A 72,089-nucleotide genomic window follows, 5' to 3' on the forward strand; every position below is an offset into this window, starting at 1 on the left:
ATGTCCCCCTCTCTCACTCTCTCTTTATATATATGTGTATATATATATATATATATATATATATATATATATATATATATATATATATATATATATACATATATGTATATATATATATATATATATATATATATATATATATATATATATATATATATATATATATATATATATATATATATATATATATATATATATATATATATATATATATATATATATATATATATATATATATATATATATATATATATATATATATATATATATATATATATACGCACCATCTATATATATATATATATATATATATATATATATATATATATATATATATATATACATATCTATAGACATTCATATCTATCTGTATATATGTATGTATCTACATATCTATCTATATATGTATGTATCTATTATATTATATGTATATACATATTCTATCTATCTATCTATCTATCTATCTATCTATCTATCTATCTATCTCTATCTATCTATACATACCTCTCTATCTATGTACATATATATATATTTATATATATATATATATATATATATATGTATATATATATATATATATATATATAGGTTCATAGGTTCATAGGTTCATACTAGGCTATCTGCCCGAGGGCATTTACAAGCCTAGCCCATCGTTTTGTGGCTTACGCCACCCCTTTAGTATGGGGAACTATACCCATTATTTTGCTGTGCCTCTGTCGAGCAGTGACACTGAGGTAATCCCTGGGGTATATCTATCTCCCATCCATTGGTCAAGATTTCTCTTGAACAAGGCCAGCGAGGTGCTCTGCCTCACATGTAACGGGATTTTGTTCCACAGCATAGGTCTTTGGGTGATGAATGTATCCCACCAGCACGTCCTATTAATAGCCGTGTCAAGGTTTAAGTCTCCGCCCTTGTGGCTCTGATGGATCTAGATTTTTGAGGTGAAGCATATTCATCAAATCTGGGTTTGACATGGCCTTGTATGTTAGGCAAAGGTCACCTCTGAGCAAGCGGTGTTTGGCGACTGAATAGAGCTGGAGTTCTTTCAGTCGGGCAGCATAGGACAGATTTTGAGACCCTTTATCCTTTTGGTGAGGAACTTTGTGGCCTCTCCAGCTGCTGCAAGTGTCGGGTCAGATACATTCAATGGGGCATTGTACTCAATCATTGCTCTGATGAGTGATGAGTAAAGGGAGACTATGACCTCCCTTGATCTAGATGAGAATCCCTTCATGATAAGGTGGGCAATGTAGAAGGTCTTCCTAACTACTTTAGCTACATGGGTGTCGAATGACAGACTACTATCAACCTGGGTCCCTAGGTCCCTGATAACTTCTTCTGTGCTCAGTGGATTGCCACCTATTTGGTAGCTAGGGGTAACCTTGTTTTTCCAAGGGTATGACTATGCATTTTTGGCATTTAACTTTAGGCCGTGGCTCTGGCACCAGTTATCCGCTTCTGTGAGACCCTTCTGAAGGATATCTGTGTCAGATGTGTTTCTACTATGGCGGCCAGTTTGCAGTCATCTGCAAACTTTGTCAGCCATAACCCTCCTGTGTTTGCTTGTACTTCGGGAAAAGTAGATGCCAAACAAGAGTGGGCCCAGGACTGAGCCCTGTGGGACACCACTTGTGACAGGCTTTGAGTCTGACATGGCGCCAGCAGCTCTGACCCTGTGGGTTCTGTCACTCAGCCAGTTTGCAACCCATCTTGTGATGTATGGGTTGACATTTAAGCTGATGAGTTTTTCAATGATACCCGAATGGGGTATTGTATCGAAGGCCTTAGCCAGATCGAGGTAGGCTGTATGGACTGCCTTTCCTCATCAATGGCTTTGGTGACTGTTTCAAAAGTCAACCAAGTTTAAAAGGCATGATCTGCCTTTGACAAAGCCAAACTGGGTTGGATCCAAAGTCTGCAAATTCCCTATGTCTTTATTTATGAGGTCCATTATGATCCTCTCCATGGCTTTGCAGATAAGGCTTGTCAAGCTAATGGGCGGTAATTTCCAGGGTCGGTGGAGGCACCGCCTTTGTGAAGTGGTACCACAGTTGCAGTGCGCCACTCCTGGGTAATGCATCCAGAGGTAAGACTTTGATTAAACAGCTGTCCTAGCTGTGGGTTTAATTCCTCATTGAGTTCATGGAGCACACAGCCGGGACACCATCAGGTCCCATGGATGCTGTGTTTTTGCTTTGGAGAGAGCAGTTCTCACTTGGGCTGGAGATGTTTGGGGGCTGCAATCGTTTGGTATAGATATCTCTCCTTTTGGGGAGAAGTTTGCACTGAACCTGTCAGCCAGTATGTTGGCAATGTCTGTAGGATCAGTAATCTTCACATCATTTTGAACTAGCTCTGAGCATATCTGGGAGTTTCCTCCCAGGTTTCTAACATAGCTAAAGAAGGCCTTATGATTGTCTTTTGAGTCTTTAGCTATTTTTCTCTCGAAATTTGCTTTGGATGATTTTATGAGAGCTCTTAGTTTTTACTTATAGTGATCAAGGGTGTCTTACCTTTTAAGGATTTTGCTCTATCTTGTAGTAGCTTCCTCCTTTTGTTGTAGAGTTTGTTTATGGCTGGGGTCCACCAGACTGGACGCTTGCCTTTGGTACAAAGAGTCTTTGTTTTGCTTGGGATTGCCTTATCCATGCAGTCCTGCAGGTGCTGGTAGAAGGCATTTGTAAGTGATTCAGCGGCTTGAGTACTGTTTTCCGCCAGCTCGGGGCCTTAAAGGAGACCACACTAGTCTTTAGAAGTGTGAAGTCGGCTTTTGAGAAGTTCTTTACTGTGGTCTTTTTATTTCAGGTGGGGTGGGATGAGGACCTCCAGCGAGATTAGTTTGTGGTCTGATCTCACCAGTGAGGGTACACCTCCGGTGTTGAACATTGTGCTCCCATGTTCGTGATGATGAGATCAAGTATGTTATCTCCTCTTGTGGGGATGGTGACTAGTTGTTCCATGGCATTTGAGTTTATGAATTCCAGGAACTTTTGGGCTAGGGTGTTTGGGCTTGAGTAGTGTTCCCAGTCTATATTAGGGTAATTGAAGTCACCTAGTATGATGGTGTTTGGTGATACATTTATCCCCTCTAGTGTTTTCAGGAAGGCCATGTGAGGTTCCTGAGTTTGTGAGGGTGGCCTGTAACATGCTACAATTTGCAGAGCAGTCTTGCCTATGGTTAATTGCACCTGGATGGTCTCCGATACATCGTGCATTGCCACCAGTCTTGAGGTGTGGGTGTCCTTGATGAATACGGATACCCCCCCCTCCTTTCTTGGTATTGTCCAGATTTTGGGGCCGGAATGCATGATATGAGGTAAAACCTGATAGCGCTGGGGTGCTCTCAGGAGCCTTGAACCAGGTTTCTGTCACAGCACAGACATCGATGTTCTCCATACTGAGAAGGGCCTCGAGTGCGTGCATTTTGAGATTTAGACTTCTGGCATTGAGCAGCATTACCCTTAGTTTTTTTCCTTTTTTGTGTTCTAGGGTGGTAGGTTTAGAATTTGAGCCTTGCCTAAAAAGGCACTATGGGGTGGCAAGAGCCTTTGCCAATATCCGAATCCCAGGGTGACAGGTGCAAGCCGTCCCTTAAGCAGCGTGGCTTGTCCAGCATGTCATCCCAGGCAGACAGACACTGGATCCCCTTTGAATGACACCAGTGTTTAAGCCAATTGTTAAAGCTGATCATCTTATCTCTGTATTGTGGCATCATTCTTGGTGAAGGTAGGATACTGCTCAAGGTCAGGGTCATACCTGTCTGGGCTGCATAATCAGAGAGCTCCTCAATGTCTCTTTTCATGTAGTCCAAGGAGGTACGTCTCAGGTCGTTTACACCAGCGTGGACAATGACTGAGTCATATTTGTACCTGCTGTTGAGAGACCTGAGTGCTTGCGTTATGTGGCGGATTCTAGCGCCCGACAGGCGGCTCTGAGGTGATGGTTGTTTGGGTGTCTGCTTTGGTGGCCTCTGCTGTTTTGGTAGATTTTTGATCAGAGCCTCCGAGTATGTCTTTGTGTGTTTATGTGTATGATTTGAGGTTGTAATGGTAATATGTGAGACTGGGTCTATAGTGTGTGTGGTAACCTTCTCCTCCTGACTGGTCTTGCCAGTCCTATGTTGAGAGAGCTCAGCCTCCAGTTTGGCCGTATAGTTGAATCTCTCGCATGTATTTGTGTTTTGTGGGAGGAGGAGAGGGTTGTCTGTGTACATGAGGCAATTGTAACATTGCCTCAATATTCCCAGGTTCACCAGCTGAGCAGGAGAGGACACTAGCAACTGATCCCTCGACATGCTAGAAGGAATAGACAAAAAAAACTTTTAAAAAGATTCCGGGGGACGTGGGTGACCGAGAAATGGGGGTTGCCTTTTTGGGGTACTATCTATGACAAGAGTGCCGTATCAAGGTAATAAGTACTGTAGGAGCAAGTGCTACGTTTAACAGATAGAGAATAGTCTACTTGGAGTCAAGTAGAGATGATCTTTTTAATTATAGGATACGCTGATTAGATCAGTAGTATAGTTCGAGGAAGGTAGTTTTAAGGGAAAATTTGAAGAGTGGACTTTAGGTAGCCCGAATAGTTTAAACCTGCTTAACCGCTGCCCTAGTGTGCAACAGTAGCAACTCTGCCAAATCGGCTAAATCGGCTAAATCAGCTAAAAGTGCTTTATAGCAGGGGCTGGAAAAGACAGGAAATGACCCAAAATGGCCAACAAACCACAAGTCACTGCCCTAAACCACTCCTCTGAGGACAAATGAAGGAGTTATGGAAATGACCCTAGTGGCCAATAAAACTACAGTTTCAAGTCAGTAACCACCTCTCCGCGGGGCAGGGAAGCTGCTCAATGTTAGTCACTGCCACTGATGAACACAGAGACCCCCCTTCAGCCCAAGCAAAAATGGCCTCACAGAAACTTTCAAACAGTTCAGGAACAGCAAGCCTGTAACTGAACTTTTTTAACTCTCAGAAAAGTGGGAAAAAGGCAAGATTTTTTTTTTGTTTTTGTTTTTTACAGAGATAGCAGAGGTTAGATTATTTTATATATATATATATATATATATATATATATATATATATATATATATATATATATATATATATATATATATACATATATATATATATATATATATATATATATATATATATATATATATACACACACACTTCTAAACATCCATTGCTGTACATATACATGCACATGTAGGCACATAGACTGCCCACCTTTCATGGTGGGAATAACACTTCTGAAACAGTTGTGAGACATACCATTCTGTAATGATATTGCACAGTGTTGTGCAGAATGCATTATGCTGTCCTCAGGTCGTATAGCTGTAGCAGGCCTCACTGGCTCAGTCCCACAGAAGTTCACCACCACATGACATATACCTGCACTGCATGCTGTTTTCAATGCCACACACTACAACCTATATTGATATGTGCACATAGCAACCTTCAACTACATATGTATGTCCAGCCTTCACTAACAGTTGCAGTATGTCCTTTGCCCTATGCACATCTGCATATACATATAGATACAGACTGCTAACACATATGGAGGGTTCACAGTATGTAGATTATTAGATTATGTAGTTTACATTACCTTTGTCTCTGACAGCTTTTTTCTTTTGGCTTGCTGGCTGGCTTGCTTGCTGGCTTGCTGGCTTGCTGGCTTGCTTGCTGGCCTGCTTGCTGGCTTGCTTGCTGGCTTGCTTGCTGGCCTGCTTGCTGGCCTGCTTGCTGGCTTTTTTTGTCTCTGTCTCTATCTATATCTGTATCTATATCTATATCTATATCTATATCTATATCTATATCTATATCTATATCTCTATCTCTTTCTCTTTCTCTCTCTCTCTCTCTCTCTCTCTCTCCCTCCAATTGTTGCAATGATGTTATTGCATGTGTGGACTGGCAGTACAGGCTGCTTTTGTAGGTATCTGCACATGTGCATGTGATGGCCTCTGCATCAATTGGTGGCAAGCATTTAGTAATTGCATGCAGCCTGCTGTGTGGTAATTGCAGTTCTCACTGTGATTTCAGGACACTGCTATAAAATGATAGGTTAGATAGGCATAGGCCTTTCAGTTTTGCAAGGTGGGGATCATGCTGGTTTGCTGTGGACACTGTTGTGTCAGTCAGAAGGTTGGTATATCTCTCATATCTGAGGCTGTGTTGTAGCCACTGAAATGCATGTTGTACTGAAACCTGACTGTTGCTTCTTCCAGTGCACTCTTCTCAGTGTGTATGTTAACTCACACCTGCTAATGCTAATACTGTTTACATGGGAGTATGTACTTTCCTGTGGGATTTGTGGATTAACTGGCATACAACAGTAGTTCTTGCAATGTGTTGCTATGGCTTTTCTATTTTCCCTTTACATTCACTCCTTGAATGCCTGATATTTGTCTTTACTGGAATGTGTTGCTATGGCTTTCCTATTTTCCATTTACCTTCACTCCTTGTAATGCATGATATATTTCTTTCAGCACTAAGTTTTTATGTGTTTGCTGTGGCTTGGTGGTACTTCATGCAGTCTGGTGAGCCCAAGGTCTGGTGTTTGACACTTACAAAGCTATTTTATTTTGCTGCTGAGCAGTACTGGGGCCTTGTCATACAGAGTGAATAAGGCACTTTTAAACAGTTGTAAGCGGGAAGCAGGACGTCAGTGGGGACACCAGCTAGGGATGTGCAGGCTGGGTGTAGGGAAGGTCCATAGCTACACATTTCTTTAACTGCAATAGCTGTACATATGTTTGACATTTGCTTTGACATTTGAAACCTTCCACCCCTGAGAGAGGGGTTAGGACAACTAAGTATATTGTACTAACAAGTATGAATATCAGGCACATGCAGTGCTTGTGAACTGCTATACTGTCATTAGTATGTTAGATGGCTACATCCTTTGAAATTTCTGTGTTGTACACCTACATAACGGCATGCTTGTGGAAGTAATTCTACAGCTATTCGCAGAGTGTTTAACAGCAGACAGGCTAATATGCCTGTGTGTTTCTGACACTTCCAGGCCTCAGATACTCTCAGGTATATATTTGACCAGCCTCAGGGAAAGGTACATATCAGTGGGATACACCCGTGATATATTTCAGATATTCTGCAGTTGTGACTGTGGGGTATTTTGAGCATATGTATTACTACACCATTTCTGACATGCAAGTAGTGTCTACTGTAACTTATTGACAGTTACCATTACGTGGGATTCCCACCTTTCTGCCTACTGTGAGTACATTTCACAGGTAGTCAGTGGGGCACAGTTAACATTTGTTTGCAAATCAGGGACATCCCTGTAAATCAGTCACAGTTGGGAGGTCTGGCCTCTTACCTATTCAAATATGGCGGTGTTTATCCTGCTCTGATACTGTGTGGGGTTTGTAAGGTGCTACTGTAACATTATTACCTACTAGCATGGCTGTTTCTCTTATCACACTAATGTAATGCAATTCCATAAGAAATGCCAGTAAAGATACACAGAACAAGCTTTGTGTAATGGCCTTCCTATTTTCCCTTTACATTCACTCCTTGTATTTCATGATATATTTCTTTCAGCAGCAAGTTCTTGTATATCTGCTGTGGCTCAGTGGTAATTCATGCAGTCAAGTGTTTCCAAGGTCCTGGGTTTGAGACTGACAGGGGTATTTTATTTTGCTAATGAGCAGACTACAGGCCTTGTCATACAGAGTGACTAAGGCACTTTTAAGCAGTTGTAAGCGAGTTTGTGTGACGCTTAGCTATGCTTATCTACGCTTAGCTAAGCGCACACTCGCTGACTACTGCTTAAAAGTGCATACTCCCACTAACACCTGCGCTATTTTCTTTTAAAGAAAAGAAAATGGGGAAATAGGAAAGTGGTGAAAAGGGGGCACAAAGAGGGTCGGACAATAGGAAAACAAGCTCGGGATGTGCAGGAAGGATGTAGGGAAGGCCCATAGCTGCCCAATTCTTTACCAGCAACAGCTGTGCATATGTTAGAAATTTAGAGTGACATTTGACACCTTCCACCCCTGAGAGAGGGGTGAGGACAACTAAATATGTTGTACAGCCAATTGTAATTATCAGTTTACATGTCCAGCTGACATGTATGCGAAATGGGCAGCTATGTATGGGGCGCAATTTTTTTGTGGGAACAGAGTGCCCTTTTTTTATTTTTTTTTCAGGTGAGAGTGGAATGTGAGGTACAGGAAGTAGGTATATTTGGGGAGGTAGGTTGGGGAGGTTAACAGACAAGACAAACAAGACGCATACAGGGGCGGAGTATGACACATGTGGGGGGTAAACACAATTGACGGGGATGGATGTTTGGATATCGCAAGCCCATGAGCCCACAGATGGCAACAGTGGAACTGAGATCCCCACCCATGGGCAGTTACCACTGCGCCTTCACAGCTCAGGCTGGGGCTGTGCTGGGGGTTGGATAGGACGGGCAGGCACACCCGTGAGTTGTGCCACTCTTGCCTCAAGCTGGCATAGGGGATCAGTCACAGAACGCCTGATCTCACTACTCACCACAGACCCGACCGTATGGAGGGTGAGTGGAGGCTCTCCTCTGGCCACGCTTGCAGAGGGGGGACGAGCCCTATCCCCTGCAGCGCTTCCACCTGAAGGTGGCACAGGGCCACCGGAGGAGGAGGTCCCGGCCTGGGCACTGGTGCCAGGTGCACTCGCCAGCTGAGGTGGGAGAGGTGGGTCCGCTGGAACCCGTCTTCCCTGTTGTCCTATGTTTAGCAGTATTTTATGGTATTTTGGGTTAGCAACAAACAACACCATTCAAAATTAGTTGTAACAGCATGCATCAGTATTCCCATTAACCAAACACACATGAATTCCAAACATTGACCAGCAAGCATAACAAATGCATATTTAGAACAACCGTGGACATTCCAACAGCATGCAGGGTTGATTGGTGGCAACAGGCCATCAGGTTTGGATATGTGAACAGGGCACATGCATCAACGTATATGCAGATATGTATAAACCAACAGGACAAATGTCCATGGGAATTAATTGTGAATACACATACACAGTTTGGTGTGGAATGGCATAATTTGTGAAAATAGGGTAGGGTGGAGAACTATTACATTAACAACTTAAATTACCTATACATATACTGTACATTCCTAGTAGATGCAGATATATATCCCCTACATGTATTAGTACAGTTTCCTGTATGTAACCATAGGAATGTTGGTGATGGGGATGTTACTGCTACATTAATATACATTCCATTTTTATTCATATATGTTCATATCTGGTTGTGTTCAGGTAAAGCATCCTGCTACATTTGATTTATTTGGGTCTAGACAACTGTGGATGTTCAGCATTTCATACAACTATACTATCTCCATAATGCAAGGGTACAGCAACATATACAAATTGTGGGACAGACACAGTCCAGGTTCTGTACTTTATTAAATACATTTCACTCTTTGGTTGTGGCTGTCTCATTCATTTCATTATGTAGTGAATGCAGTATACCTTTATTCCAGATTTATTACAGCTTTCTTGGTAGCTTCATACTCTCGTTCTCACACTCTCTCACTCATTTTATATTTACATTTCAGGATGGTACTTAATTCTAGGCTTTATTAACATTTATTACTGGGTTACAACAATCCTTTCCAGTTGACTCACTTATTTCATATGGCAAAATTTACAAGGATGTATTCAACAGTTGTCTATCCTTTGTTGGTTGATTACAACACTCATTTTCAGGCTGAAGCAGTTATCTGATATTACAATACATGTGGGAACTGTATTTGAGACTTGTTTAATCTTTATTACTGGATTGCAATACTCTTTTCCAGGTTGCATCACTTATCTAATCTTACAATACAGCAGAATCTTTCTTCTAGGCTTATTTGACCTTTATTACTGGGTTACAACACTGAACTCTTTTACAAGCTGTCCCACTTATATTCTATAACAATACCAGCAGAATAATTACTAACCTGCCTGGTGGCGCAACCTCGACAGCCTATCAGCATAGGCTTGCCAATTCGTGGAACGAACACCTGCAGCTGTAATATAAATGAAGGAATATTGTAACATACCTATCCATACTATAGGCTAGGATAGCATTTCGTACATACTTAATTACATGAATATTTACTCAGTAGTGGGGCATTGGGCATTTGGCGGGCCTCCTGGATCCATCAGTTCAGTTGGTCCTCCTTTCGTTGCCTCAGGTCCGCATGGTGGTGAAGGACCTGTTCACCAGTCCTCAGAATGCCTGTGGCACTGGTGAGATCATGTGCCAAGCGGTTCCACGCCTCTGCCTTATATGCTCCCCATTGAACCTGACCCTGCATGAGTTGCGCTTCATGATCATGGACTAGGAGCCAAACCATATATTTTGACTCCTCAACACCCCACCTTTGTGCTCTAAAGTGATTTCCCTCTCCTGCACCTGCCATCCTGACTGCAAATGGGTACCACAATCAGTTATGGTGTGTATTCCCGCCAATGGGGCTTATATATGCCAGTTTTCCCGCACTTATCTGTGATTGGCCATTTTGGATATTTCTCTGCTTACAGCAAACCTGCTTTGTCATGGTTATATTTTCATTCTTTCCTATATGTATGGTAATACTGCATGTCTCAGTACAACTGTCATGGCTTAGTGGCTCAGTACTTTGACTATGGTGCACGCTATCCCTGGTTCAATCCTTGCCATTGCTTTTTTATTTTACTACTGTCTAGACAGGCTAGTAGGTGTGTCTGTGTGTAAAGGCGATTTTGCTACAGCTTGCCCAACGTTGCCTGATGGTAAGCTGGTTAGCACGCTGCGCAGCTCCGCGCTAACGGCTTACGTGGGGTAACGCAGTATTTACCCATAAGCACTCATATTGAGCTGGGTAACACACTTCCCAGCTACAGGCACTCATATTAAGCTTGTTAAAGCGCTGCTCAGCTACAGGCACTCATATTAAGCTTGTTAAAGCGCTGCTCAGCTACGGACACTCATATTAAGCTTGTTAAAGCGCTGCTCAGCTACGGGCACTCATATTAAGCTTGTTAAAGCACTGCTCAGCTACGGGCACTCATATTATGCTTGTTAAAGCACTGCTCAGCTATGGGCACTCATATTAAGCTTGTTAAAGCACTGCTAAGCTACGGGCAATTATGATCCTTTTTATATATACATAATATAGGTTTTGTTCAGAAATACATGGGCCATTTCATTACATTTTACTTAAATTAAATTTATATATATCAGGGAATTGTTTCATACTTATTTAAAGAAAAATGGAGGGGGATGTTGTGGGGCTCGAACCGTGACTACCTATTCTTTGGGTGACGTCTCTACCGCTACGATATTGCTACTTTGCTTAATTTGCATATGTAGATCTTATATGCTTTTCAATGTCATATCTGCTAACTGTGTTTGAGCGAAGGGCATACCCACGCAAATGAGCGCAAATGCGGGCAAACATTTTGGAAATTAAAAAAAAAGGAAACTGCTATTTTTACATGTTACATATTTTCAGTAGGGTTTAGTCTGTGGGAATGTGTGGTGCTGTGTTCCTTGACATTTCAGCGGACTCGCTCATGGGTGTTTACTTTCAAGACTCTGACTCTTCTGGGGGCGTGTCCCTTTGCTGTACTCAGCAATCGGACATGCCCCCTACTTTCCTACACGGACCATGTTAGACTTGGGTATGATTCAGCATGCCCTCATGAATATGCATGGCATGCTGACATCATACCGTTCAACTGCAGCCTCCGAGTAAGACATATTAAGTCTTACACGGAGGTTTCGTGAATCCGGCCCTATGTTTTTGTTTGCCTGCTTGCTTCCTTATTTATTTGTTTTTACTGGGGAACTGCTTTTCAATTGCAATGTATTAAGTATATCTTGATTTATGGGTTGCACTGTCTGCATCCAAAACATGAGTATGTGCCCAGTGACCTATCCTGTTTCATTTTCTTTGTTGTGCCTGTACCTTGTTCCTTCTCCATAATTAATTTGATATTCTCTGGTCTTTTGTCCATAACTTTGGGCTTATCAGTTAACACCTCTGATAGTGTCTCTTACCTTTTCAATAGCCTCAAATGTCTTTAATGATCTTGGCTGTCACTAGTGTATAAAACTGGGACCCTCAATTTATTTTCTTTTTCTGTAACCACTCTGCCTTCAATCTTATGAACATGAGATTTTCAGTTTTTGCATTTAAATGACAATTTAAATGTGAAAAGCAAGTCTGAAGAAGTTCTTAATGAGAATGAAAGCACTTACATTGGTTTGAACTGTAGTGCTATTCTTTTATTAAACTGGAAAGGGTCAAGTACAGGTTTGGCTTAAACATGTGCTGGGTACAGGTAAGCTTAGGAGAATAATAAAATTTGCTGAAGTTTTCCAGATCTAGTCACAGTCAGTAACCAAATTCTCAAGACATTAAATTGATCACTGTGATATCTTGAGAAGAGAAGTGGGCATCATCTGAGACATCAGTATTAAGTCCTGATATTGAATGAGGTTTGAAATTCAATACAAAACGTATCAGAAGACATTCAGTTTGTCATTGTCCTACAACAGTACTGGAAAGGTTTTCGCCACTGCAAGGTGCATTTATTTAATTTGGAGGATGATTTATTGAGGAACCTAAAGTATTAAAGAATGTATTGAGTAGTTCCCTAAAGAGAAACCATCAGCCAGACCAGTCATCATGGAATTATTACATCCCAATACCAAAACTGAATGCAGTATATTTGAACTCAGGGTGAAATAAGGGATATCAGTGATGGGCTGGAGTCTAAGTTGTTCTCTTTGAAAAACATTCCTGTATCAGTTTCCTGGCATTACTAACAAGATTTACAAGTACATCAGGAATCTGAGAAGTACTTATACTATGTGTAGTGCTGTAAGGTGGGTCTTCAAATTAGCACTGGATGCACTTGAGACGTACCTCACTGAACTATATGAAGAGAGAAACATGACTGAGCTCTCTGATTATGTGTCTCAGGTACGTACCTTTGTCAAGAATGCTACCTCAATACAAACAAAAGATGATTGACTTCAACATTTGGCTTAGTTTCTGGTATCATTCTAAGGGGATCCAGTATCTGTCAGCCTGGGATGACATGGTTGACAGACCTCAATACTTTGCCATGGATGGCCTTCATCTGTCACCCCTGGGATTTCGGTTACTGGCTAAGGCTCGTCACCCCATAGTGCCTTTTTTAAGTATTGTCACAAGAAGAAAATTACAGATGTAAAAATACCCTCTAAAAACCTCAAGGTTATGCTACTAAACACTAGGAGTCTAAACCAGAAACTACAGTCACTGGAAGCAATCCTCACCTTGGAAGATGCTGACATTTCTGCAGTCACTGAGACTTGGTTTAAGGCTACAGAGAACAACCAAGCTATACCAGGTTACATTTCCTTCCACACATTCAGACCGCAAACTGAAGGCGTGATAACTAAATAAGGTGGTGTATCAATATTCATTAAAGATAAATATACCTCTAGATTGGTTAAATATCATAATTCCCTTGAATTACCTCAGGTGCAATTGACTGTAGGTAAGACCCCTCTTCAGGTCATTGCCAGCTATAGGATCCCCTCCATGAATCACGACATCAGCTCAGCCTACTTAGGTCTACTTGAGTCAATCATGATACAGCCAAACACCCTGGTTTTGGGTGACTTTAATTACCCATCCACTGACTGGGTAAATAATATGTGTTCTAACTCACTTACCCAAAGGTTTCTGGACTTTATTAACTCCAACGCCCTGGACCAGCTGGGTGACACACCCACAAGCAGCTCAAAGATCCTGGATCTGGTGCTCACCAACATGGGGGACAGTTGTGCCACCCTCAGTGTGTGGTAATCCCTGGTGAGTTCTAGCCACAAATCAGTCTTGCCAGTAGTAACTATAACACAAGACCCTAGACTACAAAACTTCTACAACCTCTTACATGACAACATAAATAGCTTCATAACCCCCCCCCCCACCACCACCTATGGAACAGACATCTATGCCGAGTTATACACCAATGCTTTATATGAGCACCTGTACAATTGTATTGATTCTACTGCACCTGATAGAACCAAAGCAAGATCTTCAAGGAAAACAAACCTGCCTGGTGGACAACTGCCATTAATAGGTTATAAAATAGGAGAAAGAAATTGCTGCCTAAGAGTAGTAAGGAACAGTCTCAAAACTGGAAACACTCCCTCCTCAACTTAAACAAGCAAATAAGACTCCTAGTGAATTTCTCCAGAGCTAACTACAAATTCAGATTGGCTTCCCAAACTAAGGATAACCACAAGGCGTTCTTTAATTACATCCATAACCTCAAAGCTAAGGCCCAGATTTGCACTGAACTCATAGTTAATGGTATTACATGTACAGAACCTGTGGATATAGCAAACCTGCTAGGTGACAGTTTCAGTGAAAATTTCACTCCTCTGTCCCTGCCACATATACCCAAAGCACCCTAACACTTGTCCCCCACCTAGTATCTAAGAGTAGCAGGTCTTAAATGCCCTGTCCAAGGCCAAAAATACAGCCTATATGGGACCAGACAACATCCTGGGCTGTGTTCTACATGGGTTAAAACAGGAATTAACACCACCATTGGGCATGCTTTTCAATCACAGCCTAAGCACTGGCTTCATCCCAGTGGAATGGAAAACAGCTACCATCATCCCTTTGCACAAAGTGGGTGCATCCATGGACCCCGGGAACTATAGACCCATTAGCCTGACCAGCCTTATCTGCAAGGTCATGGAATGAATCTTCATGACCTTATTAATAAAGATAAAGGAAATCTCCAAACGCTCAACCCCACCCAGTCTGGCTTTGTCAAGGGGAGATCATGCCTGTTAAACTTGTTGACATCTTTGAGATAGTCACCAAAGCCCTAGATGAGGATAAATCTGTACATATGGCCAACCTAGACTTAGCCAAGGCCTTTGATACAATCCCCCACTCGGGTATCATTGATGAACTCACCCATCTGGGTATCAACCCATATACTGTCAGGTGGGTTGTAAACTGGCTCACTGATCATATGGTCAAAATAGAGGACACCACCTCCTCCAGCAGACACATAACTAGTGGTGTTCCATATGGATCAGTTCTGGGATACCTATTGTTTGGAATCTACTTCTCTAAAGTACAGGCTAAAACTAAAGAACTGTGGCTGACAAAGTTTGCTGATGACCGCAAACTGGGAGTGATCATTGAAACCCCTAGCAATGTCAACATCCTGCAGGAAGGCCTTATGCAGACTAATGACTGGTACCAAAGTCATGGTCTTAAACTTAATGCAACAAAATACATTATCATCCCCTTTGGCAAGGGTGATGTTCCTGTAAAGTACCACATGAATAGCAATACCCTAAGCACACAGTCAGTGGTGAGAGATCTGGGCACACAAGTCGATGGCAACCTTAACTTTGATCACCATATCTCCACCGTGGTAAGAAAGGCATTTTATATTGCTCATCTCATAAGTGAGGGCATTGCCTTTCCCTCAACAGGCCAGTAGAGTACAATGCTGCCTTTGGTATGTTCCTTCCCAAACACCTGCAGCAATTTCAGAGACCACAAAGGTTCCTTACAAAGAAAATTCAGGGTATTCAAGATCTATCATGTGGACAGACTGAAATCATTGCCACTTTACTCTGTGTCATAAAGACTGCTCAAAGGTGACCTGTGCCTTACATATACAGCAATCTCTGACCCAGCTTTAATGGAAATACTGCACATTCACAAGTCAAATGACACACGGGTCACTCGCTCAAATGACCTTAACCTGGTATGTGACATACACAGAACTTGTTAGAGATACAGATTTGTATCACAGTGGTTGCCCCACCTTTGGAACAAGCTTCCTATTCATGTTAAACAAAACCCATCATTGCTCCTATTTAAGCATAGTTTGGAACAATTGGATGGGTAACTGGAAATTCACCGCAGGGGTTCCACCTGTGTCCCTGTTAGACAAGGGCAATAGGTGCTGATTTTAGTACCTGCTTGAACCAGACACCTTTGGGAACACAGGTTGAACTTGGCTAGGCTTGTAAGACCCCTGCAGTCGTTAGCCTAGTAACCTCCTATGATCCTCTGATTCTATCAAGGCAGAATTTTTACCCACACACAGGAACCTAAAGTGATTCCAGTGTGGAATGGATAGCAGTTGTGAGAAACTGCACAAACTGACTCAACTGGTAATGTCTCACAGTGTTAAGGAGTTTTAATTTCATCATCAGTACAGTTTTACTGAGGTTACCAAAGATAATTCATTATATGAACTGCCTTATAGCAAGATTGCAAAATATATTGTTGGGTGCATAGAACTGCCTGCAGATGGCATATACATTTTAATTGTTTATATTCCAGCATGAATATTTAGGTCAAGTTTGCATAGAGAAACTGTGGTTTCAAGAACTTTTAGGGGTCTCTCTTTCTCTCTGTCTCTCTGTCTTTCTGTCTTTCCCTCTCTCTTGCTTTCTCTCATAAATCACAGCTGACTCTTAGAGTGACTCTGCAGACAACCATGGAGTTTACAAGGCAAAAGGGGAAATTAAAGTAGGTTGCTAGGTCTTTCTTTCATACACACACACACACACACACACACGCACACACACACGCACACACACACACACACACACACACACACACACACACACACACACACACACACACACACACACATGCATATAGACATTAATTCCTAAATATTTAATGGCTAAATGCTAACAGGAATTACACATCTACTAAAAGTATTAATATTCAAAGAATTGCAGACATGAAAAATGGTAGATTTGCCAAGTATATGTTTGTTTCCTTTAATATAGTACAAGGATAGATGATAGCAGATGAAATATGACATTATAATGTAGAATATCATCAGCAAATGTGATTTTAATGTTGAGTTGTTATAGATGATAAAGCCTCTAATAATTTTATTGTTATTATAATTTTATTGTACTGACTTTTAAGAAAATGTTCTAGCTAAGCATTAAATAGTTACAGTGACAGAGGGTTCCATATATTATGAAAGTAAATGCACTAATTTTGCTGGATGACATACTATTTAATAAATGTCTATGTGAGAAATAAGAGTATGATATCATAATCATATTAAAAAAAATCTGGGATGTTACAGTTCTAAGGGTCTTTAATAAATAATTGAAATATACACTTTTTAGATGCCTGGAATCATCCAGGGAAATTGATAATATTGTTAGAGAAAAAAATGTCTTCCATCTTCACTCCACCAACACTATTCTCTGTCCCCACCATTCTCCCTCACCCCAACCCCCCAGGATCAATTTGAACCAAGTCCATTTGACACTTTCCAGAATTAAAAATACTATGTCCATGGGTCTGACAATATCCCTAGATGCCTACTGAAAAGTGTAAAGTTCTACCTAGCAAAATCCCTCCATAAACTGCTCAACATGAGTCTCTCCACTTGTTATGTCCAAGAGGTGTGGAGAGTGTCAGCTATGGTGCCCTTGCATAAAGGTGGCCCTCTCTACTGACCCTGATAATTACAGGCCCATCAGTCACTAATGTTATTTATAAAGCAATTAAACATATTAAAGCCGAGCTAATGACCCATGATCTAGATGACTGTATATCCTTAGATATATATACCAGTTCAGCTTTGTAAAAGGCAGATCATGTCTGCTCAGCTGCTGGAGTCCTTTGAAAGGGTTACTGAGACCATGGATAAGGAATATGCAGTCCATACTGCTTTTCTAGACCATGCCGAGATCATTGACACTATCCCTCATGATAGGATTATTAACAAACTCTCCCAACTCAGTACTAACCCAGTCATAGTTCATTGGATGGGTAATTGGCTGTCTATCAGAGTGTATAACATTAAGGTCAGGGGTATTTGCTCTAAACAGAAAAATATCACCAGTGGTGTCCTACAGGGCTCTGTCATGGCCTCCCTCCTCTTTGGGATATAGTTCTCTGAAATAAAAGTTGATATCAAGGGGTTAAGACTAACCAAGTTTGCTGATGATTACAAACTGGGGACAGACATCACATCCTTTTGACACTTTCCAAAGTGGTTAGCATAATGATTAAGGTCTTTACCTCAAAGATACAAGGTATGGGTTTTTATTCTGACCTCTGGTTATTTGCTATGATTGTAATAATCTGCAAACTGATAGTCTGGTATTTACTTATGAACATGTGAACCATTCTGATATTCAAATTGTCCAGCAAGGGTTGGACCAAACAAATGCTTGGTATATAAATCATAGGGGCTTACTATTAACAATATAAAATGCAGCATCGTTTCCTTGAATACATGTAGCATCACTACTGCTTTCTGTATAGCTAACATCACATACATTTGACATAATCATCAGGGACTTGAGTGTGTAATGCTGGTAACAGACTGTCATTTTACCTCGTTGCTGTTAATGTTAGAAATCCTTCTGCCTTGTATAACTTATCTGTCATCTCCTCAAGGTCCTAAGATATGGTCTTGCTTTATCAGCCTGTCATTGAATACACTGATCCTTTCATCATGTACCTCATTAAGCATCTAAACCAGTTTGAAAGAACTCAACTTTTCCTCACAAAAAAAGATCTCAGGTCTCAGTATCCTTAGCTACTCTAATAGACTAAAACCTCTGACCCTCTACTTTGTGTTGTATAGATTACTGAGGGGTGCAGTGTGCTCAGTCTTTCATGCTATAAACACCCCAGCACTCTTTGAAATCATTTGCCTAAATAGAACCAGTGGAAAAAAACACCTGCTATAGGGACGTAGACATGGCTGATACCTCACCCAACATAGCCTCCATTTCTGGAACAAGCTGCCTTTACCTATTCAGTAGCATACTTCCTTGACAAACTTTAAATCAGTCTGAATAACTGGATAGGCGACCATAAATTTTTGACAGAGATATGTCAACAAAGTCTACTTAATGGGGAACATTGTTAGTCTTCTACCAGTACTGGGACATGTGGCTGAGCTTCTCAATGGTCTCCTTGGTTGTCTGGTTAGCAAAATCCTGTCAACCTAAAAATCTGTGCAAATCTTGTATACTCAGTGTTAAGCTTATACTGACAGTAATGTTTCCTGTATAATGGTGTCATCAGATGTTTGGCTTCTGAGAAAAAACTGGAATGATGTTGGGAAAATTTTATATGGGTTATTGTCTTAAATCTCTCCCTCAAATGTTTGCAAGGTTTTTAGCATCAATATTTATTTAAGAAATTGGTCTATAGTTCCACATCAGTTGTGAGTCAGATCTTAGTCTACATATCAGAACAGCCTTTGATTAATTAAGATATATGTCTGATAACTCATCTCATAGGAAAATAAATCATTTTAGAAGAATAGTGCTTAAGTGAGCTAAAAAGGTATGTTGAAATCCATAAAAGAAGTGAGCTTTGGAAGGCTTTGGTTTTGAACTAACATTATGTACTTAGTTAAGGGAAGCAGGATCTCCTATTCCATGATGGGGCTTGCTTACAAAAAGGTAGCCATGTAATTTATTTAAATATCAGTATAGAGAACTGTGCTGTCAATTATATCATACTGCACATTGTTTCATACACTTTCACTAGTATATTGATAATTTCTTTCTAGACGAGATGGTTTATCCATTGAAGATGAAATAATAGAAAGTATTTTAAAGTCTTGAAACTTTTAAGATGCATCACTAGCATCCAGAACATGTTATTTTGAGATGATTACTCAAGTAACATGAAGGAGTCGATAGAGAATTGTGTAAGATTGTTATCACATTCTGAATCAAGGGTAATATGTCCTCTGAACATAAACTCACCCATGTCTGAATAGGTAAAAAGAAAATCAGAAATGCTTGATAATACAAGTACCCAAACAAAACAAATCATACAAGAGAACACAACCTGGGGCTTCCCTTCAACACCCCTTTATTTAAATATACTACTTCCACAGTTCAAGAAATGTTACTTCAGAGAAATGAAATCAGAGAGACAGCACTAGAAGAGAGTGAAATCAAATAATATTAGAAAACTGTAATGTACTAACACAGGTCAAACGTTAAGTCTGTATGGGGCCAAAACCTGAGCCTCAAAGAAAACAAGACCTATATTTTTATCCCTAAATTGATTAGCTACAGCAAAACTGTGCATACTTTTCCAGACAATTAGTAAACTTTTGTTGGGTGTTGAGTAGAGGAAGTATTTATTTTGTCAAGGTATTGGAACAGGAATATATTCTAATCATCATATCACCAGCAAAAATTATACAGTGATTGCTTTGTCAAAGCCATCATGATTTTAGGGGAAAAATACTTATATACCACATAACGCATAAAAGGAAATCATAAAAAAAGATGAAGGGCTTACTCAGGAACCAGAATTTCTGCCAAAATGAAGTGAACTTCATTGTCCGATTTCTGTTTAACCACAACAGCTTTTATAAAGGCTTTAATAATTATGGTAACACTTTTAGAGTTGGAATAAGTGCCTAACTGCAACAAATAGCTATTTCTTACCATCAAATGATAAACTACTCATGTATTTCCTGTACATGTGCTGTGATTTATGGAGAAGGTGGCAGAAAACTTCCTTTTGGGAAACTTTTGGATATGATTCAGATTTCATGACAGTAATAATTAAGAATAACTATGGTCTTCATTTTGGCTGTTGAAGCCAAACAGTCTATACCGTAGGAAGCACAAAAAAAAGCACTGAAATTCATCCCTCAGCCCTTGTTTGCCTACTGTGTGAGCTTGAAGAAATTATTTAACTAGACATTGTTCCTGAGTCAACTAAAAAGGGACTGTGTATCCAGTTAGCCTACCTGTTTAACAAGTGGATATTTTATATTTACATATATACATACATTTATATATATATATATATGTGTATATGTATATATATATATATATATATATATATATATATATATATATATATATATATAAAGAGAGATAGAGAGAGAATGCCTACTTGGTGAGATCAAGACCAGGCTTACTAAAGCCTATCATAACAACCACACCATAATGCTTCCTCATCTGACTTTGTGTAGAAATATAAATAACCCACTGTTTTAAAGCATTTTTGTAGGGTTGCCGAGCCCCCTGCATCCCCTGATGTATGCTACTATCAATAATCACATGAATTTAGAACAAAGGGATAAACAATTTTTTCCATTTCTATGAGTCCATGTGACTTCAGAGATAGTGAATAGAGATCCGCCTAAAACTCAGATTTTCCAGTTTCTGTGATTTAAAAAGCTTGTTTCAGCTACATATTGTACAAAGTCATTTTTGTGTTTAAATTACCTGTTTAACTGTTGTAGGCTACACACTCTAGTGTGATAGCCATTGCTGTGCATTTAAAGTGTTTATCTGCATTATTTTCTGAAAAAAACAAAAAAAATATACTTGTGTTCCCGCCTTTCTAAGCTAATATAGTCCAGTTTTCAGGTTAGTGCTGAATTCAGGGTTGTGTTACAAGTTTATGTGCTTGCCCATACCTTACTTGGATAAAAGGAAGTTTCTCAGTTCACTGTGAGAGTGGGAGCTTTGAGCAGTCTATCTGTCCCTGGAGGAGTGGTTTCAGCCCAGAAATTAGTAGTTTATTGGTCATTTTGGGCTAATTTCTATCTTTCATTTCCCTGCTATAAAACCCACATTTGCGAGGTTTTGGGGCTTATATACAGCTCAGCAAGCTCCTGCCTGGTGCCCTGCAGAGTTCTACAGCAGCAGAGAGACAAAAGAGAGACTTTGGAGTGATTAAGTATCATTTTCTGCATTTTCTTGCTGCCTTTCTGTCATTTAAAAACCTTGTTTCAGCTGCATATTGTACTTATTTTACTGCCGGCACTTTAACAAAGTCGTTTTTATGTTTAAATTACCTGTTTAACTGTTGTAGGCTACTCACTCAAGTGTGATAGCCTTTGCTGTGCATTTAAAGTGTTTTTTTTTATTGTATCTGCTTTTCTGAAAAAAATATGTATATAAACTTGTTTTCCCTCCTTTCCAAGCTAGTATAGTCTAGTTTCAGGTTAGTGCTGAATTCAGGGCTGTGTTACAAGTTTTTGTGTTTGCCCATACCTTACTTGGATAGAAGGAAGTTTCTCTGTCCTCTGTGAGAGAGGGAGCTTTAAGCAGCCTGTCTGTCCCTGGAGGAGTGGTTTCAGCCCAGAAGTTAGTAGTTTATTGGCCATTTTGGGCTAATTTCTATCTCTTTCATTTCCCCTGCTATGAAACCTGCATTTGCGAGGTTTTGGGGCTAGTATACAGCTCAGCAAGCTCCTGCCTGATGCCCTGCAGAGTTCTACAGCAGCAAAGAGACAAAAGAGACACTCTGGAGTGATTAAGTATCATTTTTCTGCATTTTCTTTCTGCCTTTAGCTAATTCCGCCTTAAATGCTGATTTTCTAGAGTTTCTGTAATTTAAAAAGCTTGTTTCAGCTACATATTATACTTATTTTACTGCCTACACTTTAATAAAGTCGTTTTTATGTTTAAATTACCTGTTTAACTGTTGTAGGGTACACACTCAAGTGTGATAGCCTTTTCTGTGCATTTAAAGTGTTTTTTTGATTGTATCTGCTTTATTTTCTGGAAAAAAATATATATATATATATATATATATATATATATATATATATATATATACTTGTTTTCCCAACTTTCTAAGCTAGTATAGTCCAGTTTCAGGTTAGTGCTGAATTCAGGGCGTGTTACAAGTTTCTGTGTTTGCCCATATCTTACTTGGATAGAAGGGAGTTTCTCTGTTCACTGTGAGAGAGGGGAGCTTTGAGCAGCCTGTCTGTCCCTGGAGGAGTGGTTTCAGCCTAGTAATTATTAGTTTATTGGCCATTTTGGGCTAATTTCTATCACTTTCATTTCCCTGCTACAAAACCCGCATTTGCGAGGTTTTGGGGCTAGTATACAGCTCAGCAAGCTCCTGCCTGGTACCCTGCAGAGTTCTACAGCAGCAGGAGACAAAAGAGAGACTTTGGAGTGATTAAGTATCATTTTTCTACATTTTCTTACTGTCATTAGCTAATTCTGCCTAAAATACTGCATTTCTAGAGATTCTGTGATTTAAAAAGCTTGTTTCAGCTACATATTGTACGTATTTTACTGCCTGCACTTTAACAAAGTCGTTTTTGTGTTTAACTTACCTGTTTCACTGTTGTAGGCTACACACTCAAGTGTGTTAGCCATTTATGTGCATTTAAAGTGTTTTTTTGATTGTATCTGCTTTATTTTCTGAAAAAAACAAATATATATATATATATATTTGTGTTCCTGCCTTTCTAAGCTAGTATAGTTCAGTTTTCAGGTTAGTGCTGAATTCAAGGCTGTGTTACAAGTTTCTGTGTTTGCCCATACCTTACTTGGACAGAAGGAAATTTCTCTGTTCACTGTGAGAGAGGGAGCTTTGAGCAGCAAAGTAACAAAAATCTAAGCAATACTGACTTTGAAATTCTCAATGCTGCTCTCTCTACTCTGGAATCTGACCTACTGAAATTGAAATGTTTATGAATGCAGTGCTTCCATTTTGAAGCATGAATTAAAAAGAAAGTCATACCTAGAGGGCTGAGAATTTTAAAAATGCCGACAACAGGGAATATGTACCCGGAATTACTGTATCGTTGGCAACAGTTAAATATCGAGGTGAGCATCAGTTACATGACTTTGTTAAATTAATTTTTCATGCCTGAAGAATATGCTCTGCAAGAACGTATACAGAAACAGCAGAATGACTTGTTTAAAGACAGTGTTATTGAACCGTTGTTGGATCGTTTAATTGATAGCGTTTCTCTGTTCGAGAAAAGACTATTGGAACAGAAGAAGCACAAGCTATCAAGGGATATTTATGACTTTTCACATGGCAAGTCTTTACTTGGCCTAAGCACAATAATAATAATAATTTAAATAGAGAAAATAATATGTACAACACTCAAAATGACCAACACGTGGTGAATATTAATAATAATAGAGATGTTAGGAATAGTAGAAATGTTTCTTTTAGTGCCACAGCTTCTAATGTCAATGCTTCCGTTAATGATGGTAACAATGTTGAACATGATAATGTTGAAGTAAATAATGTAGGCAATATCAATATGATTGATGATGTTTCCCTAGAGCCTAATGTTAGTATAAGGCTCGGGGACCCTGCTCTTAATAGTGAAACTGGTACTATTGAGTCTGCATTACATGACAGAGACATTTTGAACTCAACAAGTACTGATATTTTATCAGGAAAAGATTTAGTGGTATGAAGGAAAACACCTATAATGTCCAACAATAGTAACCCTATAGAAGTTACGAGCCCTCTCCCCATATCCAACACATACAACAGGGGGAGAAGTCACTCTATGAGCAGGGGGAGGCAGAAAAGGAAAGCAATGGCAGGGGAGATGAAGGAGCCTACGCTGAAGAAAATGTGGGAAAGAATGACTTAGTATGGAATCTTTCACATAGACATCTAGACAAATATGAACAAGAGGTTCTGAATAAAGGACTATCGTTTATACCATCTATGAGAAGTAATATGGTGGATACTATTCTAGATGTTAAATTGTTTGTACGAAATTTACATTTAAAATATTGTTCAATAATTCTGTTACTGAAACACAGGGGCTACAGTTCTGAAAAACCAAGTACTTTTGTTCCAAATTTACATCCCTTATTAGATGCGTTCTGCAAAATTGTAGAGAAAGATATTTATACTCCAGTAGATGAAAATAAATTCAAATATATGAAAGGGAATCTGACTGTTAAACAAAAAAGTGCTTTGAATAACTTGAGAAATGATAAGAACATTGTAATTAGACCAGCAGATAAAGGTGGCCCAGTGGTAGTATTGGACAAAGTAAAATATAATCAATGTATGAAGGAAATGTTAGGAGATACTGAGTTTTATCGCTCTATCACCATCTCAGATGTTCAAACTTACATCATTAAAATTTATAACATGTTAGATGAATTGCTTAAAACTGGGGCGGCCACAGTGGTGCAGTGGTTAGCATTGCTGCCTCACAGCAAGAGGTTCTCCGGTTCGATCCTTGGCTGGGGTGCCTTCTGTGTGGAGTCTGCATGTCCTCCCTGTGGTTGCGTGGGTTTCCTCCAGGTGCTCCGGTTTCCTCCCACATCCCAAAGACATGCTGCAGGTGGATTGGACACTCTAAATTGGCCCTAGGTGTGCATGTGAGTGTGCCTTCTGTGGAAGGTTGGGCGCCGGGCTGGCAACTCGACACCGTAAAACTCCACTGCCATTCAATGTGCGGACAAGATGATCCACTGTGGCGACCCCTAACCGGGAAAAAGCCGAAAGAAGAAGATGAATTGCTTAAAACTGGTATAGTTAATACTGAAATGTACGAATTTTTATGGGTGGAGAATCCAATTATCCCGGTTATTCAGGGCTTACCTAAAGTCCATAAGGACCCACAAAATCCTCCGATGAGACCAATAGTAGCAGGTCGAGGCTGGGTCACAGAACCATTATCTATACTGATTGAAAAAATTCTAAGACCGGTGGTAGATTCAAACTTATATGTTTTAAGAGATTCCAAACTATTTTTGTTGGACTTATATGAAGGAACCAGTACTCTACCTGACAATTCTTCATTTTTATTAGTAACCATGGATGTAAAGTCCCTTTTTACTAATATCCCTAATGACCTGGGCTTGGAAAGCATACAACAATATTTGACTAAACATACAGACATGTTGCCTAATAGAATAGAATTTGTTTGTCTGCTATTAGAAGTGGTATTAGAGAATAATATTTTCTCTTTTAACCAGGATTTATTCTTACAGAGGGATGGTGTAGCTATGGGCACATCTTGTGCCAATAGCTACGCCAACCTGGTGATGGCATTCTGGGAGGAACAAAAACTTTTTCAGCTTGATCTATACAAAAAATATGTTGGTTTTTACAGACATTTTGTTGATGATTTGTTTTTTGTTTGGACAGGAACTAGAATAAGATTAAGTGATTTTTTACAACAGGTCAACTCTTTATCACATTTCTTAAAATTTACAATGGCAGCATCAACAGAACATATTTCTTTTTTAGACGTATCTATTGAACATTTAAGGAATGGCAAACTTAATACAGGTGTCCATAGAAAATCATGCCATAGAAATACTTTATTACATAGACATAGTATGCACCCAAATCATATATTTGGTAACATCATAAAGGGACAAGCCATTCATGCTTCAAGGTTAAACCCTGCCCACACTAACTTCGAGGGAGAATTAAGTAATTGACATGAGAGACTGGTACATAGGAAGTATGGAAATAGAGAAATTGAGGTTGGCTTTAAATATACAGAGAACATTAGACAGGGTAAAGCATGCCCAATTATTTCAGAGCAGGGCAATGAAATATATAGAGCTACCGGAACAGACTTATATGTAAATAAGGTAAAACAACAGAAATATCACTGTTTTATCCACAAGACATCCAGCAAATTAAGGAGACTTTTTATAAACATTGGAGCATCTTAACAGTAGATCCAGTTATTAAGGGGATAGTAGGTGAGCAACCACAATTCCTATTTAGGAATAAAAAGAATTTACACAGACTTTTATGTTTCCCTAACCAGGAACACCCAATATGGTAGCACGATTTATACTGGCCCTTGTCCATGCAATAAATGTAGTTTCTGTTCTTGTATTTCCACCGTTAATATGTTTATACATCCAACTACATCTAAAGTATTTACATTTAATGTTAATGCAAGTTGTGATACAGAACATGCAGTTTATATTGCTAATTGTACATCCTGTCCTGCTTTTTACGTCGGTAAGACCGACAGAAATTAAAGGATAGAATAAGGGAGCACTTTTACCAAATTTGTATAAAATCCAATATTAATGCACTTTCAAAGCATGTATTAGAAAATGATATCACACGTACCTTCAAATTTTTAGTTATGTATGTAAATGTACCTAGTTTCAGAGGTGGTGATATCAGAAACCACACTGAAAAAATGGAGACTAACTGGATTATTAGGTTACAAGCACACACATATCCTGGTCTTAATGATAAAATTCCATTAAAACCAATACTTAAAAATAGAAGAATTAATTATAAATGATAATTTATTAAAGAAACTTTTTTACATTGAGTGTTTAAAAACTTTACAGTTTGTATATATTTTTCATATATATTTTATATATACTTTTTATATAGATTCTTATTGTTGATAGAGTTTTTATTCAATGTGTCTATTTAATAGAGTATACCTTTATGTAGTTGATTGATGATTGAACAATATCAATTAACTAATTATGCTTGAACAATACAAAAGAAGCTTTCAGCTAATGTTGTTTTTCTAATGGTTTGAAAAATCCGCTTGGCGAAAGCGCTTACCGAACATATGTTAATAAAGGATTAGTTGGTTTTAACACTTTGGATGGTTTTTGGTTCCTCGTATGGTTGTATTCTGCATGGTCTGAAGAGACACCTAACAACTTGGAAACAGTCCAAAGAGAATTTATTGGTTTCCCTGTTTGGAATAATCGTTTCTTGTTTGAAGAACTTTATGTGCTGCACTGCCATTCTACGTCGTGAGCACTACCTTGTATAAGCTGGTCTGAATAGATTTAGACTTTCTCTATTATTTGATCCAGAACAGTATTATACATTCAAACGAAGTGCCTGGTTTGGACTCTGAGCAAGTATTTTATTTTTATGTTCAGTTTCAGGTTAGTGCTGAATTCAGGGCTGTGTTACAAGTTTCTGTCTTTGCCCATACCTTACTTGGATAGAAGAAAGTTTCTCTGTTCACTGTGAGAGGGCAGCTTTGAGCAGCCTATCTGTCCCTGGAGGAGTGGTTTTAGCCCAGAAATTAGTAGTTTATTGGCCATTTTGGGCTAATTTCTATCTCTTTCATTTCCCTGCTATAGAACCCGCATTTGCAAGGTTTATGTGCTAGTATACAGCTCAGCAAGCTCCTGTTTGGTGCCCTGCAGAGTTCTACAGCAGCAGAGAGACAAAATAGAGACTTTGGAGTGATTAAGTATCATTTTTCTGCATTTTCTTGCTGTCTTTAGCTAATTCTGCCTAAAATGCTGATTTTCTAGAGTTTCTGTCATTTACAAAGCTTGTTTCAGCTACCTATTGTACTTATTTTACTGCCTGCACTTTAACAAAGTCATTTTTATGTTTAAATTACCTGTTTAACTGTTGTAGGCTACACACTCAAGTGTGATAGCCATCTCTGTGCATTTAAAATTTTTTTTGATTGTATCTGCATTATTTTCTGGAAAAAAAACAACAAAAAAATATACTTGTGTTCCCAGCTTTCTAAGCTGGTATAGTCCAATTTTCAGGTTAGTGCTGAATTCAGGGCTGTGTTACAAGTTTCTGTGTTTGCCCATACCTTACTTGGATAGAAGGAAGTTTCTCTGTTTACTGTGAGAGAGGGGAGGTTTGAGCAGCCTATCTGTCCCTGGAGGAGTGGTTTCAGCCCAGGAATTATAAGTTTATTGGCCATTTTGGGCTAATTTCTATCTCTTTCATTTTCCTGCTATAAAACCCGCATTTGTGAGGTTTTGGGGCTAGTATACAGCTCAGCAAGTTCCTGCCTATTGCCCTGCAGAGTTCTACAGCAACAGAGAGACAAAAGAGAGACTTTGGAGTGATTAATTATCATTTTGCTGCATTTTCTTGCTGCCTTTAGCTAATTCTGCCTAAAATGCAAATTTTTTTTCTAGAGTTTCTGTGATTTAAAATCCTTGTTTCAGCTACATATTGTACTTATTTTACTGCCTGCACTTTAACAAAGTCGTTTTTGTGTTTAAATTACCTGTTTAACTGTTGTAGGCTATACACTCATGTGTGATAGCCATTTCTGTGCATTTAAAGTGTTTTTTTGATTATATCTGCATTATCTTCTGAAAAAAAACAAAAAAAAAATACTTGAAGTGTAGTTTTCAGGTTAGTGCTTAATTCAGGGCTGTATTACAAATTTCTGTGTTTGCCCATACCTTACTTGGATAGAAGGAAGTTTCTCTGTTCACCTTTGAGAGAGGGGAGCTTTGAGCAGCCTATCTGTCCCTGGAGGAGTGGTTTCAGCCCAGAAATTAGTAGTTTATTGGCCATTTTGGGCTAATTTCTATCTCTTTCATTTCCCTGCTATAAAACCCACATTTGCAGGGTTTCTGGGCTAGTATACAGCTCAGCAAGCTCCTGTTTGGTGCCCTGCAGAGTTCTACAGCAGCAGAGAGACAAAAAAGAGGCTGTGTAGTGATTAAGTATCATTTTTCTGCATTTTCTTACTGCCTTTAACTAATTCCGCCTAAAATGCCGATTTTCTAGAGTTTCTGTGATTTGAAAAAGCTTGTTTCCACTACATATTGAACTTATTTTATTGCCTGCACTTTAACAAAGTCATTTTTGTGTATAAATTACCTGTTTAACTGTTGTAGGCTACACACTCAAGTGTTATAGCCATTTATGTGCATTTAAAGTGTTTTTTTTTTATTGTATCTGGATTATTTTCTGAAAAAAAAAAAAAAACATGCTTGTTTTCTCACCTTTCTAAGCTAGTATAGTCCAATTTTCAGGTTAGTGCTGAATTCAGGGCTGTGTTACAAGTTTCTGTGTTTACCCTTACCTTACCTGGATAGAAGAAAGTTTCTCTGTTCACTGTGAGAGAGAGAGCTTTGAACAGCCTATCTGACCCTGGAGAAGTGGTTTCAGCCCAGAAATTAGTAGTCTATTGGCCATTTTGGGCTAATTTCTATCTTTTTCATTTCCCTGCTATAAAACCCACATTTGCACGGTTTTGCGTGCTGGGCAGCACAGGTTAACTAGGGTATAACTATTCTCTGCTCCACGAAGTCTACTCTTCAAATTTTCCCTTGGAACTAGACAAACTTTCAACTTAAGCACCCAAACCATTCACTTCTCACTGCGGCACTTGCTCAAAATTCATAAACTTAAGCACTAGCCCCCCTATACTGTAGAGAAGGACAAGGTTCTCTATTCGACCTTACCAGCCAATCAGTAAAACAGTTCACTGTACCTATCCAGGCATGTCCAAAGGGCAGTTTCAGGTGTACTCTCTGGTCCAACTGGTGAATCTGGGCATTTTGAGGCAATGTTACAATTGCATCATGTACACAGACAACCCTCTCCTCCTTCTACCAAACACTAATACATGCAAGAGATGCAATTATACAGCCAAACTGGAGGCTAAGCTCTCTCAACCCAAGGCTGGCCCAGGCAGTCAAGAGGAGAAGGGAATTACTTGCATCACACCACGAGTCTCACATAGACCTATGAAACCAGCACTGGCAAAAAAACATACATAAATACACGAAAACATATAAATAAAAATCTGCAAAAGCAACAGAGATCTCCAAAGCAGACATCCAAGCAACCTCCACCCCCCAACACAAACCATGAAACACATACATCACAAAACCAATGTGCCATGCAATCACAGCCCTGAAGGCAAAATAGCATACCCAACACACTAGTAATAGGTGACTCTATAGTCAGGCACACTGACGTCCCACTCACAAGGCTGAACAAGGAGAAGGTTACTGTTAGCTGCCTGTCAGGTGCCAGGATCCGCCACTTAACACAAGCACTCAGGTCACTCCAGAACAAGTACAAATATGACTCTGTCATTGTCCATGTTGGTGTGAATGACCTGAGCCGTACCTCCCTAGGCTACTTGAAAAGAGACATGGAGGAGCTCTGTGATCACGTAGCCCAGGCTGGTATGACTCTGACCCTGAGTAGCATCCTACCCTCACCAAGAATGATACCACGGTATAGAGAAAAAAATTATCAATTTCAACAATTGGCTAAGCTTCTGGTGTCATTCAAAGGGGGTCCAGTGTCTGTAAGCCTAGGATGACATGCTCGACAAGCCACACTGCTTCGCTAGAGATGGCTTGCACCTGTCACCCTTAGGCTTTCGAATACTGGCCAAGGCTCTTGCCACCCCATAGTGCCTTTTTTAGGCAAGGCTCAAAAGACAAACACACTGCCGTAAATAGCACAAGTAACAAAAAACTGAGGGTAATGCTACTCAATGCCAGAAGTCTAAACCTCAAAATGCATGCACTCGAGGCACTCCTCAGTATGGAGAAAATCAATATATGTGCAGTAACAGAAACCTGGTTTAAGGCTCCAGAGAACACCCCAGCACTACCAGACAACAACTCATACCATACATTTCGGACACAAAACCCGGACCGAAATACAAAAGGTAGGGGAGTATCCATATTCATCAAGGATACCCACACCTCCAGGTTAGTGGCACAGCACAATGCTTCAGAGATCATCTACGTGCAACTAACAATGGGCAAAACTGCTATTCAAATTATAGCTTGCTACAGATCACCCACCATGTCCCAGGACCCCCACTCCGCATTCCTGGAAACACTGGGAAACATAAAGGTCCTACCAACACCCTGATATTGGGTGATTTCAATTATCCAAACCTTAACTGGGAGAACTACTCAAGTACAAGCTCCCTTGCCCAACATTTCCTAGAATTTATAAACTCAATAACCCTGGATCAACTGGTCAATACCACCACCAGAGGTGACAACATATTGGACCTGGTCACCATCAACATGGGCGACCGGTGTTCCACACCGGATGTGAACCCCTCATTGGTTAGATCTGACCATAAACTAATCACTCTGGATATCCACATTCCGCCACCACCCCTGGTCAAAGAAACTACTGTGAAAACCTATAGTATCGGGAGATAGGTGGATTACAGCACATGCTTCACAATTAATTGAGAACATATTAAGACCTGTAGTGAACCAGTCACCCACCATACTCAAAGATACATATGATTTTTTGAATGATATTAAAGAATTGCACTTGAATAAAAATCAGTCACATCTTTTAATTACTTTAGATGTCAAGGACTTATTCACCTCGATACCCAATGACATCGGAATGCAATATATAAATGAATTATTAGTTAAAGAAACTGACTTTTCGAAAGATAGAATTATATTGATAGGCCAACTGCTAGAATTAGTGCTATTCAATAATGCCTTTGTGTTTGGTGGCAGTACTTATCTACAGAAGTGGGGGGTGGCCATGGGTACCCCCTGTGCTAACACCTATGCCAACCTTGTAGTCCTATGGTGGGAGAAGCTCTATCTTTTTACACATGAGAATTTCAAGTTTGTTAAGCTCTACAGACGCTTTGTTGACGACGTTATAATTATCTGGGAAGGCAGTATGGAGTCATTTGAATGCTTTTTTCAATACTTGAATACCACCAGCACGTTTTTACGTTTCACAAGGGAGGTTTCTAATCAAGAAATCCATTTCTTGGATGTCACAGTAAGGTTGACACATGAGGGCATACTAGACTCCACCCTATATAGGAAACCAACTTGGAAGAATTCTATGCTAAGTTTTGATAGCATGCACCCCCGCCACACATTTCAAGCTATAGTCAAGAGCCAGTATACTAGAATCAAGAGACTATGCAGTAATATAGATGACTTGAATAAAGAAGCACAGCTCTTAGAAAAATTATTTATAGATAGAGGGTATAGTCCCACCATGGTCACTAACATAAAGTTTGACATCCTAGGAGATATTTTATCCATCCAAAGAGACAATAAAGTTAGGGAATATAAGAGAAATAGTATAAGATTCAATAAGGACAAAGAAGCCAGAAGTAACCTAATAGGTTATACTGTTGTATATACCAGTGATATCAATAAGATTCAGCAGGTCATACATACTAACTGGCACATTCTCACATTAGATTCCCTTACTAAGAGATTTGTAGGGAAGAGCCCTTCTTTTATTTTTAAAAACTGCAGGAATTTAAAAAGAATTTTATGTGGCGATGTGAACATCACAAAAGATCAACAAAGTATTCCGATACATAACATCACAACCAAGGCTTTTGGTACTTACCCATGCCACAGTTGTAACAGATGTGGGTATATTACCAAGACACAGTATTTTATACATCCTAGTATTCACTTTGTTTTTAAACCACATTTTCGAGCAAGTTGCAATACCAGGAATTTGATATATTTGGCCACCTGCAACAAATGTGAAGCCTTCTATGTAGGACTAACAAAAAGAAGGTTGCAGGAACGCATATATAATCATCTCTATGATATACGTAAAGCCATAGATAATAATGCGTTGGCCAAACATGTTATAGAATTTCCTACACACTCTTTCTCTTTCAGAGTTTTACAAATAGTGGTCCCAAATGAAAGAGGTGGGGACAAGGAGAATCAGTTGGCATTAATGGAGCTCGAATGGATTCTCCGTTTGGGCGCACATATTGAACCAGGACTTAATAGTCAGGTGTCCATTAAACCCCTGTTAATATCTAGGAAGTAATAAGTTAGTTCTTATATTTTTGATAGACATATACATTTATATATCTTATTTTTTAAATGTTTCTTATTTGTTGTACTACATATATATAAATGTAGATATTGCATTTATAATGAATTAAGTCAATGTAGCATCATTACTTAAAGTAAATATTTTATACTTCTTTTTTAAATGAGCTATATGTAATGTTCATTGACATCTTATAAATGTTTATGAATGTAAAATACTGTCATTAGCTATTAGTGACAAGTTCTATGTTTTGTAGGACTTAGTGATTTTATATTTTTTATATTGAATATAATTAAAATTGAATAAAGTTACATTAACTTATGCTTACTAACATATAGTTCGTATATATAAATTTGATATGCTTTTGAATAGTAGTCCTATATGAGTTTCTAACTAAGTATATGATGATAAGTTTATAGTTTAAGTTGATGTATTTATATGTACATATTTTTGTCTTATTGTTTTCGTTTTATTGTTGTTTTAATGCGTGTTAAAGATTCATACAAAAACACGCAAAGTGCACCTTGCATATTTAAAAGAATGTAATAGTAGTTTCAGCTCGTGTTTTGAGCCAGCAAGCGCACTCTAATGGTCAAAACGTTTATTATTTGAAGTGTCTGAATGTTTTTTAGGTTTCTAGTTTGATTGAATGTTAATTAATTAATTGGGTAATGAGCAGCCTTTCCCGCCTTGGAGCGGTTCTATAAAACCTTTATACAAATTCAAATGATTCATCTGAAGAAGCGTGGATGGTACCACGCGAAAGCGCTCATCACTTCTACTTCCAATAAACCGTTTGTTCCATTTTAAAGATTGTTTGTGGATTTTTGTTCCTGGTACAGCAGCCTTTTGCATACATTGGATGTTCCGAATGTGCGTTGGTACTAAACTTTTTTCTACACTGATTTCCTAGAATTTATAAACTCAATAACCCTGGATCAACTGGTCAATACCACCACCAGAGGTGACAACATATTGGACCTGGTCACCACCAACATGGGCGACCGGTGTTCCACACCGGATGTGAACCCCTCATTGGTTAGATCTGACCATAAACTAATCACTCTGGATATCCACATTCCGCCACCACCCCTGGTCAAAGAAACTACTGTGAAAACCTTTTCAAAAGCAAACTTCACATTACTTAAGACCGAGGTGGGAAGTTTCAAAGCTCCCATGTTAAAGGATAATGCTGTCCAAGCTGCAAAATCCTTTACTAATGCACTCTACGGGCACCTACAAGAATGCATGGATCATGCTATCCCAAACAAAACCAAGACTCACTCCTCCAAGAAAAGGAAACCAGTCTGGTGGACCCCTGCCATAAACAAGTTATACAATAGAAGGAGGAAACTAGTACAGAAAAGAGTAAAATCCCAAGAAGGGAAGACATCCCTGATCAGTATCAGGAAGAAACTATGTTCCCTCATAAAATCATCTAAGGCTAGCTTCGAAAGAAAAAATTGCCATGGACTCCAAAGATAACCACAAGACATTCTTTAGCTATGTCAAGAATCTAAGTGGCAATTCTCAGATCTGCTCGGAGTTAGTGCAGAATGGCACAAAATACACTGAACTGACCGATATAGCCAACATCCTGGCAGATAGGTTCAGTGCAAACTTCACCCCCTCTCACCCTCAAAAGGGCTCATAACTATACCAGAAGAATATAGTGCCCCTGAAATCACAGACACTCAGGTTAAAACAGCCCTCTCCAAAGCCAAAAACACAGCATCAATGTCCCGGTGTCCCAGGCTGCATCCTACATGAGCTCAAAGATGAACTAACCCCCTCACCTAAACACACTGTATAAACTCAGCCTCTCCACAGGCTATGTACCCACAAAGTGGCGCACAGTAATGGTTATTCTGCTCCACAAAGGTGGAGCCACAACGGACCCTGGGAACAATCGCCCTACAAGCCTGACCAGCTTGGTCAGCAAATCTATGGAGCACATCATCATGGATCTCATTAAAAGAGACATGTACCTTACAAGACACCTGCAACAACTGGAAAGTCCACAGAAGTACCTCACCAAGAGGATCACTGGCCTCAAGCAGATCCCCTATGCAGCTCGACTAAAGAAACTCCAGCTGTACTCGGTTGCATACCGCCTACTCAGAGGTGATCTCTGCCTGACATACAAGGCCATCTCCAACCCAGAATTGATGGACATGCTCCACCTAAAGAAAACCATAACCCCTCCAGCCACATGCTCCAGGGATCTAAACCTCACCACAACAATAAATAGGACATGCTGGAGGGATAGATTCCTGTCCCAGAGACTTCCCATGCTCTGGAACAAGATTCCAATCTACATTAGGCAGAGCTCCTCGCTAACCCTCTTCAAGAGAAACCTTGACGAGTGAATGGGAAACAGAAAGTTTACCCCAGGGATCACTTCAATGGTTCTTCTGGAGAGAGGCACTGGGAACTAATCTAAGGGGGCGGAGAAAGCCAACAAATTCTGTCTCGGCTTATAAATGCCTTCAGGCAGATAGCCTAGTACCTACCTATGAACCTATGGACCTATACATGGGAGTAGAATCCCCACATTCCGGGATGTAGAGGACATTTAAGTTAAGAAATGAATATTGCAATGAATCATGGTGATCTACCAGTCAGTGGTAAGGTCATCCTCAGCTGATCATGGGTATTGCATTAGTTGTCAAAACGTCAAGGCAGAAATAATATGCATACATGGAAATACACACACATACAAAAACACACATGAAAACAAACACAAGCATGGACACACACACACACACACACACACACACACACACACTCACACATAGTGACATACACAGATACATACTGCACAAACAGACTCACTTGTATATATATATAAAAGATATTTATTGAGAGAGAGAAGAGAGCAGAGGAGAGTGTGAACACCATTTATAATTGATTCATTGGATAAAATGCATTTGGTTCACAATTGATTTGTTGGATAAACTGCATCTGGTTCACAATAAGCATTGTCAATATTATCAGAAATTAGTGTTTAGTTTTCTGAAAAAAAGCTACCTTTTTACTTTTTGTGCACTATTAGCCTACCAAAAATGCTATAGCATAGTACTATGCTGCAAAGAGATAATAGCAAACTGTGACCAACTTATCATATCTGGACAGACATTACACAGCCAATGGCAAGTGGCTATGGTGTCTGCATTTATTCGCTCACCTTGGTGTCTGCATTTATTCACTCACCTTGGTCTCTATATAACCTAGCAGTATAATCAGCCATCTAAGGATGTAAAGTCTGGCTTGATAATAGAATATGTCATTTGGAAGTTTTTTGGTAAAATCAGCCTGTTATTAAAAACACCCCTGGGGAAAACACCCCTGAGGAGCTCTTAGGTTAAGAGTTGAATTGCTGCAATGCATCATTCACATCAATGCCTTTGCCATGACAGATTTTGCTGTCTGTCAGGACTGCCATTAGAATATCACTTGGTCAACAGTGCCTGTCAGGTTTTTTTTTATTTTTTTATTTTTTTTTTACAAAATAAAAAGAATGTGGATTGGGGATCCCATATTGCCTGGGAAGATCATTATGACTAACACAAGGAAGCATATATACCTGGCTCAGAAATAAAGTTGTCTGTCTCAAAGAGAAACAATGCTTTAAAGCATTACATTGCATTGTATGATGAAGAATTAAGTGAAAAGGAGCTACACAAGAGCTTATTCAATAGTCATGTGGTTTAATCAGTGAAAGCATGCACTAATTAACATCTGGAAGTAATCACATGACCTTGTCTTACTCTTTACAGTCATGGACTTCTTCAAACAACTGCTGTTTTGTTTACTATAGTTAGAATGGAAAGTGTGTGCCGAGTAACATCTGTAGATGAAAATGTAAGTGAAGACCTACAAAAGAACTGATTGAATAGTGGTGGGGGTTAATCAGTGCCAGTGTACCAGTTAACAGCTGGAAATAATCACAAGACCTTGCCTTATTTATTGTATACATTGTAGGATTTCTTCAAGCAGCTGCTGTTTTATTTACTATAGTTATTTGTTATGTAGTAGCTTCCACTGTGGTTAGCTGTATAGACTTATTTTACAAGCTGATTTTACACTTAACAGTAAACAGTAATTCTGTTTTGGTGTGTGTGTGTGTGTGTGTGTGTGTGTGTGTGTGTGTGTGTGTGCACACACACACACACACACACACACACACACACACACACACACACGCACACACAGTAACATAGGGTAGGTGGTTAACTTTTAGAATGTGTCCAAACTGATGTAGTATAAATAATATTGTAATCCTTGCTATACAGAAAATGTTGCATTATTCTTAAAGAAGTTGCAGGTGTGTCTAAAAAGTGGTGATAAGCTATTACCTGCTTAGCTTAATTTATAGAAAAGAAGGGCTGTGACACTGAAGATCACAGAAGTTGGCCTGTCATTGCAAGGGGAGTTTTCTGACTGGAGCAACAGTTCTGGGGTGTATTCTGTCGAAGTGAAGAGACAGCTTGAAAGAATCTGAGACATTCTGGTGAAGAAGCCATTGAGGCAGAAAATGTTTGAATTGTTTTGGGACTAAAACTGGTATAAGATGCTTTATAGTTTATGAATTATTTTTTATGTCCTGAAGGAGAGTTTGCACCACTGCTCTGTATTTATCATGTAACGCTTATGTCTTGTTTTGATACCATAGTGGTGGCTGCAGAGAACAAAGTTCACACTCAACTGTCTGTACAAGCAAAGATCCTGAGTTTACCTTTCACTGCCTGAAATTTAGTTTAATGCTTTTTCCCTAACTGAAGAGGCAGCTGTATCATGGTGTGGGCTAGAAGTTTTGTTTTGAGGGAGGAGCTCTTCCTTGTTATGTCAAGACAGCAATAGTAGAGTCACTGCTGCAAACTATTGCTGCTGCTGCCTCCCAGGCAAGGGTGGCAGTGGCCAGTTCCATGACTAAACTTAAGATAGTCCACCTCTTCAACAGATAACCATGGAGGAAGACCTTGAGGAATATCATGTGGCCTTTCAATGGTATTTCCACCAGAAGGAATGAGTGAGCTCATATCTTCTCAGCCCAGCTAACTAACTGATAGACTTTTGAAGTCCTTCATGAACATCAGTAGGACTGAATATCAGGACTAGGAAAAGGTTAAAAAAATTACTTTTAACTTGAGGCGATGTTACTTCAGAGATCCAAGTGCAAAGGTTTCTAACTAAGATCTCAGTTATTCAGTTATGTCATTTAAGCATGTACTTAAACTATGGTTAAATTGTCATGTCAACATACTAAAAGTAAAATGATAGACATGTTTGCCATTGATAGATTTAACTGTACTTTGCCTGCTACTTTAAGAAAGTGAATACTCCAAAATGACCATAAGAATGCCAGTTTTTTGTTGAACTGATAAGAAAATTATTATGCACAGAAACAATGTTTAAAAGTAAACAATCTAATTCTGTGGTAAAGCCTGTGCAAAATTCTGGTAACAAACAGGAAAAAAATACTTATAAACAGACTATGTTTTAGATGTGAAAAAAATGCTCATATAGATTTTGTGAAAAGCATCCTACTAATGATATTGAGCTTATAGGACGTGCTAATCTATCTGCCAGAATATCTGACTCAGCCTTCATTGCAGTGGGAGTTTTGTGGCTGGAGCAACAAGTTCTGAACCATATGTAGTGAAAGGGAAGAGACAGCCTAGGGGAAAGTGAGACAATCTGCTGAAGATGGGAGGGACCTGCAAGGACTAGTAGACTTAGGCAGTATGTTATTCTTATAAAGGAGCAGTATGTATGTAGAATGAAGACTTTTACTAAGAAGTAGTTTAAGAGTTCATGGATATAGAAAATAATACCCCATTACTTATAAAGACTTGCGGAGGCAGTTGGAAGAAGGTAATCATGTTGAAAGACCACTTTATCAGTGTAGGCTTTGGAACCAGAAAGTGAATATGTCTGGATTTTTACTTCTATATAACCTGAAAGGGGGCAGGCAGAGGCAGCCACCAACCATGTTCATAAGAGTGTATGAATCCAACAAAGATCAATGTATGGTGTTAGAAAGCCCTAAAGGTATGGAAATGTGGTTAAGAGTAGAGAGAGAGAGAGAGAGAGAGAACTCATACCATTTACAAGAAATATGTCAGCATACACATAATGCAGAGCAGCCTGCAAGAGCAGAACCATTAAAGGGAAGGGAAATATATAATAAACTAGTGCAACCTAAAAGTGTTATAAAGTATAGAGTAGAAGTGTCATTGCAGCCTGAAAGTGTTGTAGAGCAAGGAGAATAAATAATCAGCAGAAATGAAGAAAATAAATCATTGCCTGAGAATGTGTATTCCAGGAGAATTAAGTTAGAGTGTAAAGAGAATATACAGCCTGAACAGAATACTAAATATTCTGTCAAGTTAAAACAGAAATCCACAGAAACAGAGAATTCTAATGAGCAGGTGAGTATAAAGAGGACAAATGTAACAATAAGAAAGGCCCTTAGCTATTTATTCTGGCCTCCTGTTCAGGAGATTCTTGAGCAAATGCAGACACTAACTACATCCAACAAAAAGTGGACTGTCAGGAGACAAAGGACTTTCTTCATATATATTTATTGGGTGCTACTCTTTCACTCTCCCCTCATATATGGATCCCCTTCTGAAGCTCAGTATCCCATATAATCAAAACTCCTTTTCGTGAGATGAAAATCGTAAAACCTTGAATACCCAAATAGTGAATTTTTCCCAGGGTAAGTAAACACTTGCCTAACATGCTGTTTTCTCCACTGTAGTAAGATCCCGGACTTGATATATATAGTTAGGGGGTCATATTGGGGGTGTGAGGGGCATAGCCCATAACTAGGTGGGTTTTATTTACTACAGTGTGTGTTTGGCTTACGTTTCGGAAAGTGTTTACTTACCCTGGGAAAAATTTGCCATTAGGGTATTCAAGGTTTCGCAATTTTTGTATTGCAAAAATGAGTTTCTATTATATGAGATTTTTGAGGTTTAGAGGTAGATCCATTTATATATATATGTATGTGCATGCATACACGCACACACATACACACGCACTCAGACACATATATATATATATATATATATATATATATATATATATATAAATATATATATATATTATATATGGATCTAGTGGCATTCATCAAATCAGTGTTACATAGATGGGGCTAACACTGACACACTAATACTGAAATGCACACACTTCTGTTCATGAGCTGTAGTTACACCTCGAAACATGTAGAGTTTAAAAAAAATGCACCCCCACACACCCTTCTAGTTATATATTCTATCACTGAGATTCCACACTCTCAGGAAAGAGCATATTCCCTAACTCTTGGGATTGTCCATAATCATACAACTTGTGGCTATCTGTATTGTCATCCCAAGTGGATTGACAACACAGAGGTTGATTTTACCTAAACTCAACTAATAGTAGGTAAACTATATACATATATATATATATATATATATATATATATATATATATACACACAAATATATATATATATATATATATATATATATATATATATACACAAATATATATATATATATATATATATATATATATATATATATATATATATATATACACATTATGACATGTCATAGTAAATATAATTGTGGGCTCATGTTATTGTGAACTCATGGAGGAAAACTGTACATCCATTCACTCCTATAAAAGAGATCATGTCCCATAGCACAAATACAAACTTAAACATGATAATAAGAAAGTCACCGTGTTCAACCAGCATTCTACCTCCTGTCCTTAATTAAGATGGACACCTATACTAAGTAACCAACTAGGAAACCCCAGGTTTCACAAGCCATCACTACCTGAAGGACTGCCTTACCACAAACCATGGCAAGCAATGTATGTGTTTGAATTAATGGAGGCAACTTCCTACTCAACCTTATAGCTAAATGCAGTTTCTCTAGTTTGTATTAAGTTGTAAGCCAAAGGTCAACAAAAGAACAGCTGAGGAGTGCTAAAAAAATCCCAGTTTTTTATTGTAAGTGTTTTCGTTCAAGTGTCTTTTGTAAGCCAAAGGTCACTTCCCTGTAAAGGGCAGCATATGACAGTTCCCCTAGGCATAGCCCCAAGAGCTGCTTAGACCCCTTTGTTTTACTTTAGACAACCTCCTCTCCCTAAAAAGTTGCTCAAACATTTATTCAGACAATAGACTTCTCTACAGACAGGCTCCATTCATCACCTTAAGCTAAATCGTACTAGAATTACTTGCATAAGATTTCATCAGATAGACGTGCCTTATGGATAGTTTTCTTTTGCATAGTTTTCTCTTACCAGGTCCTTCCCGCTCCATTCCCCCTCACTTCATTTGGGCTCACTCCACTGCCTTACCCTACCCGCTTTGAACACACCCCATCCCCACTATACCTATACTTATTTCAATCCAGCCACACCCAGCTCTCTCATTATCCAATCATCCTTACTAACTTAATTTATCCTACATAATCACTAACCTCACCCCCGGAAAAGACACATCTGACACACTCTCTCTCTCACACTAGATAACTACTACATAAATCCACAGTCTCCTAACAGGAACACATTAGGACAATTAGAAAAATATTATAACTACCTCCTGCCTACACTATAACAATATGCTCCAGCTATACATTGCTGCTCTAGCAATACTATCATCTATTGCCCACCTTACCGCATGTCATGTTGAGCTAAAATAATTTACTCTCTACCATGCTACCTCTCTCTATCCTCATAATATCAAGTCTAACAATTTTTTTAATCTCCTCATCAATCTTCGACTCTTCGACCATTCACTACACTATCATTATATTACTACCTCACTGCCACTCATCCAAAATTTCCCAGAAATATCACAAAAATCATAAAAACTATAATCTTCATAGCTTCAAAACTATCTCTCAGTGGAGACATTCATCCAAATTCTGGACCACAGCTACTCTAAATTTCTCACCTTCCCAATTTTCCAACCACTCCAACAGCATACTTCATCTCCCTAGGAAAGCACCCAATCTACTGTTACCACATATGAATATTAGAAGCATCTCTAATAAAATTCATGATCTAAATGCCAGTCTTTCACTATACTCTCCAGATATTGTGCTTTTAACTGAGACATGGCTTAAACCAGACAATAAGGATAATGAAATCCTTGCTCCAGGATATAATATCCTAAGGAAAGATAGAATAGGCAAAAATGGAGGTGGCATAGCTATTTTATTTAAAAATCACCTTACAGTTGAGATATTGAACCTAACTAACCACAACTCTGACAATGCTGAATTCATTTTTATCAGATTAAAATTAACTCCAAAATTAATAAACATAATTGGATGCTACATCCCAAATGGAAACAATATTTCTACTGTTGAGAGCCTACTCCATTGGTCTTGCAAGGCATTTCAACAGGAAACCATCATCGTGGGAGATTTTAACATTGATTGGCTTACCCGCAACCCTCATAACCCCACTAATCATATAAACCTCTATCAATTTACACAAATCATCCAAACTCCTACTAGAATTGATAAATCATCCCAGAGGCAATCAATCCTCAACTGGATATTAATAAACAAACCAGTCCACTCCTTTCATTCTGGTTGCCTCCCAGATGGCCTGAGTGACCATCTACCAACCTTTCTGCTAAGGCAGTGTATCTATCATGCCAAACGTGCAGTCTACCAACTAATAAGAAAGAAAAAAAACTTTAACCCCATCAATTTCACTGTGTGTGTCTTTCGGCTTTTCCCGGTTATGGGTCACCACAGCGGAACTCCTGTCCACTAATGATTGGCAGTTGATTTTTTTTACTTGCCGAGTTGCCGGCCCTGACGCACAACCTTCAATGAAGGTACACCCATTCACGCATGTCTCCACACAGAAGACACTCTAGCTAAGAATCGAACAGGACGTCTTGCTGTGAGGTGACAATGCTACCGCAGCACCACCACCACGGGTTTCATTGATAACCCAATCAATTTCATTACTGCCCTTAAAAGTTGTAATTGGCCACCACTGAAACTTCTTGACTTAGATGAAGTGGTTAAATACTTCGACTCCATCTTTCTAGATATCTTGAACCTATATACCCCTCCCAGAACTATCAGAATCAAATCCAATATTGCTCTTTGGCTAAGCAAAGAAACCAGGTCCCTCCTTAAAGCTAGAGACAAAGCCTGGGACCAATGGCACAAAATCAGGTCTCAAGCATCAAAACAAGCTTACCCTGAGCTCAGAAATAAAGCAAAGAAACTAGTTAAACTTGACAAGATTAATTACTATCATAACATACAAATTAAGCATTAAAACAACTGTCAAACGTTCTGGGCAGCCATTAATAACATTTACTTTCCAGGTAAATCTATTATTCACTCCCCTACTACTGCAAACACTTCACAGAATATATCTACTCAATTCAATAAATACTTCACTGAGACCATTCTAGCCCTATCTAACCAACAAAACCATGCCCCACCACAGAACCTTACAAGTCATATATTAACAGCAACACCTTTAACTTTCAACCTGTCTCTATTGATATGATAAGCAAATGGCTTAAAAAGCTAAAGCCCACAGCACTGGCAGCAAACAAGCTAGCAGCTGAATTTCTGCAAATTGCTGCCGATGCAATCACCTACCCAGTAGCCATTCTTAGTAACAGATCAATGTCTGAAAATCTAGTCCCTGAAGTTGGAAAATTTCCCATATTATCCCACTTCATAAAGGAGATAATTCTACAGAACTGACCAACTAATGCCCGATAGCTATTATATTCCCTCTATTCAAAATCCTAGGGAGATGTATACATACACAAATTATGGACTACTTACATACTCCTAAACTCTTGTGAAACACTCAACATAACTTTCGCCCCTTTCATAACACTACCAATGCTCCAATGTCTTTCACCAATATGGTAAACCACCACAGAAACAATGGGAAATTTGTATCTGCTATCTTTCTTGACCTTTCTTAGGCCTTTGACATGGTCACACCTAGTATATTTATCAAGGCTCTTTCTGATCTAGGTCTTAATAAGTCCTCTATTGCCTGGTTCCAAAGTTATTTATCAGGATGCCAGCAGGCAGTTCTATGGCAGGAAGAACTCTCCCCTCTTCTTTCAGTTACGCTAGGAGTTCCTCAAGGTTCTATCCTAGGACCCCTACTTTTCTCTCTATATATTAACAACCTCCACACTTCTACTCTTCATGCATCTGTCATCCAATATGCAGATGATAATACACTAGTATGTCCAGCTTCTTCCTCTCAAGAACTCCACTCACTAACACAGGAATACTTTATTTCTGTTGAGACATGACTTTCTAATTTCCAACTAATTCTGAATCTTAATAAAGTTAAACTTCTGCTCTTCAAACCTACAAGATCCACTGCATCAGGTCCCTCATTTAACATTATGTCCAGGAATAAAACTATTATCTCTCTCATAACTCACACCAAACTCCTAGGAGTTGAAATTGACAATAATATGAGATTTGATATTCAAATTTCCTAAACCATAAAGAAAGTGCATAAGAAACTAGACATTCTATACAGAAATAAGCAATTTCTAGCAAAATACACTCTGTCCACCATTTCACATTCTCATCTGAACTCACTTCCCTATGCTTCTCCTAGTCTTACTAACCTTAGAAAGTCTGATTTAGCTAAACTCAATTCCTGCTACAACAAAATAGCCAGGTTTGCCTCCATTTCTCCTTATACATCACACCACTGTACAGACCTAAAGCAATTAAGCTGTTTAGAACTTCCCAGCTCTTACTCTACAATCAACTCATGAAATTCTGAATAAACTAGAAAAAAACTCTGCACTGCAAAATCTACTTCATCCTTCCTCCAGTAATAGAACTGTCTGCTTCAGTAAAACATTCTATTACCATTCACCATTAACACAGCTGGTGAATCACTCTTCCCTATCTTCATTCCTAAAATATGGAGTACTCTGCCAACCTATATATCATCCAATCTTCCTTAGCACAGTTAAAAAAATAACTAAAAACTCATCTAGCTAATACTTGGCTCTATTCCTGTACCAGCCCAGGCTAGTTTTAACCGTCATTCTATTACACTTTGTCTGAATGATCACAAATCATAAGAACTTTATATCTGATTCTCTGACACAAGATGTTTCATAAGGATTCAATATATTGTCTTGATTATATGTATTCTGTTGATTTATCTGTATTTGTATATTTTATGTTCTTGTATATTTTGATATAATCTGTATATAACCTAATCAAGTTGTATGTTGTGGATTACTTGTTATCTTTGTAGATTGTGTACTTGTGGAGATTTTCTCCTTGGGCCTCCAATGAAAATGGATTCATGTCCAGTTGGACTTTCCCAGTTAACAAATGTAAAATAAATAAATAACATATTAGGATACTCGATAACATATGTGTTAATGAGATGGTAAATATGGATGTCTCATGTCCCTTTGCCTATACAAAGCCACAGATCAGCAGTTGAAAAGAAAAAATGTTAAATAAACTATGTAAAGGCCCTCTGTGTTATTTGCTGTACAAAAGTTTTGGGTAAAGCCAGGGGAATGAGTCCAACCTCTAGACTCCTGTCCTCCTTCCTGCTCCTTCAGCAGCCACTACTGTCCCACAGGTCAGTAAACTACACATACTGAGATACTACTAGACTTAAACTACACTTATCTATTTGCCTTAATGGAAATATGGCTAATCATAGCACCCATATTATATGACAATATAACTTTCAAAAATTTGCAAAGGTAAAAGTATAAACTGCATGTAGACTTACAGAGCAGAAACTTTAATAAAACAACAAAAAAGCAAAGGTAAGCGCTTTCACGACTCACAGGTCACTTCTTCAGACAATTGTACTTGCCTAAAAACATTCATTTAAATAGTAGCTTACCATCACAGCTTAAAATCATTAACCAATTAACTAAGCTAATAATTTAATAAAATGCTAAAAAAGAGAGGGAAACATCTCAGAAACTTTTATAAAAGACATCTTAAAAACAAATGGTATGTTAAAAACAAAAACTGATTATAAAGTAGTGTATAACTACTTATGTTTAAGAGGGTGTGCTTTCAAAAAGGGTTTTAAAGAAAACATATTGGGCCAGATTCAGGAAGGCTTACACGGAGTTCAAGAGTAGTGTAAGCCTCCGTGTAAGCCTCCTGATTCAGGAACAGCCCAAATCTCCGTGTAAGAGACAGCTAACACGTCTCTTACACGGACTGGGCGTGGAAATGCTCAATACCTCATTTGCAGCTCCAAGATATGCAAATGAGGTATTTGAGCTATCCAGGAAGCCAAAACCAATCCGTGTAACGGACGTGTTAGCTGCAGAAATGTACTCAGCTGACAACCGAGTACATTTCTGCAAAATTAAAAACGGAGCTATGTCAGCTCCAAATAAAGGGTGCATATGTTTCATTAAGCATGCCAATGGCCAAATATGTGGCCATTGGCATGAAAAAGTGTTGCAAAAATAAGTTATATAACTTTTTTTTTTTCACGGGATTTTTGTGTTTAACTGCAGCGCACACCAGCATAAACGGGTGCGCTACCTAAAACTGAAAACCGAAGCTTATAAGCCCACAATTGTGGGATATATGTATTACATTGAATGTCAATGGAGGGACTTGCAGACCAAAAACAATATGGCCTCCGTTCAGTGGTTGTCAAGGGGGGGAAGCTCCGTGTAAGACATGTAACTAAGCATTACTAGGCAATCCTATGTAAATGAGGGTTACAATACTGAATCACACTGCCACATAGGTAATGAGCACTTTCTGAGTAGTGTAAGAGTTAGAGAAGGGGGAGGAACAGAGTAAGAGGTAGGTGACATCACGGGGGGGGAAGGATAGTAATAAATGTACCAGACTGGAGGGCAATGTAAGGTAAGAGATGACAGACAGACATCAGGGAGGGAGGTGTGTCCCAGCAGAACACTAGGAAAGTCAAGAAATTGAGGGTGTACGCTATCCCTACACTCAAAGTTTCTTGATATACATGCATGCGCGTGTGTGCGCGCGTGTAAGGCAGGTTCAACATGTGGGAGCATGTTGCAAACCGTTTACAATGGTTTGCGCGGGCGTGCACGTGTGTTAGGCAGTGTGCGCGTGTTTTAGCATGAATCAGCCTAGCTAACACCGTGTAAGGATGTGTGCACGCGTGTAACACTGTGTAAGGATGTGTGCGCGTGTTTAAGTGACTGTGAGCGTGTTTAAGCTGGTGTGCACATTGCTCCCCCTCAGGAAACAGAGAGGAAACAGGAAACAACTAAAATCCAGGTAAACTGCCAGAGGATACTACTGGAGTTAATTGGTGGAAACAATTAGAAGCAGGCAATTACACAGGCAGACTAGAAGCCCAACCCAGCACTTAAAACACTGCAAGGAGCAGTGCAGGCTGTTTCTCACAACAGATACTGCCAGAAACTAAGCTATCAGAATTGAAAACTGAAAAAAGCTGAACTCAGCGCAGAAATGCTAGGGGCTGCCATAGCTATTATAGTCAGGCATAGGCGAATTGCTGAGGGTGGTGACAATGCAGATGCTGACAGACAACCCAGAGTGAGGAGAAGGAGAAGAGTATACAGGCCCAGGGTCACCTACCATGGGTTACATGAGCTGGAGATAGTAGAGCGCTATAGAGTGGTCAGAGAGCTCCTGCAGCAGATTGTTGAGCTGTGCAGGCCACGCCTCACACACAGAACCAACAGAGGGGAACCCATCCCAGTGGAAACCAAGGTATGTGTTGGCCTAAGAATACTAGCAACAGGTACCTTCCAGAGACCAACTGGCGATATGATGGGGATATCACAGGCATCAGCCTCCAGGGTACTGCACCAAGTTCCTGGATGCCATGTCACCACATGTCAGTGATCATATATATGTCCCTAATGACCGTGAGGTTGTGGCCAGCAATATGCGTCTCTTCCAGCAAATAGCGGGATACCCTGAGGTGCTGGGTGCAATAGACTGCACGCACATACGCATCAAAGCACCAGCCGGTGAGTGGGGTAGAGCCTACATTAACCGCAAGGGATACCCCTCCATCAACTGCCAGGTCGTGTGTGATGCCCAGGGCATAATAATGAATGTGTGTGCTGGCTGCCCTGGGAGCTACCACGATTCCCACATCTGGCATCTGACGCAGCTGTACCAATCATTTGCCAATGGGGACTTCCCACACGGACACCTAGTGGGGATGCAGGTTATGCACTTGAGCCGTGGCTGATGACACCCATCAGAAATGCACACACACCTGAACAGGAACGCCATAATGAGGCACACGCACAAACACGTAATATCATAGAGCGTGTGTTTGGGCTGCTCAAGTCACGGTTCCGTGTCTGGACACATCTGGTGGAGCTTTGCAGTACACACCAACTACATGTACCCAAATGATCATGATATGTGCTATGCTACATAATATGATCCTGCGGAAACAGCTGCAGCAGGACCAGCACAGGGCTGGGCCAAACATCCCCACCATTGCCAAGGCCACCACAGGCAGGGGTGACTCGGAGGAGGAACAACCTGACCTTGTCCCAGTAGGCAGAAGGAGGCGTGCCCAGTATGCCCTGGCCTTGGCAAAGAGGCAACGATAGCACATACGCTTGGTCAGTAGGAACACTGGGACTGATACCCGCCTGACTCACTCATACAGTAACAGGGATGCCTAACATGACACAACCTGCTTCCAAACGTACAGGGAGTGTAGTATGTGTATCCGACAGAGGTGGCCCTGCAGCACCACCTGAGGCATGAATGCCATGTGTTAAGTAATGTAATATCATGTACAATATGCACACCTGAGGACCCCAACTAACATCCATATCCACGCATATGACCCTGCGGAAACAGCTGCATGTCATACAGTGATGTACATGTGCAAAAACATGGAACAAGATACAAAATGAGGGTGACTAGCAATAAATAGCATGGATAACCACACACCCATGTTTGTACCACAACAAGAAGCAACATGGAATAGCCATGGTCAAAAACCAATGGCTAAAACCGACTACTACTATATAGCCTGCTGCAGACCACTGTCCTAATAGCAGGAACTGCCCCAGGCCTATGTCCATAGGTTCATAGGTTCATACTAGGCTATCTGCCCCAGGGCATTAATAAGCTTAGCCCAGAGTTTTGTGGCTTCTGCCACCCCTGCAAGTTGATGGATAATATGCCCATTATTTTGCTGTGCCTCTGTCAAGCAGTGATACTGAGGTTATCCCTGGGGTATACCTGCAATCTCCCATCCATTGGTCAAGATCTCACTTGAACAAAGCCAGTGAGGTGCTCAGCCCCACATGTACCAGGATGTTGTTCCACAGCATATGGACTCTCTGGGTGATGAATCTGTCCCTCCAGCACATCCTATTAATATCTCTGTTGAGGTTTAGGTCTCCTGCCCTTGTAGTTCTGATGGATGTAGAGGTCTTGAGGTGAAGCATGTTCATTAATTCTGGGTTGGACATAGCCTTGTATGTCAGGCACAGGTCACCTCTGAGCAGACAGTAAGCGACTGAATACAGCTGGAATTCCTTCAGTCGGGCAGCATAAGAAATATGTTTGAGACCCTTTCACCTCCTGTCGAGGAATTTGTGGGCCCATCCAATCTGAATGGGGCATTGTATGCAATCATTGGTCTGATGAGTGATGCGTACAGGGGAACAATGACCTCCCTTGATCTAGATGTGAATCACTGCATGATGAGGTGGCCAATGTAGAAGGCCTTCCAAACTACCCTGGCAATGTGAGTGTCAAACAAAGGTCACTGTCAACCTGGGTGCCCAGGTCCCTGATAACCTACGTTGTGCTTAGAGGATTGCCACCTAGATGGGAAGTAGTGGTAACCTTGTTCTTCCTGAAGGGTATGGCTATGCATTGTTTAGTGTTTAATGTAAGGCCATGGCTGTGGCACCAGTTATCTGTGTCTATGAGACCCTTCTGAAGGATGTCTGTGTCAGATGGGTTTCCAACTATGCTTCCCAGTTTGCAGTCATCTCCAAACTTTGTCAGCCATAATCCTCCTGTGTTTGCTCATACTTCTGAAAAGTAGATACTGAACAAATGTGGGCCCAGGACTGAGCCCTGTGGGACACCACTTGTGACAGCTCTGGAGTGTGAACTGGCACCAGCAACTTTGACCCTGTGTGTTCCGTCACTTAGCCAGTTTGCAACCCATGCTGTGATGTATGGGTTCACAATTAAGCTGGTGATGTTTTCAATGATACCTGAGTGGGGTATTGTGTCGAAAGCCTTTGCCAGGTCAAGGTAGGCTGTGTGGACTGCCTTGCCCACGCCAATGGCCTGGGTGAGTGTTTTGAAAAGTCAACCAAGTTTAAAAGGCATGATCTGCCCTTGACAAAGCCAAACTGGATTGGATCCAATGTCTGCAAGTCCCCTATGTCTTCATTTAGAATTCCATTATGACCCTCCCCATAGCTTAGCAGAACAGGCTTGTCAAGCTGATGGGATGGTAGTTTCTGGGTTGGTGGAGGCACCTCCTTTGTGAAGTGGGTCCACCATTGCTGTATGCCACTCCTTGGGAACATATCCTGAGATGAGGCTAAGATTAAACAGCTGCCCTAACTGTGGGTGTAATTACTCATTGAGTTCATGGAGCACACAACTGGGGACACCATCTGGTCCCATGGATAAAGTGCTTTCTGCCTTGGATTGAGCAGTTCCCACCCCAGCAGTGGAGATGTTTGGGGGGCTACAATCCTCTGGTGTACATACCCCCCCAGTTGGGGGGAGGGGGGGAGAAATCTGCACTGAACCTGTCAGCCAGTATGTTGCTAATGTCTGTAGGTGCAGTGATATCAACATCATTCTGAACTAAGTCTGAGCATATCTGGGAGTTCCCTCCCAGGTTTCAAACATAGGTAAAAAAGGCCTCATGATTGTCCCTGATCTCCTGAGTGGGTTTACTCTCAAAACATGCCTCGGATGATTGTATGGGGGAACCCAGTGTTTTACTCACAATGAGCAGGGGTGTCTTCCCCCCTACGGATTACGCTCTATCTCGTAGTAGCTCCTTCCTTGTGTTGTACAGCTTGTTTATGGCTAGGGTCCACCAGACTGGATGCTTGCCTGTGGTACAAAGAGTCATTTTTTTTTGGGATTGCCTGAACCATGCAGTCCTGGAGCTGCTGGTAGAAGGCATTTCTAAGTGATACAGTGGCTTGGGTAATGGTGTCTGCTGGCCTGGGGGCCTTGAAAGAGACCACACCAGTCCTCAGAAATGTGAAGTCGGCATTTGAGAAGGTCTTCACCATTTCTTTTCCCATCTGGGGTGTGGGTGGGATGTGGACTCCCACTGAGAGTAGTCCATGATCTGATCTCACCAATGATGGCTATACGTCTGGTGTTGAACAGTGTGACCCCATGTTCGTGATGATGTGTTCTAGTATGTTGCCTCCAGGGACCAGTTGTTCCATGGCATTTCAGTGTATGAACTCTTGGAACCTTTGTGTTAGAGTGTTGTGGCATGATTAGTGATCCCAGTCTATATGTGGATAGTTGGAATCACCCAGTAGGATGGTGTTTGGAGATACATTTTTCCCCTTCAGTGTTTGCAGGATAGCTGTGTGAGGTACCTGAGTTTGAGCGGGTGGCATGTAACATGCTACAAACTGCAGAGCACTCTTGCCTACGGTCACTGCCACCTGGATGGTCTCCGATGCATCGTGTGTTGCCACCAACCATGAGGTGAGGGTGTCCTTGATGAATATGGACACCCACCATCCTTCTTGGTGTTGTCGGGATGCTGGTGCCGGAATGCATGATATGAGGTAACACCCAATAGTGCCGGGGTGCTGTCAGAAGCTGTGAACCAGGTTTCAGGCACAGCACAGACATCAATGTGCTACATACTGAGAAGGGCATAGAGTGTGTGCAGCTTGAGGTTGAGACCTTGGGCATTGAGCAGCATTAGCCTTAGTGTCTTTCCTTTACTGTGTTCTAGGGTGGTAGGTGTAGAATCTGAATCTTGCATAAAAAGGCACAATGGGGTGGCAAGAGCATCATCTGAAATCTGGAAGCCCAGGGTGACAGGTGCAAGCCGTCCCTTGCAAATCACTGTGGCCTGTCCAGCATGTCATCCCAGGCAGACAGACATTGGACCCCCTTAGAATGACACCATAGTCTAAGCAAAATACTACAGCTGATCATCTTGTCTCTGTTTATGTGGCATCATACTTGGTGAAGGTAGGATACTGCCGAAGGTCAGGGTCATACCTGCCTGGCCTACATAATCAGAGGGATCCTCTATGTCTCTTTCCATGTAGTCCAGGGAGGTACATCTCAGGTCGCTCACACCAGCATGGATTATGACTGGGTCAGACCTGTACTTGCAGTTTAGTGACCTGTGTGCTTGCTTTATGTGGTGGATTCCAGTGCCCGATAGGCAGCTTACTGTGACCTCCTCTGTACCTGATCTGGTGAGTGGGACATCAGTGTGTCTGACTATGGAGTCACCTATGACAAGTGTGTCTGGCATTGTGTTTGGCCTTAAGGGCTGTGACTGTTTGGCACACCGACTCTGTGGTCAATGTGTTGCATGTGCTGTGCCCTGTGGAGGCAGTTGTGTGAGTGTCTGCTGTGGTGGCCACTGCCATTCTGGTAGACTTCTGATCAGAGCCTCCGAGAGTGTCTCTGTGTGTCTATGTGTATGATCTTAAGTTGTGACAGTGCCATGTGAGACTGGATTAAAGATGTGTGTGTGGTTACCTTCACCTCTCTCTGGTCTTGCTAGTCCTATGTTGAGAGAGCTCAGCCTCCACTTTGGCTATATAGTTGCATCTCTCACATGTATGTGTGTTTTATGGCAGAAGGAGAGGGTTGTCAGTGTACATGAGGCAACTGTAACAGTGCCTCAATATTCCCAGGTTCACCAGCTGAGCAGGAGAGGACACTAGCAACTGATCCCTAGACATGCTAGAAGGAATAGACAAAACAATGTTGGAATACAGGGAGATATCAAGCCCCCAAGCCACATCATACTGTTTGATTGACAATAGCTACACATACACCGGTGTTTCATAGTGTCATAGTGTACTACTAGGCTATCTGCCCTAGTGCATGTATAAGCCTAGCCATAGTGATGTGGCTATTGCCACCCCTTATAGTGGTAATAAGTGTACAGAATAGATTCTGAATATTGTGCCTCTGACTTAGTAGTGACACATTATGACCCCCTTACGTAATTGAATAACATGACTGTGTCTCTGTCTAGTCTGTGCCTCCGTCTCATATGCAGTTGTCCAGATGTCTCCTGAAGAGAGTCAGTGAGGGACTTTGTCAAACATGAACTGGGATACTCTGCTAGAGTGTGAGATGCCTCTGAGTTATGACTCTGTCCCTCCAGCATGTCCTATACATGTATGTGCTGAGGTTCAAATACTCAGCTCTCATTGCTCTGGTGGATTTGGATTGCTTGCAGTGGAGCATGTCCACCAAATCCTGATTGGACATGGTCTTGTATGTCAGGCATAGGTCACCTGTAAGTATGCGGTATGACACTGAACAAAGCTGGACTTCCTCTATTCTGGAAGCATATGACATGTGTTGAAGAACCCTGATCTTCATGGTAGGTACTTTTCGGGTGCAAGGTGCAAAAGGCAGGATCTGCCCTGTACAAAGCTGAACTAGGTGGGAACAAGGGTCCGTAGGTCAGTAATGTGTCTGTGTAAGAGCTCCATGACTCCTCCCATATCTTTGCAGACAAGGCTGGTTAAGCCTGTGTGGTGGTAGTTGCCATGGTCTGTGGAGGCATCTCCTTTGTGGAGTGGGACCACTGTTGCCGTATGCCAGTGTTCAGGTACATATCCTGTAGCAAGACTAAGGTTAAATAGCAGTTGTATATATGGGTCCAGCCCCTTCTGGAGTTCACATAGCATGCAACTGGAGATACCAGCAGGTCCCATGGATGATGTGTACTTGTCTTTGCTGAGTGTGGCTCTCACATGGACATCCAAGATGACAGTGAGGTTACATACAGCAGTGATAACTATCTTGTTTTGGGGGTGAGGGAGGGGTAAATCGCACTGAAGCTGTCCGGAATGTTGCCAATATCTGTCAGGTCACTGGAATATATGTTGTTGTGTACCAACTCTGAGCATATCCGAGGGTTCACAACCAGGTGTCTGACATAACTGAAGAAAGCAGTGTGGTTACCTTCATTGTCTTTGGTGATTTATGTCCCCAAGTTGACCTTGCATGTCTTTATGAGATAATGTAGCTTTCTACTAGTGCTGATCACAGCTGTCTTCCCTTTTGGAGATGTAGCTCTGTCTTGCATTAGTAACCCTCATCTGTCATACAGTTTGTTTATGGCTGGGGTCCACCAGACAGGACACTTTCCCTTTGTGGAGAGGGTCCTGTTTTCAGTTGTGATTGTATGGTCCATGCTGTCTGACATCTAGCTAAGGGAGGTCATTCTGGTTCTGCAGTTATCTTTCATCAGCATTAGAAATGACCACAACAGCCCCTGTGGGTGTACCTCATGCACACACATCCAGCACCTGTAAAGTCCACAACAGTACCTCACCAGGAGTATGACAGAGCTGGAACACATGTAATGTGTAGTCTGATTAAACAGAGTGCAGCTCCACACACTGCCATGCTGTCCACCCAGATGCAAGCTGTGCCTGATGTAGAAAGCCATGTCCAAGCTGGAATCAATGCACATGCTGCACCTTGTACAATCTGAATGGCAGGGAGCTATGCACATGAGGGACCTGAACCCCAGCACCGACATATATAGGACAGGCTGTACTGCATTATCCAAAACACAGAAGCCACCCCACACATGAGTAAACTACCAGTACAGGTTGTCCATAGAGACACTGGTTGAGTCCCTCAACAGGAATCCTAATGAGGGGATGGGAGATGGGAGGTTTACCCTGGGTATCAATGTTATGTCACAGGTAGACAGAGGCACAGTATACTAAACAAGACATATGACATGGCAAACTACGCTTACAATGTGTTGATGGACAAACACATTCTCCGACTAGCATTAGGTCAAGATACCTCTTGAACACAGCCAACAAGGTGCTCTGCCTCAAATGGACCAGGATTGTATTCCACAGCATAGGGAGTCTCCGAGTGATAACTCCATCCCTCCAACATGTCCAACATACATCCCTGCTAAGGTGTAAGTCACCTGCACTAGTGGTTCAGGTGGATCTTCTGAGTCTGAGGTGGAGCATGTCCATTAATCTCTGTTTGGACATGGCCTCGCATGTCAGGCACATGTCACCTCTAAGCAGACGGTATGTGAGTGAATAGAGTGTGAGTGTCTTCAATCTGGCTGACAGCTGTTGGGGTTCCTTGATCCTTTAGGTGGGGACAGTCAGGGTGTCTCCAATTGCTGCAGATGTTGGGTGAGATACAGCCAGAATAGGGCATTCGACTCGATCACCGGTCTGATAAGTGAAGAGTACAGGGGAACAATGACCCACTAGATCTGGATGTGAATCCCATCCTGATCAGGTGGGCAATGTAGAAGGTCTTCCTAGCCACTTTAGCAATGTGAGTCTCAGAAGAATGGCGACTGTCAACCTGGGTCCCCAGGTCCATGATAACCTCCTCTGTGCTTAGAGGATTGCCACCTATATGGTAGCTTGGGTCACCTTGCTTTTCCTGAAGGGTATGTCTACACATGTTGTGCACTTTGACTTCAGGCCATGGCCCTGGCACCAGCTATCAGTTACTGTGAGTCCCTTCTGAAGGATATCTGTGTGTGATGCACTGTCCACTATGGTGCCCAGTGTGCAGTCATCTGCTAACATTGTCATCCAAAGTCCTCCCATGTTGGCCTGTACTTCTGGGAAGTACATGACAAACAATGGGGCCAAGGACTGAGCCCTGTGTGACACCACCTGTGACCAGCCTGGAGTCTAACATAGTGCCAGCAACTCTAACCCTGTGGGTCCCGTCCTTAAGCCAGTTTGCAACCCATCTTGTGACATATGGGTTTACATTTCAGTTGTTAGGTTTTCCACAATACCTGAGTGGGGTATTGTGTTGAAAGTGTTTGCAAGGCCAAGGTAGGCTGTATGGACTGCCTTTCCCCAACAATGGCCTAAGTGACCAATTTGAAGATGTCAACCCAGTACAAAAGGCATGATCTGCCCCTGACCAAGCCAAAATGGGATGGGTACAATGTCTGCATGTCCCCTATATCTTTGTTTATGAGCTCAATTATGATCCTCTCCATAGATTTGCAGACTACACTTGTTAAGCTTATGGGGCAGCAATTAACAGGGTCTGTAGAGGCACTGCCTTTGTGCAGATGTGCACAACTGGACCCTAACTAGGCTGTTGTGCACACTATGGAAATGTAAAGCAGTGATAGGACTAAAGCCCAGGATACTGACCACCACAGTGAAAGTACTGAAACACTACACTAGACAGTGCTACAGTGTTAGGTCAGTATGAACGGATGTTGACAATTGTGTGCAAAGTATCCCATGCAAAACCTGCAGGCACAGTATACTCCCTGTTTTGTTCACACAAAAGGCATTCGGACAGTAACTACACAACATGGCACAGAACACACAACCATAAACTGGAGGTATTTGTTGAAGGTCACACTCATCCACAAATGTGATGGGCTGCAGAGCTCAACATATGTAAAGCCCACACTGGGCATGCTCACACACTTAGATAAATGAGACATCTTTCACACAACATGCCATGGGAAGGCTGAACTGGGCATGCTCACACACTTGGTCCAAATGTTACCCCTAGCAAATGTGAAAACACACCAGAGGATGCTCATCCCCCTTTCTAGACACTGATCATGTAAGCACCCTATAAGTATATTGGAGAAAAGAATTCTCTCAATAATCCGAATAGCGCGCTTTGCTAATGCGTCCGTCTGTAGTGTCATAATATAGTTAGGTAGGGGTTTGAATCCAGCAGGTGGCAAGTGTGTGTGAAGGGGGGTAAGTGTGTGTGTGTAAGCGTGTATGAAAGAAACATCCCTTTTGGCAACTGGGAAAACACACCAGAGGATGATCATTCCACTTTCTAGACTCTGATGATGTCAGCACCCTATAAGTATATTGGAGAAAAGGATTCTCTCAATAATCCGAATAGTGCGCCGTGCTAATGCGTCCGTCTGTAGTGTCATAACATAGTTAGGTAAGGGTTTGAATCCAGCAGGTGGCAAGTGTGTGTGAAGGGGGGTAAGTGTGTATGAAAGAAACATCCCTTTTGGCAACTGGGAAAACACACCACAGGATGATCATTCCACTTTCTAAACTCTGATGATGTCAGCATCCTATAAGTATATCAGGGGAAAGGAAATCCCCCAGTAATGCGAATAGCACGCTGTGCTAATGCGTCTGTTTCGAGTGTCTTAACATAGTTAGGTAGGGGTTTGAATCTAGCAGGTGGCAAGTGTCTGTGACAGGGGGTAAGTGTGTATGAAAGAAACATCCCTTTTGGCAACTGGGAAAACACACCACAGGATGATCATTCCACTTTCTAAACTCTGATGATGTCAGCACCCTATAAGTATATCAGGGGAAAGGAAATCCCCCAGTAATGCGAATAGCACGCTGTGCTAATGCGTCTGTCTCTAGTGTCTTAACATAGTTAGGTAGGGGTTTGAATCCAGCAGGTGGCAAGTGTGTGTGATGGGGGGTAAGTATGTATGAAAGAAACATCCCTTTTGGCAACTGGGAAAACACACCACAGGATGATCATTCCACTTTCTAAACTCTGATGATGTCAGCACCCTATAAGTATATCAGGGGAAAGAAAATCCCCCAGTAATGCGAATAGCGCGCTGCGCTAATGCGTCCGTCTCCAGTGTCTTAACATAGTTAGGTAGGAGTTTGAATCCAGCAGGTGTAAAGGGGGGTAAGTGTGTAAGTGTGTATGAAAGGAACATCCCTTTTGGCAACTGGGAAAACACACCACAGGATGATCATTCCACTTTCTAAACTCTGATGATGTCAGCACCCTATAAGTATATCAGGGGAAAGGAAATCCCCCAGTAATGCGAATAGCGCGCTGTGCTAATGTGTCCATCTCTAGCGTTTTAACATAGTTAGGTAGGGGTTTGAATCCAGCAGGTGGCAAGTGTGTGTGAAGGGGGCTAAGTGTGTATGATTGATACATCCCCTTTGGCAAGTGGGAAAACACACTACAGGATGCACATACCCCTTTCTAAACGATATCACAATTATGTATGGCTTTTGATTACAGACATGCCATGTGTGTTGTGCACACACAGAATGCCCATGTGTGTGGGTTGTCCCTCACAATAATGCATGACATTGATTACACCGGTTATGGCAATGAACACATGATGTATGTGTGTGCCAAATACACATATGTACCTGTGACTTTCAATAGTTACCATGTGTGATGCCTGCCACATGTGAATACATGGTATTTGCACAGGGTAACATTATGACTGTGGTCTTCTGTGCAGATGCTGCATGTGGGATGTGTATATACAGTGTGAGATGTAGATGCTATCAGCCTAGTAGTGAGGTATGCACACCTGGTCTGGGGCATAAAGTCTACATGTTGTTGATGTACAGGAGCTGCATGTTCTCACCTGTTGTGGGAGTGGTAAGACAGTATTCCATAGCAATGCAGTGACTGCATGCTAAGAACCATTCAGCTAGGGTGTTGTAGCTACACTTATTCATTAGCATTCAGTAATTTGTCGGAATCCCTGGTGAGGGTCTGATGCCAACCAAGGTCAGGGGTCTACCAGCCTGTGTCACTTGCTCAGTGATCCTTTCCATGTTCCCTATCATGTATCCCAGTGAGCAACATCCCACATCAGCTGTGGTGGCATGGACAATGACTGAGTCATATGTGTCCATGCATCTGACTGACTTGTATGTTGTTGTTACAGTTTGGCCATGTGTTTCCATCTCATACATGTGATGTACATCAATGGGTAGGGGATAGGGTTGACTGTGTACATGTGGCAGCTGTGACATTACTACATGACACACATATTCCACAACTGTACCATAGAGGTGACTGACAACTGACCTTTGCACATGCTACCAGAGTATTGAGATTACATTGGTGATTGACAGCACATAGGACCAATGGTGAAAAAGAGACATAGGTGAAAAGGTTCATACAGGGATATCTGCCCAGGGCATGCATCCACCTAGCCAGAATGTGTGTGCCTTTCAACATGCATTGTGAATCTGTCTTGCTATGCCCTTTTCCAGGGTTGGTATACTGTGCCTCTTTCTCATAGTGACACATAAGTGATACCCAGGGTAACCCTACAATGTCACATCCAGTCATTAATATCGCTCTTGAAGATAGTCACTGAGTCAGTCTGCCTAACCTCTATTGGGATAATAATCAGGAATGAAGGGAGCCTCTGAGTTGTGAATGTGCCCCTCCACCATGTCCTATGTATATCACTCCTGAGGTTCAAGTATTTCCAGCGTGTATCCTGGTGGGATCTGGATATTCTGAGATGCAGCATGGCCATTACGTGAGGGTATGACCTGGCCTTCTATGTCAGGCACAGATTGCCTATGAAGAGGCAGTATTTCACTGAGTAGAGCTGCTGCTACTTTAACCAGTCAGTATGTGGCATCTGTTTGAGCACTTTGATCCCCTTGTCGAGGTACATATGTGGTAGCTCCAGTTGCTGCAGGTGTCTGGTAAGGTGCATGCTGACAGGTTCATCATAGTCAATTATGGGCATGATGAGGGATGAGTAAAGGGGCACAATGTCCTCCCCTGGCCTACATGTGGATCCCATGATGATGTGGCCCATATAACATGCTTACCTAACCACTTTGTCCATGTTGTTGTCAAATGGTAGAATGCTATCAACCTGTGTACCCCAAGGTCCATAATTCCTTGGTCTGCACTTACTGGATTAACACATATGTGGTACGTTGTGGTCACTTAGTGTTTGACAAAGGGGATGACTATACTCTGTCTGTCATTCACGTTGAGGCCATGGCTGTGGCACAAGCCGTGTGTTTGCAAGAGTCCCTTTTGGAGGATGCGTGTGTTAGCTGGTGAGTTGATTATGGTGTTCGGTCTGCAGTCACCTGCGACTTGCTGAGCCACAGTACTTCCATGTTGGCCTGTACCTATGACAAATATATAATGAACATGACAGCTCCTAGGGCTGTGCCTTGTGGGACACCACTTGTACCAGGTTGGAGGCTGACATGGCTCCAGCAATTCTACCATGTGTGTTCTGCCCTTGAGCCACTGTGCAATACCCATAGTGACATAGGGGTTAATATGTACACTGGTGAGCTTCCCTAGAATGCACAAGTGGGGTATTATATTCAAGGCTTATGCAAGGTCCAGGTAGGCTGTGTGGACCTCCTACCCCTTGACAGTGGCCTTGGTGACTGTTTCAAAGAAATCAAACAGGTTTGATAGGCAGGATTTGTCATTGACAAAGCCAAACTGTGTATGGTGACATGTCTGTAGGTCCACAATATCTAGATATGTGAGGTTCATGATGATCCTTGCCATAGCTTTGCAGACAAAGCTAGTCAGACATATGGGCAAGTAGTGTCCAGGATCCGTGACGGCACCACCTGCATGTTGAGGGACCACTGTTGCTGTATGCCACTCTCTGGCCACATATCGTGTATTAAGGCTGGGATTGAACAGTGGTGTTATGTCTGGGTGTAGCTCTTCTTGTGGTTCATGTAGGACACAGCCTGGGACACTGTCTGGTCCCATTGATGCAGTGTTTATTGCTTTGGGAAGGGCATCTCTTACCTGAGCATAAGCACTGTGCTGCGAGACATATTTTCCCTTTTGGTGTGGTGGGGAGAGAAGGCAGCATTGAACCTGTCCACTAGGATGATGGCAATGTCTGTGTGTTTTATATTTTGTGTGACATATTGGATTACCTCTGAGCATATCTGGGTAGTACCACCCAGGTTACTAACATAACTACAGGCAGCCTTGTGATTATCCTCAGTGGCTTGTGGAATCCTCTCTCAAAGATGGCCTTAGACAATCATATGGGTGCCTGTAGTTGTCTTCCAATACTCATCAGTGGTGCCTTCACATTTTGGGAGGTTGTTGTATCATGTAGTGGCGTCATCCTTCTATTGTATAGTGTGTTTATGGCTGGTGTCCGGCGCCCAGGACATCTGCCTTTAGAGAATTGGGTCATGCTTTCATATGTGGCTTCATGATCCATGCATTCCTGAATGTGTCCACAGAATGCCTCTATACAGGTATCTGCAGTCTGGTCCATATTTTCAACAGGCCTTGGGCCTTTGAAGGTTTCCACATCATTTATGAGGGGTGTGCACTTGCTTGACATGAGCTGTTGACAGACATGCTGCCCTCCAGACAGAGCAAGGTGAGGGTCACAGTCAGATACCTGTTGGGTGATAGAATGTGCCACATAACACAGGCACACAGGTCACTCCACAGCAAGTACAGCTATGAGGCAGACATTGTCCATGCTGGTGCAAACAACCTGAGACGTACCTCCCTGGACCACATGGAAAGAGACACAGAAGAGCTCTTACAGCACCCTCTCAAACTCAGGACTCCCACACAGCCTTCATGCTGACACAGGAGAGTTTAGATTACTCTGCAAACACCATCATACTGGGTGATGCCAGCTACCCAAACATAGACTGTGAACATTACACAAGCCACAATACCCAAGCTCTAAGGTTCCCATTGATCAGACATTCTTTGGCTATGGAACAGGTAACCAACCTTCCCACAAGAGGGGCAGATATACTAGAGCTGATCTTTACAAACATGAGTACAAACTGATCACCACTGGGAGTATATCCCTCATTGTTGCAATCAAACCATATACTAATCACACTGGAGTTCTGGATCCCCCACATATGCAAACCTCCAACACATCGATGTGTGTGTGTGGGAAATGTCCCTATTAGCAACCGTGACAGTATCGTACAGGATGCAGATCCCCCTTTTGAAACACTGATGATGTCAGGACTGTATAACTATATCACCTGTAGTAAAGTCCTCCAGTAATTTGCATAGCGCGCTCTGCTAATGCGTCTTTCTTCAGTGTCATAACATAGTTAGGTAGGGGTTTGAATCCTGCAAAGGGAATGTATGTGTGTTAGTATGAGTGTGGTTTATGTGTGTGCACTATGCTGGGAGGGTTAACTGCCTTTTGCCAACTGGGAGAACACACTACAGGGTGCACATCCCTCCTCCTACACACAGATGATGTCAGCACCCTCTAAGTACAGCATTAGTAAAGATTTCTCCAACTACTGCAAATAGCACACTCTGCTAATGTGTCTGTTTCTACTGTCATTGCACAGTTAGGTATGGGTTTGAATCTTGCAAATGGAAAGTATGTGTTTTACTGTTGATGGGGTTAGTGTGTGTGCACAATGATGGGGTGGGATGTGGCTTTTGCCACATGGGGCTATGCACTGCAGGGTGGTCATTACCCTTAACAAGCAGTGATGTTGATAGCACCCTATACAAACAAAACTACAAAACAGAAGGTGGTGGTACTGATAACACATGTAAGGTAACACTTCTTCAAGTAATGTCCACAAAACGGAGTAGGATAATCAAACAATTCTTTTATTCTATACAGACAACATGACAACAGACAACTAACTGCCAGAACTCAGTATAGTGTTACATGCTACTGTAACACGCACATGTACCCGAATATACCTAGATAGTGTTCTGAAGCCTGAATGTGGCAAGTGTGTGGATGTGGGATGTGTCTGTTTGTGCATTTCCATATGGGAAACATGTTTGATGTGGCAATCAGGGTACTACAGTACCTGATGCACATTACATCTTCCAACTGATGAGGTTGCCTGCACCCTGTGAGTACAGGTAGAGAAGGGGATGCCAGTAGTAAACAACATAGTGCACTTCTGAAATGTGTACCTGTCATGTATCAACAGCTACTCATGTAGGGTGATAAATAATGGGAATGGCAGGTGAGCGTGTGCATGTGTGTGGGTAGCAGGGTGTGTATAAATGCATGTGTGACAGAACAGATACATGTAGCTGAATCTACATAACAGCACAAGATGTGCATTGCCATAGTCAATGTTAGCATGTGATGGTGTGCAGCTGGTACACTTTGTTAAGTAGTATGGGTGCAGATAACAATTGAGGACATTCATACAGTTACTGCAGCAGGACTGCTGGGATATACAGACATTTATACTGCAACAGTCAACAGTTACCAACATGTTACTACTTATACACATCTATGTAGTCACCCTGTGCATCAGCAACGTGTTTACCTTTACCTGCACTGATGTTGTAGTATGCAGGAGGTGGCACAGTGTCATCATATGCACAGGGTGTGGGTTAGGTATGCCCAAGCCGGCCACTGGTAACACCAATTGACATGTGTGTGTATGTGTGTTTGTGAGGGGCAGCAGTACAGGGTGGACCGTTGTTGGTGCAGTGTGTGTGTGTATGTGTTTGCCCTAGGTGTTAGGTTTCTGCATGTGTGTAAGCACACACAGTCCCACATAATGGCTGCCATGTACAGGGTTTTGTGGACAGCCACAGACTGCACCTGTCAGGTCATCCAGATCAGTGTCTGTGGGCACAGACACGGTACCTGTGCCTGGCAGGGGTGCTACGGGCCATATCCGGTACTAACCCAGACTGGGTACTGTCATCGGAAGCAGGGGTGTGTTGACTGGACACAGTTCCCTGTTGGGACTGTCCAAAGCCACGTGCATGTGGTCTCCTGGGGCGTCTGGATGACAGCACAGACCCAGCATTGCTGGGGCTGGTGCTGGCACTTGAGGCGCGCGAGTGGGCCTGTTGTCGTCTGCGGCCACTGCCAGCTGGTGCTCTTGCTGGCATACGGCCACGTCGACGTCGCAAACGCACACCATCGCCCTGGCCCATGGACATCTGGTTGTGGAGCAGCTGTTCTATGCCCCCACAACGTCTGTCAACGACATCTGTGAAGTTACGGATAGCATTCGCAACATCACGCATGCCGTCTGTCATGGCTATGCGGCATGCTCTCAGCTCCCTCAGACCCTGTCTGGTGTACCTTTCCATACATGCCTGTGCCTGCATGACAGTTCTAAACATAGTGGAGGTTGACATACCTCCTTGGGCACGTCGGACAGAGGCAGTACGGCCACGGATGCCCCCACGAGAACCCATGGGTGACTGTCTGCGTGGTACCATTGGAGGCCTCTGCTCATGGCTGCCTTGTGGGGATGCATGTACCACAGGTACCACATTACCCTGATCTATGCCCACTGCTGACAGTCCATCACCTAGGGACAATGGTGACAAAGGATGTAACGGCAGGATGACTGTGCGCATTGACGGGGTTGAAAGCTGTGTACTGTCAATTGGCTGACCAATGGCGGACCCAGACACACCTTCCTGCACCATTACAGACATTTCATCATCATCAGTACCTGGGGCACAAGATTCAGGTTCCCTGCTGCAGGTCACCAGAGCAGCACCAGAACCTACGGGAGGAAAACATGGAACACAGATTACAGTCTCAATACATATTTGAAAGAGATGCACTTCAATACTAATGCACACATTCAGAAATGGACACATGCACTCATGGACACTAACACACATGCACACTTGGGCACAGGCACACTTGCACACATGCACACCCCACAGTAAACACACACATCAGTACCGTGTTACACTACTCAATTTACTACCTGTCAATTACAGTTATTGTGAACACAGTCACCAGCATGTCTACTACAGAGTTACACTACTCTTCCTAGTTTTATAAATTGTTTTACAGATAATGTTAAAAAGACTCACCAGCATGTATGGCCTGCCTCATTGCTAGATGGGAGGGACCTGGAAGAGTGAAGAGAGTAATGTCAGTGGGCACATGTGTGCCATTCGTTTTGCACATCATACAGTACAGTAGTACACTAGTTCCCTTATACACATCAGCTGCACATCATGTCTGTATATATATCATGATGACAGATACATACCACATGCACACCTTATGCGTGCATGAAGTAACAGCGTACAGAACAGTCATATGTACATACCAGGCGTTAACTCTAATCTCACCCTTACCTCTCTTCAAACGTCAACTCAAACTGTACTTCCAAAACCACTGGCTTTGTTCTTCTTGGAGTCCAGGCTAACGTCCCTCTCCCTACCCTCTCTTCACCTTTAACCCCTCATTGTGCATAGAAACTAGCTTCTACCCTGTTTCTTTCACCTTGATGTCCTTCTATGCTCTGACCTACTTCTCCCATCCCTCCCACCTCCTCTTGACTGTCTTCCTTCTTTTCCTCACTTCTCTTCTTGACTCCTGCCTCTTCCATATCATTGTATGTGTCATACTCCTTCTACTTCTCTACCCTTCTGAGCCCTAACTATTATGTATATGGCTTTTGCCTTATTGCATAACCATTATGCTTTAGGTAGGATTGCTTTGAAACCAACGGTACATTGTGTATGACTCTAAACTGTTTGACTTCCTTACATGTATGTTGATTTAATTAACAGGCTGGTGTACAATTCTATTATGTTGGCTGTCTGTATTGACAACTTGTCTGTCTGCCTTTATTACGTTAGGTGTGGAGCTTTTCTCCACAGGCCTCTACTGAAAATGAACTTATATCCAGCTAGACTATCTGGGTCAACAAATGTAAAAGTAATAACAATAAATGAATATGGCATCTTACCTGCACGCCCGCTGTCTTGCTGCTGTGTGGATCCAACCTCCATCAGGATGCATGATTGTTGCTGTTGTTCTGGGGCTGGATCCACAACACTTAGCAGTAGCCCCTCCTGTCTGGTGAGGGGGGGATGTGTGGCCACCCCCCCACCTGTGGCAACCTGTTGCCTGCGGATATCTGCAGCACGCTGGCGGACATTTCTTATCAAATCACTGCAGTGATGTCTCACCTGCTCATATGTCCTATCATGCATGCCAACATCATTTATCCTGCTAACAAGGTTTTGCCACAGTGCAGACCTCTCCTGCTGATTCTGGGTGGTGCGTGAGAACAGGATGGCATAGTCACGCACCAGGCTCTGGTGGATCACATCATCCTCTGCAGCAGAGTAGGCAGGATTCCTTTTAGGTGCCATGTCTATCTGGAAAGGTACACAAACAGGTTATCAGCATAGTATCTCAACAATACATGGTACACATTCTATACAGGAAGTGTTAACTTCTACTTATTACTGATTGGTTAAAACCTGATTACAGTGTAGCTATCATTCTATGTCATTTGTACTAAGTACTTGGCCTTCAGACCAGTTTTTTAAATTAGGAGGTTGGTGGCAAGCACTGTGGTGGCAGGACACATATCTTTCATCCATTGAAGTTGGGAACTGCTGATTGTGGGCCCAGTGTACAAGTGTATTACTTCTGGTATGGGCAGTTGGCCTTCAGGCCAGTTATTTAACATTAACGAGGTTTGTGGTCTGCACTCATGTGTGACAATAGGCTGTACTCTGCCATTCATAGCTGGGGACATCTGGTTTCAGGTTTATAGTGCCTGCATATCTGAGCTGTATCTTACTGACATTGCTACACCTTGTTTGTTGTAGCAAACACTACATCCAGGCCTCCTGGATCTACCTTTGTTTATATGCTTGTTATCTGTTAGCTTGTTATTTCACTGGTATGCTACTTCCACATAGTACACATCTTCTCAACACATCTGTGACTCACTACTGTTATCTGCATTGCTTACTGTACGTACTTCCATGTTACACATGACAGCAAGTGACTGCTTGTCATTGTTGCATTTACTTAATTGTGACACATTGCACTTAGGTTACCTGGCATTTGCTCACTGACACTTTTATATCGGTCAGCAGTTGTAGGTAATGTCAGTACACCCTCACTCCCCACTGGACCTTGTTTTCAATCATTAGTGATTACAGAGTTCACAATAGTATTCTAGCATGTCCGGAGGTCAGTTGTCAGTTCCCTCCCCAGTCCAGCTGGTGAGTGTGGTACTCCAGAGACAATGTTAGAACAGATGCATGTACACAGACAACCCCTCCTCCTAACAACAAATTCAAACTCATGTGAGTGATGCAACCATATACCAGACTGGAGGCTAGGCTCTGTCTACTCAATACCGCCATAACCAGTCAGGTGGCAAAGGGGATCACTCACTACACTTCCAGTCTCACGTAGACCTACCACAACAGTGGACCTAACACATGATCACACATGATCATACTTGTAGGCTCAGACCACAGCTCTGCCTATGCAGCAGAGACCTCCTAAGCAGACATCCAGGCAACCACTACCACATAAACGAACATGTGCAACACATATCACACAAAGCCAATGTGCTGAACACTCACAGCCATTAACAGTTAACAACACACCTCATACACCTGTACTAGGTGCCTCTATCATCAGGCACACTCACATCACGTTCACCAGGCTTAACGAGGTGAGGGTCACGGTGTGCAGCCTGTCAGGCACTATGACCTGCCACATAACACAAACACTCAGGTAACCCCAAGGCAGGTACAGGTATGACTCAGTCAATGTCCATGCTGCTGTGAATGGCCTGACACATTCCTCCCTGGACTACATGACATGAGACATTACAGAGCTCTCTGAGCACGTAGCCCGAGACAGTTTGACCCTGACCTTGAGTAGCATCCTACCCTCACCTAGAACAATGCCACAATATCAAGGCACGATGATCCCTTCCAACAATTGACTGACATACTGGTGTCATTCACAGGTGTGCCAATGTATGCCATCTTGGGGTGGTATGCTTTGCTAGGGACAGCTTGCACCTGTCACCACAGTCCTATTGACATTTGGCGGAGCCTCCTGCTACACCCATAGTGCCTGTATTAGGCAAGGCTCATAAGGCAAACCCACATCCATTTGTATCACAAAGGATGAGGAAGTAAGAGTGATGCTACTCAACACTGGACATCTAGACCCAAGGATGCACGCACTCAAAACCCTACCTAGCATTCTGGACATCGATATCTGTGCAGTAACATGAACCTGTTTCAGGTTTCACAGGAGCACACCAGTACTACCACGTTATAGCTGTTACCATTCTTGTCGGCCCCAACACTTGAACAAGGGAGGGGGAGTATCAGTATTCAATGCAGATTCCCACGCCTCCACATTGGTGGCACAGTACAACATAGGTGTTAGGCCATTGAGTACAGAAGACGTAGTTGGGGACCTGGGAAGAAACATGGTAGCGGTCTGTCATTTGTCTACCACATGGCCAACGTGGATTGACAGACATGTTATATAGCCCAGCTAATCATGACTGATTCACATGTATGGCAGGTGAGGTCATTGTGCCTCTGTACTCATCCATCATCAGTCCTATAATTGCGCATAATGCACCTTTTGGGATGTACCTAACCAGACACCTACAGCAACTGGTACAGGACAACAGTACATCATCAAGGGGATGCAATGGCTCACACAGATGTCATATGCTGCCCAGGTAAAGTGAATCCAGCTGGACTCAGTGGCATACTGCCTGTTCAGAGGCAATCTGTGCGTGCCATATACAGCCATGTCCTACCTAGCAGTAATGAACGTGATGCACCTCAGGCAATCAGAGTCCCATACAGGCACATGCTCAGGAGAGCTGGACCTCAGCACTGACATACATGGACATGCTGGAGGGGCATATTCCTAACCGAGAGGCTCCCTTCACTTTGTAATGAGCTCACACTACTGGTTAGGCAGAGTCCCTCATTGACTCTCTTCCATAGGAATCTGGATGAGTGGATGGAGATCATAGTTGTACCCCAGGTATCACTTCTATGTCACTGTTAGACAGAGGCACAGTATACTAAAGTCAGACAAGGGCATAGCAGCATAACTTGTGATTGGGTGGCAAAAGACAAACACATTCTACTAGGCTTACCAATGCCCTAGGGCAAATAGCCTAGTATGAACCTATGAACTGTTCATTCTCAACTGTTCGAGCTCATTACAGAGTGAAGGGAGCCTCTCGGTTGGGAATATGCCCCTCCAGCATGTCCATGTATGTTCTATTCAGTCGCCACGCTTGCTCAGAGGTGACCTTTGCCTAACATACAAGGCCATGTCAAACCCAGATTTGATGAATATGCTTCACCTCAAAAAATCTAGATCCATCAGAGCCACAAGGACGGGAGACTTAAACCTCGACACGGCTATTAATAGGATGTGCTGGAGGGATAGATTCATCACCCAAAGACTCCCTATGCTGTGGAACAAAATCACGGTATATGTGAGGCAGAGCACCTCGCTGGCCTTGTTCAAGAGAAATCTTGACCAATGGATGGGAGATCGCAGATATACCCCAGGGATTACCTCAGTGTCACTGCTCGACAGAGACACAGCAAAATAATGGGTATAGTTCCCCATACTAAAGGGCTGGCATAAGCCACAAAACGATGGGCTAGGCTTGTAAATGCCCTCGGGCAGATAGCCTAGTATGAACCTATGAACATGTGTGTACTGCTATAGTACTTCTGCCATATGTTGCATGTGTGTGTGTTGTGGGGGATGCACAGGTAATGGCCAGATACTTCTGCACAGGTGACACGTCTGACACATTCTGGGTGTTCATCCATACATACTGGATGTGTGCTGCCATCCAACCCTGTGATGTGGACACACATTACTCAGCCTGGATATACATATCCGAACAACACCACAACCACAGTACACTACCTTGCTATGTATGCATGTTATTACACAGTTATTCAGTAGTTATGACAGTGATGCTATCCATGCAGCCCACTGGGCCAGTGGAAGCCACAACACACACCGCCAGCACCTTTGCATATGCTTACCACAGACATCCCACATACTGCATGTACTGTGCACACAGTTATCTAACCCAGAACAACTGCACACCACTTATTAATCCTGTCCAGTGGACTACAGATACAGGCATATTGTATAACAATAGTAGGAGGCTACTGCAGCACAGGGCAGATTCACATGATGGGAAGGCATCTGTTGTCTACAGTGTTAAGATGCTTCACATTCACCAAATGCACAGATATTGGCAACATTGTTGCAGACAGTTTAGGTGCAGGTACCCCCCCCCATTGTCCTACACACGTGTTATTAGCTATCCCAGATGACTGTAACCTCCCTATCCTCTCACATGTCCAGGTGAGAGCCACCCTCATCATTGCAGAACACATATCATCACTGTTACGAAATGGTATCCCTGGATGTGTGCTACATTCACCCCTGGAGGACATAGCACCACATGACAGACTGATATTAATCCCTGGCCATACTACAGGATATGTACCCGAACAGTGCCATACATACACAGTGGTCCCACACCAATGAGGAGGAACCTCTACTGACCCTGGGAACTACTGCATCATATGCACAACTGGCCTTGTGTTCTAAGCTATGGAAGTGTTAGTTATGGCCCACATGTACAACAATATTACATATGTTTATATTTCATGACTATGTACACACAACCTATCTCATGGACATACCTATAGATAGTGAACTATGATACATTTGGAGGTGTCACAGTATACACAGGATTAGCCTGCTACTTTGCATTACCTGTGTTTGTGGCAGCTGTTGCTGTGCCAGTGGTGCTGCTTGCTGCTTGCTCCTTGCTGCTTGCTGCTTGCTGCTGCTTTTGCTGCTGGCAGTCCTAATATTTGTTTGGTTGTTTGGTTGTTTGGTTGTTTTCTCTGTCTCTCTCTCTCTTTATCCGTAGTGTTTGTGCAATGAATGTATTGCGTGAGTGTAGTGTGGGTACTCAATGCTTTTGTAGGTATCTGCATAGGTCCATGTGATGGCCTCTGCACCAATTGTAAGGCAGCATTTGCTAATTGCATGCAGCTGGGTGTGTACTGATTGCATGTCTCACTGTGATTTCAGGACACTGCTATAAAAGGGTATGTGAGATAGGCGTTGCCCTTTCAGATTGTAGGGCGTGGACCATGCTGGTATGCTGTTGACAGTGTTTTGTGAGTGTGAAGGTTAGTACATCTCCCATGCTTCATGCTGTGTTGTAGATTCAGGTTGCTGCATTTATCTTGCCTGTTCCCTGTAGTGAGTGTGTATGCATACTGACACCTACAACTATATGTCATATGTATTGCTATATAAATATATATATATATATCTGTGTACATATACATACTTTCATATATGTACATTAGCTGACATTATTGGGTACAAGCTAACAATTAGCAGGGCTGTTTCTGTTAACACTACACTAGTATGGGAATCCAGTAATTGGGACTATAAAAGTCTGCATGACATGCTTTGGGTAGTAGACATACTATATTGCCTTTATCTTCATTCCTACTATTACATGTTCCACTTATTTAGCACTATATTCCTGTATGAGAGTCATGGCTTAGTGGTAGGTCATACAGACTAGTGTTACAATGGTCTTGTGGTAGGGCCTACTAGTATGCTCATATTCTGCTTTTGAGTTGAGTATAGGGCCTATCAATCAAAGTGCTGGAGGCACCTTTAAGCAGTTAAAGGGCTTAGTAGGTCTCACAGGAGCCAGGCTGTGTTGCAGATTCTGGTTGCTGCATATATCTTCACTGTTTCCTGTAGTGAGTGTGTATGGCTACTGAGACCTACAACTATATTTCATATGTATTAATATATATTTATATATATGTATGTGTAGATATACATACCTTCACATATGTACATTACCTTACGTTACTATGTACAAGCTAACAGGTAGCAGGGCTGTTTCTGTTCACACTGAACTAGTATGGGAAT

Source organism: Protopterus annectens, chromosome 2.part1 (genome assembly GCF_019279795.1).
Source record: "Protopterus annectens isolate FY-2018-M chromosome 2.part1, PAN1.0, whole genome shotgun sequence".
Classification (NCBI taxonomy): domain Eukaryota; kingdom Metazoa; phylum Chordata; order Ceratodontiformes; family Protopteridae; genus Protopterus; species Protopterus annectens.